Source organism: Schistosoma haematobium, chromosome 1 (genome assembly GCF_000699445.3).
Source record: "Schistosoma haematobium chromosome 1, whole genome shotgun sequence".
NCBI classification, from domain to species: domain Eukaryota; kingdom Metazoa; phylum Platyhelminthes; class Trematoda; order Strigeidida; family Schistosomatidae; genus Schistosoma; species Schistosoma haematobium.
The window spans coordinates 45,819,914-45,887,999 of NC_067196.1; the positions used below are offsets into that span (position 1 = coordinate 45,819,914).

At 37.8% G+C, this 68,086-nt stretch overlaps 3 protein-coding genes across 7 annotated transcripts; 1 reads left to right on the forward strand and 2 right to left on the reverse strand.

Moving 5' to 3' along the window:
• The first annotated feature begins 5,181 nt into the window (after nt 1-5,181).
• AMDHD2_1 (putative N-acetylglucosamine-6-phosphate deacetylase) lies at nt 5,182-14,306 on the forward strand. 2 transcript variants are annotated; one of them, XM_035730744.2, is made up of 4 exons: nt 5,182-5,264; nt 11,109-11,622; nt 11,657-12,096; nt 13,784-14,306. In XM_035730744.2, the coding sequence occupies exons 2-4, from the start codon at nt 11,113-11,115 to the stop codon at nt 14,196-14,198; spliced, it is 1,365 nt and encodes a 454-aa protein (XP_035586289.1). In that variant the 5' UTR covers nt 5,182-5,264; nt 11,109-11,112; the 3' UTR covers nt 14,199-14,306. The 2 variants fall into 2 exon arrangements, with proteins under 2 accessions (XP_035586289.1, XP_051074224.1); XM_051208821.1 differs by having other exon boundaries at nt 5,203-5,264; nt 11,109-12,096.
• Nucleotides 14,307-15,303: 997 nt separating this feature from the next.
• On the reverse strand, nt 15,304-21,018 carry ATP5C1_1 (ATP synthase subunit gamma, mitochondrial). Of its 4 annotated transcripts, XM_012945438.3 has the most exons (6): nt 20,758-21,018; nt 20,608-20,726; nt 20,339-20,574; nt 20,087-20,307; nt 19,908-20,052; nt 15,387-15,584 (listed from the first exon to the last, which is right to left on the reverse strand). In XM_012945438.3, the coding sequence occupies exons 1-5, from the start codon at nt 20,906-20,908 to the stop codon at nt 19,952-19,954; spliced, it is 828 nt and encodes a 275-aa protein (XP_012800892.3). In that variant the 5' UTR covers nt 20,909-21,018; the 3' UTR covers nt 15,387-15,584; nt 19,908-19,951. The 4 variants fall into 4 exon arrangements, with proteins under 4 accessions (XP_051074225.1, XP_012800892.3, XP_051074226.1 ...); XM_051208823.1 differs by lacking the exon at nt 19,908-20,052 and having other exon boundaries at nt 15,304-15,584; XM_051208822.1 differs by lacking the exon at nt 19,908-20,052 and having other exon boundaries at nt 15,399-15,584; nt 20,608-21,018.
• Nucleotides 21,019-36,194: 15,176 nt separating this feature from the next.
• Nucleotides 36,195-57,702, reverse strand: MS3_00001385 (uncharacterized protein). Its single transcript, XM_051208825.1, has 16 exons — nt 57,588-57,702; nt 57,489-57,549; nt 57,387-57,445; nt 55,122-55,788; nt 54,900-55,070; nt 53,182-54,865; nt 51,468-51,565; nt 51,339-51,423; nt 50,182-50,235; nt 50,056-50,138; nt 45,577-46,857; nt 44,579-44,855; nt 40,836-40,992; nt 39,439-39,578; nt 37,664-37,773; nt 36,195-36,394 (listed from the first exon to the last, which is right to left on the reverse strand). The coding sequence occupies exons 11-16, from the start codon at nt 45,749-45,751 to the stop codon at nt 36,255-36,257; spliced, it is 999 nt and encodes a 332-aa protein (XP_051074228.1). The 5' UTR covers nt 45,752-46,857; nt 50,056-50,138; nt 50,182-50,235; nt 51,339-51,423; nt 51,468-51,565; nt 53,182-54,865; nt 54,900-55,070; nt 55,122-55,788; nt 57,387-57,445; nt 57,489-57,549; nt 57,588-57,702; the 3' UTR covers nt 36,195-36,254.
• Between the last annotated feature and the right edge of the window lie 10,384 nt (nt 57,703-68,086).

Sequence of the window (68,086 nt, forward strand, 5' to 3'; positions counted from 1 at the left end):
TATAAATATATAGGCATAATAAAATTGTCTTTTTTTAAAAAAAAATTATATATCGTTAAAAAGAAAGATCGGGATAATATAAAATGTCGAGTAGTGCCTTACGTGCAGTAGTCGTTTAAATGTTCTGGAAATCTTACTCTTCTTCCAGAACGCGTCGTTTTAGGTTTATTTTCAGATACATTCGGAGTATCATCGCTAGTGTTGGTTGTCGTTTGAGGAATTATGAGTGTAGGAGTCGTGTTGTGCGACCGATGCTGAGGCTATCGTTTGTTCCGTTCTTATCGACTATATAGTATTTAGATTCACGTTGAAGAACTTTGAAGGGTCCTTCGTATGCTGATTCGAATGGTCGTCGATGCGAGTCTCGACGAACGAAAACGTGTGTACTATATCGTAAGTCAGGTTGAACGAAAACATCAGTTGATTGAGGTCGAGTGGAAGCAGGTTTAACTGAACGCATTGCGTTTGTAAGCCTGTTCGTGTAGGAGGTTAGATCCAATTTCATTAAAGAGGATGAAGGATCCACGAATTCTCCTGGAAGTCGAAGTGTCGTTCCATAAACGAGTTGAGCCGCAGTGTATCCAATGTCAGCTTTCACTGCATTGCGGATACCTAGTAAGACGAGTGGAAGAGCGTCGGTCCACTGTGAAACGTTTGCAGCTGATAGTGAAGCTTTTAGTTGTCGGTGAAAACGTTCTACCAACCCGTTTGCTTGTGGGTGGTAGGCAGTCGTTCGGAAGCGAGTGGTTCCTAAAAGTGTGGTCAGACGACGGAAAAGATCAGATTCAAACTGACGTCCGCGGTCTGTAGTGATGGTTGAAGGGCAGCCGAAGTTTGCTACCCATCGTTCGACGAAGGTGCGGGCTACTGTTTCAGCAGCGATGTCCTTGATAGGTATTGCTTCTGGCCATCGAGTGAAACGGTCTACGCAGGTTAAGAGGTAAGAGTATCCATTTGAATCTGGTAAAGGTCCTACCAAATCCAGATGAACATGGTCGAAACGAGCATCGGGAGTTTTAAACGAGCCTAAGGGACATTTATTGTGTCTGATAACCTTAGATTTTTGGCAGCTTACACAGTAGCGTGCCCACTCCCTACCTGTAGATGTGTCACAAAGTAAGGTTTCCTTACCTGTTCCCATCTGTTTGATGCGTAGTTTAAGTGTTGTGGACGATAACTCGTGCTGAAGATCACTGTCTTCTTTTTGAAGCTCGGCGAGTTTAAGAAGGTCGATTCCTTGGAAACTGTTCAAGGAAGTTATGCGAGATAAGGCGTCTGCAACTACATTGTTTGCTCCAGAGATGTGTTGAATATCTGAAGTAAACTGCGAAATGTAGTCCAGTTGTCGAGACTCACGAGGAGAGTACTTGTCTGAAGGAGAGCTTAACGAGAAAGTGAGCGGTTTATGGTCCGTGATAAGGGTGAATTCACGGCCTTCGATATAGTGTTGGAAGTGCCGTACAGCACAATACATAGCTAGGAATTCTCTACCGAATGTGCTGTACCTCGATTCGGTGTCTAGCAACCTTCTAGAGAAAAATGCCAAGGGTTGCCAGGAGTTGTTAACCCATTGTTGTAAGACTCCTCCGATTGCCGAGTCGGATGCGTCTACTGCGATACTAATGGGTGCTTCGGTGTCCTGATGTGCGAGCATTGTTGCTTTAGCAATCAGTTCCTTAACTGTGGAGAATGCTTTTCGTGCGGTGTCGTCCAAATTGATGGATTTCGCATTTCCACGAAGTTGGTCGGTCAGAGGTTTCATAAGTAATGCGCATTTCGGTATGAAACGTCTATAGAAACTTACGAGGCCGTTAAACGTGCGTAATTGCTTGGTGGTGGTCGGTTCTGGGTAATCCAGAATAGCCGCCACTTTGGTTCTAAGGGGTCGGATACCTTGAACGTTTACAGTAATGCCATGTTTTTGTAGTCGTTCGAAAACAAGATCCAGATGCTTGAGATGTGTTTCTCTGTCCGGACTTGCGATTAGGCAGTCGTCAACATACGCATGTACGAAGTTGAGACCTCGAAAAACGTCGTCTATGAATCTTTGGAATGTTTGAGCAACATTCCTTAGACCGGAAGGCATTCGCAAAAATTCATAGAGTCCGAAGGGAGTTATGATAGCTGTTTTCGGAATGTCGTCAGTAGCCATAAGGATTTGGTTATACGCTTTGACCAAGTCGATTTTCGAAAAAACAGTTGTACCTTTCAAGGTAGCTGTCAAATCGTGAGTGTGAGGCAACGGGTAACGATCGGGAATGGTTTTCGCGTTCAATCGCCGATAGTCACCAGTTGGACGCCAATCGTTGCTGTCCTTTTTAGGGACCATGTGCAACGGAGATGCATATGGGCTACTTGACGGTCGTATGATTCCTAAGTCTATCATATGGTCGAACTCGTTTTTCGCTAACCTTAGCTTTTCGGGAGCTAGTCGTCGTGCTTTAGAAAATACAGGTGGTCCTGTAGTCGTGATGTGATGTGTAACGTTGCTGGTTACACACGGTAGTTTCGGTTGAGTTTGTTGTATCCCAGGGTACTTATCGAGTAGTGGTTGATAGAGTGGGTCTATCCTATGCTTAATTGTGACTGGGGATAATTTGCAACCAGAAAAGGAAGTTACGCAAACGGACAAATTAGTGTCTCCGTCTACTAGCCTCCGCTTGTGCTTATCGATGATCAGATTATGGTGTTGTAGAAGGTCCATACCAATAATTGGCATAGAAACATCTGCAACAACGAAGATCCAGTGAATGGGTTTGCGTAAACCCACGTTAAGGTAGACGTACCTTTTGCCATACGTGGTGATCGGTTTTCCGTTTGCCGCCTGTAAGTTTAGGGTCGATTCGTGAAGTCGGTCGTTAGGATTTGCTGGGAGAACGCTAACTTCTGCGCCAGTGTCGACGAGGTAGCAAACTCTCGTTGTCACATCCGTGACGTATAACAGACGGCTTTGTTCGCCGGCTACGGTTGCCGTTAACGCGTGCCGGCTCGGAAGTTTCCCGAGTTGTTTTTCGAGTCACTCGGTTTCGTGTTGGTAAAATTGCAGGGTTTTCTGCAATTTCTGGAAAACTTTCCATACTGGTTATGATACCAGCACCAATCGGGGTTATCTGTCTCTCGTGGTCTAGAGACAGATCGCTTACGTGAAATGCTTCGACATGGGCTGTGTGAGCGATTACGGTCGTTACTAAGATTAAGATAACGCGTGAGTGTGTGACATAACTCGGTTATGTCATTCTGAGTCGTTTGAGGCTTTTCTTTGACTGAAAATACCTCAGTAGTAGAAGGTTTCGTAATTTCTAAAATGCGGTCGGCAGATGCAGCTAGCTCGTCTAAGGCATTGTTCTGAAACGAGACAGGAACTGCTTGCATCTGTTGGGGAAGTTTTGACAAGAAGAGTTGTTTGAATAGACCTTCGTCGAAAGTTCTTGGGCCTATTACCTCTCTCATCCGTTGCAACATGTCCGTCGCAGAACCGTGTTGCAAGTGGATGTTATTGACGAGTTGACCTAACCTTTGTCGATCGGTTAGGTCACCTCGTTTAAGAGTCGAACGTTTCAAGATTTCGTAAGGTTCGGAAACATCACTAGTAAACATACTAGGTGTTATGTACTTGTTGAATTCGCGCGGTAGTGCCTTGACTACTGCGAGGAATTGTGCACGTGTGTCGATCACGCCGTGCTCGGAGAAGTCGGCTTCTGCGTAGCGGAACCAGGCTTCGATGTTGTCGGGCCAGAAAGGCATCAGTTGAAACGAAGGCGGGACAACGTCTTAAGCTTGAGTACTTTGGGTGTCTGTTCAGTCATGATGAAGTATGATAGTGAACGAGGGGAAAATATATGCATATCCAAGAAAAAACACGAAAAAAATCACAATGTTTAAAAAAATAAAAAAATAAGGCAATGATATATAAAAATCCCAAAAAGGAACAGACTCACAGTTGCAATCAGGTGTACCAGATCACGTCGGGCTCACCAATGAAGATGTCACAGGTATTCAGTGTTTGACAACGCTTCTACCAGTAACACCTAATATATTTCGTTCCCACCCAGAGAAATCAAAAGACAGAGTCGAGGAGATCGGAAGAGTGTATTTGGCGATTACCAATATATCGGAATTCTCTGATCTAATCTAGTTAGCGATTGCGGTTGATGTTGAGCACGTCGTTACCACACGTGATCTGGTGCGGATGCCTGACCGAGCGCCTTCAGCTAGATGAGTCCACTAAAACATATGGTCAGCATCCAATGTCGAAAACTTAGTGCTATTTATTTTAGGGATTTATTTGCCGCTACACGTAAATTCTCTCATTTGGTCTTACTAACTTACACCTGTCACTCCTCGGGGAACAGCGTAGACCGCCCACCAGCATTCTCCATCCAACTCTGTCCCGAACAGTCATTTTCAGTTGTTTACAGTCCTTATGCGTCATTTACATGTCTGCTTCCAATTCCCAGCGAAATGCATTTTTCGGCCTTCCTCTTTCCGTTTCCCTTTAGGATTAAAACTAAGCCCTCGCTTCGTGATGTAGTTCGATGGTTTCCTCAAAGTGCGTCCTATCTACTCCCAGAATCTTCCTATTTTCCTCTTCAGCTGGGGGCTGTTTTTTTCTCTCCCATACCAGGCTGTGCCTGAAAGTATTTGATAAACAGACAGTCAGTATCTGGCGTAGACAATGGGTTATAAATACATGAAAATTTTTTATGGTTGCAATAGTAACTGAAGATTTAGCTCCGTACTACGGAACTGTCTTAAGTTTGAACTGAATATTCCGACTTTGATATTGACTGACACCTTTTTTGAGTTTCAAATGCTTTTCAACTATAGGAATACTGTCCCTAATTTGCCAATCCTCCTTTTTCATCGATAATAGTGTCCATGCTTAGAGACTGCGACCAAACAAACTCAGAATGAGATTTGGTCTCCTCGTCGAGTGGCTAATAACCAGATTACCCTATACAAACAAGTGGTATCAACCGACTGGAATTTAGGTGCACTGACGCCTATATTCACACCGACACTCCTCAAGGATCTTCCCTAAATTTACCCTTTCTTGTTTATTTGCGCTAATAATGAACAGTCTGAACAAGAAGCCAGATCTTCTCTAGGAAGCGAGTAACACGTATTAACACAGGTTAAACGGTCTACTCTCTTTGCAAATGAACAGGCAACAGAAGAATTATCGCGGGATCAAAATAACACAAGGTTGCAACTGCGCGACCTTGAGACTGGAGTTCCTTACACTTCAGTCCTCAACAGAAATTGTAGGTCTAGTAATTTGCGTCAATTTGGGTGTATTCTCAGGTTGATTTTGAATTGCTCCACAGAAAGCTGATCTCGGTTGCAATCGTAAAAAGTCGTAATCATAAAAAACACTGGCTATGACACGTGTTGCAAGTGTGTGCTAAATTTATTTCACGTGGACTAAATACAGTCTATTGTAAAACAAATGATCAATCAAAACACCGGAAAAATTAGCTTCTGATTATTTTCATCTCAGGACACCACCTAATATCTGCTATCCCAAGCTGCCAATTTTGAGGAAAATTTGGTCAATTTTGTGGAAGCCGCTATAGTAAATTCTGGGGAAATGAGACGCAAACCCCAAAATTTCCCCGAACGTTGGGGAAGGCTATTTCACTTAGGGGATTTCCCCAAAGTCGACCGCTTGGAATAGTTTAGGTAATGACTTATAATACATGGAAATTTCCAAGAACTATCTATTGCTTAAGTAATCGACAAAGGGGAAACAAGGATGACATTTCGTCAAAAAAATGAACAGGAGATACCTCAAAATGTCTTCTTTCTCCGGTCATAAGGATATAGTGTGAAATCTTCCCTTTTTGTCGCCTTATTTTTGAACTATCCACGAGTCGACTACTTTTTGCTTAAATACATCCCAAATGCCTTCTACTATCCTCTTCATGTCTATTATGAAACAAACGTCAAAAGACATGAACTGCTGTCGAGTTGATTCGAAAATTACACATGATTAAAGACATTTATAGGAAATAACACTCTAGTTTACAAGAAGATTGATAACGAGCAGATGCTCGTTACGATCAAGCTTGTCAAATAAGCACTATCGAATACCGTTTTTATTGCTATGTGCACAAATGATGATGTTAAGTTGTAAAACAAAACATTAGTGGAAAATGGCTATCCTTAAATTCATGAATAGATTAAGAGTTTATGATATAGTAATACATACTATAGTCTTGGCAGTAAAACTCCTGTCTGTATCAACTTGTCATTTGAAGGTTATTCAAATAGCTTTTTACTGAAACAAAGGCTTGAATCAGTTGTTAACAGGCTGCATTACGCGGCAAAGATCTTTATGAAGGAGAAAACATGGTCCATGCTTCACCAAAAAACTAAAAGGCATGAAAACAATTGCGTCACATGCCACTGTGTTTATCAATTTAAATGTTTGTGTGGTCACATACATAAGGAGAAGTAATCGTGATTTCAAAATTAGGGTGTGAACATGTACCTAAATATTTTTCAGAAACAAGTAGAATGAAGTAACCCAGTGAGAATACAGGATTAACACCTATCATCCTCTGTTGCCAAACACGATTGAAACAGGCCATAAGATTGATCTTAACTCGATTTTTGTGTTGTACAAAAGTGTAAATAGGTGTTTACTGAAAAAATTGTCTCTTGGCCAGGACATTGCATGCATTTTTGCAAACTTCCAAACAAAATAACAATTACCAGTAGAAATAAGTGAGAACAATGATTGAAGTGGTAAAGGATCTGTTTAATTACCTATGATACCACATGTATATTGGAGGTTTATAAAACAGCCTCACAATCAAGTAACCCAAAATCCTCTTACCCAACATGAGTAAGTGGTTAATGTCGTGTTTTAAATCAATGATCTATGAGACGGTTACCATTTTACGAAAATTTGAAGGTTTTATTTTATTTCAGTTGAATAATTATTTACGTTTATGCTCATTTTTACAAAAGCTTTGTAAGACTGGAATTTTCCCGGGTCTGGTTTTTTTTCCCAAAACCACTTAAAAGAAACCCAGAATTTGTAGCATGGAAAGTATAACATCATAATTTAGAACCAAAGTTTATTTTAAGTAGGGTTTAGTAGGTTTGCTTCAAAATGCAAAACGTCCTTGGTTTCTATTTCGGATTCAAAGGCTTTCTCTGATTTTATGTATTAGTCTCATTCCTTTGATTTGTGTGGCTTCGTTCATAGAGTTTATCGGGTTTTTAAAAAGATTTTAACTTACAAATAACCATTTAATAAACCGATTAACGTGACAAGCGTATTTATAGAAATCTCAGAGAACACTGGGAACGATTCTTTTTCAAAACACACCGCTTGTTGCATAGTCTATAGCATGGATTTAAAAACGGTTTGTCATTCTCCGTAAACCTTCCATTCGCAAGACAAAGCGGGGTGCAGTCCTTAGGAAATTGAAAATCGGTAGATTTAATTCTAATCGACTTCGGCAAAGCTTTTTACAAGGTTCCACATACTAGGTTTCTATTAAAGATGGGAAGCATAAGAATCTCCAAATACCCTTTCAGTTATAAATAAATAAATAATGTATTTGTAATATCCCAATGAGTAGAAAAATTAGATTTTCTGACGTTTCGTGACTTAGTGTAAGTCGCTTTTTCAGAGAATAAATAATCAAATCAAAATTAATTCAAGTTTAAATGGTACAACGGAACAATAAAAATAATATGTATATATTACACTTACACTAATTCACGAAATGTCAGAAAATCAAATTTTTTTACTCATTGGGATATTACAAATATATTATTATTTATTTATAACAATCTACCCAATGCTCAATTTATTCGAAATTATCAAATCAAACCTTGGTAATGGTACCTACCCTTTCAGTTAGACTAGAGGTTTTATAACTCCCCGATAGGACGTAAAATTGACTATGAACTCTTCTCTTGAAAGTGAGATACTTCAAAGCTCAGTACTAGGTCGACTGTTTTTGCTCCATTATACTAAAAAACTTCCAAGTATCAGCGAACATCCGATGTTATATTACACTGGTGACAAAAAAATACACAGGAGTAGCAGATAATGAAATTGTAAGTGGACTTCAAACTGACGTGATGTGATAAGATGGTAAAAAACATGGCTAATGTTCATCAGTCCAGACATGTTTCCACCCTCAATAGACGCCCAAAATGCACCAATTAGAAAACTAAGGAAATATCCCCCTCTTAGTCCTAACTCACATTGATCAATCAGTCAATAAATTATGACATGAAAACCATAGTTCACTTCCACTCTATCGCATCCAAAGGTTGCAGAACAGTATAGATGTTAAGTCAATCTTTCACAAATTTGAATAGAACGTATATTCATCACACTTCTAATAGCCTTAGTGAGGTTCAAAACGGAAAAAATGTGTACAAATTGAGTCCCCATTCAAAAGACGACTCTGAGTGTTTCAAAGTAACAAAGGACTTCTAGGTAGCCTTATGTGGCTTAAGAAGTTACACCTTTTAGAATCATATTACCACAGATGAAAAGGTGACAGTCATTACATTACAGAATCGGTTTTCGTGCAGAGCAGGTCCCACCATTTCCAAATTTTTTTTAGTCTGAGGCAGAAACTGCAGACCTAGCATACTTGAAGATAAAATATTAAACAGTTTTGTCATCCGATGAACAGTCCCCCAAATGCCCTGGTATGGCCGCCCTCCCTCTCGAAATGCTCACACACGGTCACGCGTATACAGCCTCTGCCAGGGAAGTCCTACTCACTGCCTTCTCGTGGCAGGGGTGTTGTTTACGAAATCGAGAGGACGAAAAGCGAATGTCCGGCGCTTTAACCAGATTCCAAACCAATGGTCCACATGGGCTCCAGTATTCTGCGGGAACAAATGGCATATGAACCAATCTTGGTCACTGGCTACCATTGGACTGCATCTCCTCACGATGCTCCACTGCCTTGTGGGTTAGACCTTTAGGTCAAAGGCCCGGGGTGTGGCCTCCTAAGAAAACCACCTGCTTCGGTCTGGGCACCCGGGCAGTATTACAGCCCTCACACAAATCGAGTGATTTATGTGGCGTATATCTATTTGGTGCCTCTTTGTACCAATGTTTATGTGTTTAAATAAGTAAATAAACATGCACCTCAGGCAGATAGAGGGCATAAAACCACCTCTCTCCACTGTTCCACTCAAGCAGTGGGGTTAGACAGGTTTGCTCAATCTCACCATTCTTCTTCGACTTTACCATCGATGACATTCCGGAAATAGCCCTGATGAATGTAAGTAACGGCGGTGTGGATTTATTGCCTGGAGCAATACTTCTCGACCTTGAGTATGCGGATGATATTGTCTTACTGTGCGATAATCCTCAAGCCATGCAATCCGCACTTAATCAGTTGGCAACCAGTGTCCGTAGGTATGGTATGTGCTTTGCACCTTCGAAGTGTAAAGTACTTCTACAAGACTGGCAGGATTCTAATCCTGCACTCTGGACGGTGAGCAGATAGCAGTAGTCGAGAGGCTCGTGTATCTGGGTAGCTGCATAAGTGCTGGTGGTGGCGTGAGTGATGAGATCAACGCACGTATAGTGAAAGACAGAGCGGCTTATGCCAATCTGGGCCATCTTTGGCGCCTTCGTGATATCAGTCTGGCCGTAAAAGGTCGGATCTACAACGCGTCGGTGAGAACAGTTTTACTCCATACTTGTGAAACCTGGCCTCTCCGAGTTGAGGATGTTAGACGACTCTCTGTGTTTGATCATTGTTGTCTCTGAAGTATTGCTGACATCTAGTGGTAACACCATGTTGGTAATGCAGAGGTTCGGCATCGTGTGTTCGGGCACAGAGACGATAATGCAATTGGTGTCACCATCTTGAAACACCGACTTCGGTGGCTTGGACATGTTTTACGAATGTCGTCCCAGAGAATTCCACGTCGTGCATTATTTGCCGACTCTGGGACTGGTTGGAAAAAGCGGAGAGGTGGTCAGTGTATGACATAGTGTCGGGGTCTGAAAGAAAGCTGCAAAGGGCTGGCTTCTGTTGGTCCTTCACGACTCCCTGGCTGGGGTACAAGAGATGGTGTAACACATTGGCTAGAGACGTTATCAGATATGGCTCAGAATAGAAGTCAGTGGCGATCGTGCTGTTACCTTCTACTTCCCTCATAAAGAGTGGTTGTATCTTCCTTAACTGAAAGATCTCTTCTGACTATACGTTTCTGTTTCCCCCATTATTATTATTATTACACTACCTTACACTAATCTGTTCGTTATTATTCTCTTTTTTAACACTCCTTACATTTTCTTTTTTTTGCCTTCTCTTCAAATTCTCATTGTTTTGTGTGGCGCATATATATTTGCTGCCCTCTTGTACCAATATTTATGTGTTCAAATATATAAATAATGATTACGTTCGAAAGTGACTTTAATGTGAAATTGATAATGAAATATCCATCACTAATTACGTACAATCAATTCCCAGTCAACTGCACTCTAATGAAAATATCGGTGGAGGTAAATAGTACAAATAAAAAACTCACTTTCTGCTACTAGAAATTTCAACTCATCCAAATTGTTAAGAAACTAAATTATCAGCTTCTTTAACGGTTGAATTGTGATATAGGGTTAATTGAAACCTAATAAAAAATTCTAAGTGGTAGACAGACCTTCAACACTTCAAATGTAACCATTTTTGTTTACAAGTCTATCTATGATGAACTTACACTCAACTTGGATTTCATTTAGTTAGTACGAGATGAAAGCTACGATAGTTATACATTCAAGGGTACTTTCAGACAAATAAATTTTACCGAACAACTAATCCAAATTGAGATGAAACAGCAACCTGTTCTGATATAGACCATAAGAGTAGAAAGTAAACAAACCAGTGAAAAATTGACCTCAAAGTAGTTGATTTTACTCAATCCTATCAGTAAGTGGCATCGTATAGCTAATATGCGTAGGTGGAGAAACATTTAACGTCAAGATTTTGAATGTTTGATATACATAACTTGTTATTGCCTTGATGACGTTTCATTGTTCGAAACCTTGGAAATTAAATAAGAAACTTCCTTGATCACGTTAAATGTCTTTTCGGATTTCTGACTAATCTGTTTAGGCTGATGGATGAATTATCTACGTTAAACCTAACGGGAAAAATTATCAGATTTTACAACTGTTATCTAGTTAGAGAAGAGCACTTGGTAAAAGATGATTTGTGGATTCGAGATGGGATAATTCTTGACGGACTAACTATATTCTTTTCTGAAAAGGCAATGCCAGATATTCTCATCGATGTTGGCGGAGGTATTATTTCTCCCGGTCTTATAGATGTACAAGTTAATGGTGCTTATGGGTATGATTTCTCAAATCCAGATCAGGACATAGAAAATGCTTGTAATCAGGTTGCGGAGAGACTCCCACAAACAGGAGTCACAGCTTTTTGTCCAACAATCATTACGTCCTGTCAAGAATTGTATCCAAAACTTATATCAGGATATCAGAAATATGTAAACAAACCCAACTGTTCAAAAGTGCTTGGGATTCATCTTGAGGGTCCATTTATTAGCACAGATTGCGCTGGAATGCACCAAACAGACTACATAAAGGGATTCGGTACTAATCCTATAAAGGTAATTTTCAGCCTTCTCAGTCTTACAGTGTCAGACCATTTCAGAGATTTACGGTCCCAATCTTGATAGAGTTAAGATGATTACGATTGCGCCAGAATTAGAAGGTGCTTCAACAGCTGCAGCATACTTATCTTCACTAGGTATCGTAGTGTCTATTGGTCATACCAACTCCGACTACGAGTCAGCAGAATCTGTTTTATCCTCAGGAGCAACTTTCGTTACTCATCTGTTCAATGCTATGCCATCTTTCCATCATCGTAAAGCCCATATCTTCGGTTTATTTGCTGGCACTAAGACACTGCTCCATATTGGGCTAATTGCTGACTTGGTGCATTCACACCCAGCTGCTCTACGTTTAGCAGACGCAATTTCACCCGGTCATGTGACCCTTGTCACTGATTGTAACACCGCATTCGGCCTTCCAGATGGCTCGTATACATTCGGTGAACAAAATATCCAAGTAGAAGCTGGCAAGTATGTGTTTAGCAGTTTGTACTTAACATTTGCATTATTTCTGACAGTCAAATGTTTTTTGTTGTTGCTTTTTTATGTCATTTAAAAAATCGTGGATCGCTTAAATCAATTTACGTAATACTACTATACCTCTTGCACTGGCGACTAATATTTACATCGTAAACATTGTAGTACAGAATTTGAAGCAATGTTCTTTGAGATCCCTCAGTCTAGTTCAAGTTGTCATTTTCACGGAGATTTATCAGGATTTTATTATCTTAAACTCAGTGTAATTGTATTTAATATATCTATACAAAAGATTCATGCTGCTTACCAGAGTCAATGAGATTAGTCTGGTTAAATTGATGGCGTTAGATTATATTCGAAATTCTCTGCGTAGTATGCTTTCTTAGCATGACAGATCTCAACTAAAAGTGCAGTCAGATATATCGAATGTACCTAAATGGCATAGAGAAATGTTGAAAAGTGATGAAGGAGTGTGATCGTGAATAAGATGATTTCGAGTACTTTTAGAGGTTTTCAATTATTGTATGCTTCTTTAGGGACCTAAAAAGGGAACTTGGTTAGTAATGGTCTTGGTAACCTAAGCGCATAACTGCAGAGCTCAAGGGACAACTTGCTTAAGGTTAGTCATGTTCAGCCGCTTTGCAGGTAGTTCTCGGTGTGCAAGCTCATAAATGCTTATTGCAAACGACGGAAATCTGTGAGAAAAAAGGTGTATCAATTTTAGGACCGACTTTTCCTGACCATCGTTCCATTGTTTCACGGTAACATCGTCGTACGTGCTTTTTATCTGAAGGAAACACTCCTATAGTCGCACTCCAGTACAGAGGTACAGCTTCGCTCTCGGATGTCAAATTTCTGCTTTAATGCTTACCGTTTTTCAACTGATCTGCCTGATATGGTGAGAGTTAAAGGGAAAAGTATCACGACTAGTGTGACTCAGCTGATTCATCACGGTAGGTAAGCCGAACACCGCGTTATGTTAACAGTTACGGTTTTAACCAGCGATTGGAAATGTAGCTCTGAATCAACCGTAATGGTCTAGACGCATTAACTCTCTCTTTTAGGAATTTGGGTTTCGAAGTTATCTTATATTTTAGTCCCACGAATACATTCTTCCCTTATCATATTGTTTATACATAGCCCTTCCTGCTGCTACTCATGCTGTTGCTAATTTTACGACTGAGATTTTTCTTGATAAATACATCTAGATGTGCTAATATGACGTGGTAATTTGAACCGATGCAATAATATGCCAGCTATTAAGTTTCTTATGGCTGACTCATATAGCACGTTTATAGAGCCTTTGACTACTAGCCTGAGCTGCATGGAGAAATCTAGATTTCCCGATTTCGATCCACATATTGATTGTGATTTCCGGTTGGGCACCTTACATGAGATGGCTCAAAATGAGTTGCAGAAGCGCAGATACATTCAATATTTGCTTTCCCTTAGATTTATCTTCATTCTGGATATTGTCTCCCCAGTTTCTAATTGTTTGTTCTTGCTTTCGTTGATTCCACAATGATGTTAATCCAAAAATTAACCCCTCAAGGCTGTACATTTATTGCACGATTTTGAAGGTTAGTGGGGAACTATCCCTTACATGATTTTCACGTTTTTTCTGGTCATATGTATATGCTGGCATTTGATAGTTATTTTATGTTTTCGGTATCAATCTTAGGGCATACATTGCTGGTACAAACTGTCTGGCTGGAGGTACTACGCCATTGTTAACATGTGTCAGAAACTTCTGGCTAGAAGTCACTCGTGAAAAACTCAACGCCGAACCCAATGTTCCTAAGGAGTGGGCTGGACTTGGATACGCACTAGCAGCGGCTAGCACAAGACCAGCAAGTGTTCTTTGCCTTCTATCTTCAAATGCATCAAACTCAATACATAAATCGAGTTCGGAATCCGTTTTGCCCTTGGGAACACTAAACTCTGGCTCTTCTGCAGACTTTATAATTATACACCCAGTATTAACTGAAACAAGTCCAAAGCCTCAAATTAAACTGTTATGCACTTGGATAAATGGAAAACCTGTCTACTTCTGCTCAGATCATCATGTTTATATCAATATAAGATCCTCGACGTAGTACTTTCTAATATAGTTTATTGTATTTTCTTCCCAAGTGATTGTTTACTGAACCATTTGATCTTGACTATTCGAAAATACTTTTACAAAATATAAAATAGTTTTTAAATATCAGATTGTTCTCTAAATTTATTGACAGGAAAAATATGGATACACTCAGAAAAAGAGGCAACTGTCATTCTGATCTATCTTATAACAAGATGAATTAATCATTTACAATATGGGTCTAACTGGAACACTTCGTATATATCACTAGTAAGGCCGTCTGCAGATAATTTGTGAACAAAATGTCCTAATTAGACCAATACTATCAATTACTGATTCATACTAAGATTCAACGCTGGTTCCATATACCTTGAAAGATTAATTGTGATCCAATCGCTTGGAATATTACTCCTGAATATGACACCGTCAACTAAGTACTCACAATTTAACATTATATCATAGGTAAAACCTACACTCCATGATTAACCATTATCTTCACATTTTTTCCAGAATGTCATCGACAGCGGAGCTATTGATTATATCTAATTCCATTACTGATTCAAATTAATGAATAGAAGTGACAGTATGTTCTGGCTCAACATGAACTGCCATTACATTAGGCTGTAAATAGGTCGGATATTTTGAAGATTGTCGACCTGTAATGGATCCTAGCTTACTCATACGTATAGTCTTTCGGAACAATTATCGTCTAAACGTATTCAAAATCAATGACCGCTCATGTGAATCATGACTTAGTGTCCTAACAAAACCACTTAACGGAACCAAGCACAGGTAGCTGGGTCCCACCAGCGTATACATTCAACTTAATATTTTACTGCTATTCCTAAAAAATGAAAACCTACAAAAATTAGCCTCTTCGTTCCCAAGTGCGTCTGAGACAAATCGTACTAACTAGTTAATACTAAAGGTTAAAATAACTTGGTAATCACAACTTAATTATACGTGTGTCAGATAGTGTTATGCCGCGATAGCTAGCTTACTGGTCTTTGTTCTCGTTCGTAGATTAAGTGAAATCGTGATAGCTTCAAACCTAGCAATAGACAGAGACAGATGTGTGTTGGCCCAGGTTGCCATACCTGTGTGCTGAACGAAGACTCAGGTAGGGACAACCAATTTATTATTCAATGTAAAATTACAGTTTTTCATAAAATGTGATAAACGATACATAAATACTTCATCTGCAAATCTTTCATCAATCGTTTCAAACTCCATCGTCCATTCATTGTTATTACAATTACTGTCTGTTTATATTCCCGTCCCCCTCAATTCAGCCTCAACCTTCTGCTCCCACGTATTCCACTTCTGATTCGTGTTACATACTACTTATGTCTGCCAACGTAAGTAGAGTAGACCACACCTGATCAGCACGAGATGAAAATACCTAAACAAATCGCGAAATAGTGTGGTAGCAATGATATAATGAAGGGCTAGGCCTTAAGAATATGATTTAACAATACAGTGGAAAGGCATGTACGAAGGGATACTGGGATTCAATATCGAGTGAATGCATCCGAGCCACCGCAAACGATTCTGAGCCGTATCCTTCAGAGCCCTCAACCACTGATTAAGGTTACTACATGGACCCCAACCCGTACCTACCTATATGGCCCAGACTAGCGATCAATGACTTCACAGACGAATGTTAAGTTTTCGTTTGGCCCCCAACCTAATTCTGCACTAGTGAGCACTGCTTGTCGAGGTAAGTAGTACTTGGGAATGCGTAACACATTCTGTAACAGCTGATGAAGATCTACTGTCTAGTCAACCGAGTTGCCTGGTAATCTTCGGCTAACCTAAACATTCTGAACTCGGTTACTCGACGAAATGCGAGCAATGCCTCGAAGACATCTTTAATTAAAAAGCTTCAGCTTACGGATGTCTTCTAATTTCGCAGACATAAAATGGGACAGAAACGACTGGTGAAGTGTATTTGCACTTTAGTTAAAAAAGGACGACTTGCCTATCCCACAAGCGACGCAAGTTGGCAAACGCCAACTGTGTTTTTCGAGTCCGATCAGACTTTTAATGTAAGTGATCAACACACTCAATCCTGACCATCAGTTCAGGTTTTGACGCGGACCAGTGATATAGTGAGCAAACAGAACTAGCCAAGTAAGGTTACTTGAGGGCAACTGCAAATGACCTATAGGACAACTGCATGTCATTCGATAAGTAATAGATTCATTTTCTAGGGAATAGGAATATATATATCGTTCGGCAGCCCAACAAACCCTGTTCCACTCTTGAGTTCTCTCCCATGTAGTCAGTTTGAAGGGTTAATAAGTAACACGTTGTGTATCAGTGTCAGATCTCGAACACCGCTCATCATAACAACTAGTGTTGAAACGGAATTGTTAATAGTATACCTGCTCAGAGCGATTTACAAACTGTCAAATGTTGCTTTCAAGTCGAGAAAAACTATAATTGTTGGACGCCGATAAGCATACCCGCGTTCTAGAACCTGAAGAATGGTATGTGTTCGATACAGCCACGACCAGGTCTAAAGCTAACCTGATTTTCTCGTGTTTGCAGTTCATGAGTCTTAGTTAAGCGCCCGATTATTATTGAGGCTAGTATTTTAGATGCTATTTTAGTCAAACAAATCCCTCTATGGTTATCACAGGATGATTTTAACTCCTTTTTATACATTAAGACAATCAGTGATTGTGATCAGGCAGCCCGACCGAAGCTGCTACCTTGACGCGATGGTCGGGCTTGCCTATCGTGACGACCCAACCCAGCTCTATATTGGCTGGAACATATGTTCCTGTAGGTTCTCCCATGCCAGGCAGGTCGATTGGAGAACGGTAAGACTAAAAGCAGCAACTCAAGGTCTGAGGGCGAAGTCGTACTGCTGACTGTAGAGGCATGTGACAACCGTAAGGTGTTTACCCTGGACAACCAGCATGACAGCGATGCTGCCTTCTCACAAGTAAGGAAGGGGTTAGAATAGGTCGACCCTAAAAATGTCACCTCACCTTACCTCACGGATTTCCGTCTCCGGCGGTAAGGCCCTTTCAAGAATGGAGCTAACACATTAAAAACTTCCCACGAAATGGCCGTGTGCAACCGGCCTCAAGCAGTTGTCCCTTGGGCTCTGCGGTCACGCTCCCAGGTCGTTAAAACCAACACTAATCCGACTTCTTTTTCAGGTTCCTCAAGAAATACCCTTCCACGGTATGGGCAGCCGGGAAGTGATATCAGCCCTCATACCCGTAACAGCGCACGAGAACAAGTCGGTCACATTCAAATCCTTCCTACACCTCCTAATACCTCTCTTATCTCCATGACTAACCCTCCTCACGTCTCTTTATCACCTCGCACAGCTAGGGCAAACGATTCGAGTACGCGGAACGTTATTCCTGGTCTCCTGAAACCACACTCTAAACTACACACAGGAGCTTTTAACGTCCGAACACTGTGCCAAATAGGACAGTAGGCTTCCTTAGCTAGGACTTTACAATCCCGCGCCATCGATGTGTGCTGCGTCTCCGAAACGCGCATACAGGATCCGAGTAGCGTCATTCACTTGACCTCACCATACCAAAATAAAGAACCGACTCGATTCACACTTCGTGTATCTGGAAGCCCAGATTCTCCTTCCCGTGGCCTCGCCGGCGTAGGTATAGCATTGAGTTCTAGGGCAGAACTAGTTCTCTTAGACTGGATCCCAGTAGGCAGTCGTTTGTGCGCTATCCGACTGAACGGAACAGTAAGGATCCGAAAAGATAGGGATACTCGTCGTTGCCTCTTCGTCGTCTCTGCCTATTCTCCCACTGACTGCAGCTCAGATGATGTAAAAGGTGAGTTTTACAGAAAACTTTCCGACCTTCAGGAAAAGCTAGGCGCTCTGATGTAGTAATAGTGGCCGGTGACTTTAATGCTCAAGTAGGCAAACGAAACGAAACGGAAAGACACCGAGGTGGATCTTATGGTGTCGTGGCTCAAAGAACAGATAATGGCGACCGTCTGTTGCAGCTATGCTCAGATAACCGCCTCTTTCTTGCAAATACTAACTTTAAGCATAAGGAAAAACATCTTTTAACATGGAGACCCCCTAATTCGTCCCAACGTTGGACCCAAATAGATCACGTCGCTATCAGCCACCGATGGAGGGGCTCGATAGAAGACTGTCGCTCATTCTGGAGCACATGCTTAGATTCAGATCATGCTCTAGTACGAGCGCGTATCTGTCTGCGTCTTACTGGACGTAGGAAAGACGCTGCAAGTAAACCTCTTAGGGCCCTACTTAATGATAGTCAAGCTAAGAGTATATTTCAGGAACAACTAGGAAAACAGTTAGGCAGCCATGTATGTGATGCCCACCCCGATGCAGCATGGAATGATATCTGAAAAGCTGTGGAAACAGCAGTGATATCTGCTAGTACAGTAACCCGTAAGGTTAGGGAGCGACACTGGATTTCAGCAGCATCTATCGCACTGATAGATGCTCGAGAACTCATTCCACTTGGCTCTGAACATAATGAAGAGTGGAGTCAGCTTAAGCGCAAGTTGACAAGAAGAACACAAAGAGTGGATGCATCTGCGCCATCGCAAACGATTTTGAGCCATGTCATACAGGGTCTCTAACCACCGGTTGCTATCATCTCGCGGTCCCCAACCAGGTAGTCTACACCTACCAACATGACTCAGTCCACTTGTCAGTGACTTCATGGACTTGTGCCATGTTTTGGTCTGGCCGCCCCTAGCTTTCTTTCAACCTACTCCTATACCACTGAACATAGCACGTCGAGGCAGTCGGTCGTTGGGCATACGTAACACGTGTCTCAGCTATCTCAACTGATGAAGTTTCACTACTTCATCAATTGATTTGCCATTCTTACCTATTACCCGTTTCCTAACAATTGCGTTACTTACTCGATAGTCCCAGGATATACGAGCACTATGACCGATCATTTAAAAACAGTTTTGTAGGTAATCTGAACGGACAGACACGCTATAGTTCCCTTACTTCATTTGGTTTACACTTATTAACTCACTTAATGATAGATATACTTCTCTCACTTGACTGCTGGTATTTGATGCATAGAATCTGTAGCAAAATATTACCTCGACATGATCATTAATCAACAATATTTAATTACGCCTAAAGAGCTATATCTAAGTACGAAAGTATACTACAGAATATTAATAGTTTTAGGTGAACTATTTACTTTATCTTGACTAATCCAAATATATAGCCTACTTGCCGTAATGAAGATAATCAAAAGTTTCAGAAGATGTTACGCAGAGGACTGCGAATTTGCACTTGGACGTTCTATACTGCTTTTATGTAAAAGGAGCTAGAAATTTTTTCGTATCTCAGCAAAATCGAGAGTTGGTAAGGTTTAAGAAAAACTTTGAAATTTAAACAATTTAAATCCCGTGAAAAATACTCTGCAAATACATATTACCCAACAAGTGCGGTAATCATGGAGTGAATACTCTCAAAATGTGGTCTGCCCAGAACATGTCGCCGCTACTTTACTAGACGTGAAGAGAAACTATTGCCATGTACTGTACTTCGATTGACTGCGGTCTGTGTCCTAATGATAAAAGTTCATCATATATAAATCTCTTATTAACCTATGCCTATTTATATCAAGTTCATCACACTAGATTAACTTCTGAATAGACTGTAACCGTTATTATATGAAGTAAATACATGAAGGAAAACAGAACGAAACACTTAATGGATATTTACTACTGGATTATATTATCTTGTAATAGTTGGAGTTGCCAACAAAATTAGACCGCTGCAGCACCAGATATAATTTCAGTGAGCTCACGTGTGATTGCTGCCTGACGCGTTCGATTATAACTGAGTGTCAGTTTACTCAACATATCACCTTCAAATAATGCACGATGAAATAAGGTACATACCTGCGTTTTTCGTAGCCGAGTCCATAGCAGTCATCCGAGCTGACTGTTCGCTAGCAGCTGCCTCTTTTAAAGCAGCAAAAATTAGTGAGGTCAGGAGAAATTCATTGTAACTTTCCAAGACTTCATCATCTACTGAGTCATAAATACCAATGTTTTCAGAGGAGGACAATTTATTTAGGCTTAAGAGCGGCTGACTTGTCGTTATGTAAGATACTACTGTCCTACAAAATGTCAAACTGAAATAATAATTACTTGAATGTATTGTAAAACATCACAGCCTTATCAAATTTAAAGTCAGATGATATTATCGCCTGAGCTATTGTGGACGCATCCTCGAAAGTAGGTGCCTTTTTGCCGACTTCATTGACAGTCATCAAAAACATGTTACGATATTGACGAATCATCATTGCGCGAGATTTGTCACCAACCAAGAGCAACTTGCATGAATTTTCTAGATTTAGGTTGCTACGAAGCTGAGCTCTGATTGCCTACAAGTATTAAGATAATTTATCCCATCTTACCTTTACAATACTACTATTAGCTGCACCACACAGACCTCTATCGGATGTGATTGCGATCAGTAAGTCATTCTCACTAGGTTTGGTCTCCTCTGGCACTAATTCCGCGGTCTGATAAAATGCTGTGGCAGTCAAGATAAACTTTAAAAGTACCTCGAGCACCATAGCCATAAGGTCTGGCTGGACGTAGATCACGTTCAGCTCTAGCAAATTTTGATGCTGAAACCATTTTCATAGATGCAGTGATTTTCTGTATGTTTTTCACAGACCGTAGTCTTACTGCAATATCTTTCAAAGTGGCCATAGAACGGGACTTTTGTCCAAGAAATGGGGAGACGCACATTACTTTGAGAGAACCTAACATTTTAAACGTACTCCACGGATCAAACACCGCGCTTCCCGCCTGATCGGTAGTTTTACCTCATCGTTGGTATTAAATATCTTATTTAACAACAAATAAGTGTGTGTATCATTTTATAACAGCTGTTCCTGGTATCCCAAGCAAACAGACTTTTCTGTAGTACATAGATTGAAGAATTGAATGCTCAATAATCGTGCATTTTTTAACATCTCGGTAATCTTATATCCTTTGCTAGTTATTTTGATGATGCCTCACTGACTGTTCCGGTTAAAGGGACGCGTTTGACCTCTATAAAACTGCCTATACCATCAAAAAAGTCCAACAATATTCCTCCCAATTTAAGGTAAGAAATTACTTGGTTGCTGATTCACACAAAGTGACTTCATTGATGATGCAACTATGAAATACCATGTGCCAGAGATTGGACATATACAAAATATCAATCTCCAAGGGTAACTTCCCTCTTTATTTACCTCCCCAGTCCCTTCATGACAATAATTTAAGTTACCATAAGATGTATGTGGCAGAGCATACAATCCCAAACTCGAAAACTGTTGAACAGCAAGTTTTTTTCTAAGTTCGGAATCAACATTTTTATATTTTCATCGATCTGATTAACAAGGAAAGTGAATAATCTTCAGATTAGTTGTTATGTCGTTATACAATTTCACATTGTCTTCCTGTGATATCAGATTTCAAATAATTTATTGTGTTTGAATTTACTTGTAAATCCAGGTTACCTCGTGATATTTGGTGCTTTCAAGTTTCAAGACCATTCGATGCAGTTTTACACAATATCCTACTTTATTCCTTTTTTCGACTACAAAATATCTGCATCTTGTCTCAAGATTTTCCTACTTTTCGCAACTAATAGGTTCTAGGGTTTGTTTCCCTATGCTGTATCTACCAATAATTAACGTTCCATTTTCTTTTGTCAAAGACTACAACAAGTCGGTCACTCTCAAACATTTCGAAATGCCTCATTCACTGCATGTGTCTTATTATTCCAGGACAATCCTTGAATTTATTTTCGTAAATTTGAGTGTTGTTAGTGTTGAAATTTTCATGTTTTTAGATGGCATTGAAGATGCCACAAATATTCGGAGTTTGACAACGCTTTAATCAGTAACACCTTCTAATATAAATCGTACCCACCAAGTGAAATAAAAAGACAGAAGCGAGGAGGTCCGAAAATCCATTTGATAGGTTATCAGTATATCGAGGATCGTCTGATCTATTCTCGCTAGCGATTGCAGAGGTTGTTGAACACGGCGTTCTCACTCGTAATCTGGTATGAATGCATGACCGAGCGCCTTTAGCTAGGTGAGTCCATTAAAACGAATGTGGTCAGCATCCAATGTCGAAAACCCACAGAACTTTTTTATTTTGGGGATTTATTTACCGCTACAGATCACGTCGGGCTCACCAGTGTAGGTCACCAACGTAGACGATCTATGTCGAATGATCGGAAGCATACACGAGTTAAATGGGAATGGCGTTACGAACCAGCTAACGTTGAAGTCATACATCGTGGTCGGCACTTTACGTAGAATACCCCATTGATGTATCAACGAACCATAGACGCTTTGAAGACTGTACAACACAGAGGACGTTATTACAGAAATATATTAGTTAATGTTCATACAAGCGAAAGAACACTGCCTCATGGCCCAGTCCATGGAGTACGATTAACTGATGCGCGTTCGTTGTTCTTGACCTTGATTAGGATCGATTAATTGTTTGATAATCAATGACCCAACAGCCGAATGATTTGGTTAAGGCTTAGCGACATTTCGCTGACCCTACAGCATTACTGTTGTACGCTGCACACATGGCGTAAGCTGAACAGGTTTCTTAAAATTCAGCTAATGTTTCCTACTATACTGACTTTTCTATCTCAAGATATCTTATCAATTTTACGCTCTTAGAGGTAAGTGCTATTTTCATAGGAAGCACAGTTCACTGTTATGTAGAATTAGAATGCGCACATGGTCATCCTGTCGAAAAAGAGAGGGAAAGCCGACTCTCTCCAGCCTGGGCCGAACCAAGGTAATTGGGAGCTACCATTTGACCGCATTAACTGAGGATGCTTCACTGCTTTGTAGTTCGGATTGAGTGTACGATAAAGATCTTGATAGTCATGTGAAAGTACTTTGATATTGGAAGGTGTGAAGAATTATGATCTACTATGGTATTAGTACTGATCTAATAATAGACCTAATCCTATAATTGTAGATTTGGGCTGAGAATTCTATATTGTACCAAACTATAATATTGAATAAAGCTATTAATAATAATAATATAACTGCCTAATCTATAAGTTCTTACGTGGAAGTCACATCCTCGTCTACACCAACTCATTGAGTCGTAATAATCACCAATATATGACGTAGAGCAAGCTTAGGCTAGTGATAGAACAATATATTTTTTATAAATAAAAGATATAAGATAACATTCAACAGGACCACACCTGCAAAGTCGAGCAATTTCATCCGATCATTTTGAAATCATCCAATTCATTCTTCCCGCCTTCTCCATCGTTAAATATTTCTCCGCGTTAAATATTGAATATCTATTTTCCGAGTAGTCTCGTGTTCGGCTTTGAGGATTGTGTGGTTATGGTCCGATGCCTCTACAGGTGTAAAGGCCATGGCATAACTACTTTCATATTTATGAGCCTCAAAAATAACTCTGACCTTCCTCTCAGTTTGCAGGACAAAAGTGACAGGATGCTTTGAAAAAAGTTAAGCAAGAAGCTTGAACTTTCCAGAAGAGAGCCTTTGAGGGCCGCACAGATCACTCAAGGAAAAGACTCTAAGCATCGAAATCACCCAAGGCTACTTCGTGTAACACTTTAGAATGCAAACGACGTAGAGGGTATCCTACTATCTAACCACTTACTGAAATCAGATGGGAATGTAAGAATACTGCGCGACATACCGTATTCTGAACGCAATCTAAAGTGGAACATCTCTAAGAAATCTCGCGAGACGTTTTTCCGGGGAAGGAATATCATTGTGCAAGGTGTATCGGGAAACACGGACCCTGACCACACAATCTCTGACATTAGGGAATGAAAATTCATCAAGCAATCCTCGAAGCTCAAAAATATATTGACTCAACAAGTGATGAGACTAGCCCAGAAGGATGGAGATTCTAGACTCCGGATAATAAAGATAACTTTCCCATCCTCCCATATAGCGACTGCAAATTTGGAAGCATTTCGTGCCAACAGACTTCCGTTGCTAACTGGAGTCCATATGAATCCGCATAGGAAAGATGACGCCAGGATCAAGCACAAAGACAAGTCGGAGCTGTCTATTCCACTTGTGAACTGCCTTGATCATAAAAGACGTGTAAGGGACGGGGCCTGCCAACTCGGCAAACCTTATATGGGTAGGCTACCTGTCCATTCACGTAAGGCTCATACAGACAAACTGGATAGGGAAGCTCATGCGCTGTAAATTGAAGGCATAAACTGCTCATACATGAACGCCGCGAGTTTACCGAATAAAATGGATGAGCTACGTGGACTTAGTAGTGCTAATAAGGCTCATCTGACAGGAATATCTGAAACTTTGATATCTCAGTTTACGGAACAGGAGCTAGAATTACCTGGGATGTCTTTGTTTCGCAACGACAGAAAACAGGAATTGTGGGTAGAGTAGCCGTGTACATACGATCCTGCCTGAAGGTAATCCAAATTCATAACCATGAGTTTAACAATCTTGATGAATCTGCATGGTGCTCAGTAAGATTGTCTACTACCTCGAGGTACCTAGTCGAGGTCATCTATAGAAAGCCCGCTGCTGACAGCTTGTATGACAGTCGTATGGTGGAGAGACTAACCAGCTCTACTTGTCTCGGATTCACTCATATCCTGATTAATGGGAACTTCAATCTCCCTAGCGTCAAGTCCGTGGAATAAACGTATACTGGAGATGAAAACTCTACGGAAGCTCTGTTCTTCAACCTCATCGAGGATCTGGGATTATACGAAAATGTGAATTCGGCAACTCGTTGGAGAAGCAGTCAGATACCGTCACGCTTAGACTGGGTTATTATAAACGAAGAATTTCTAGTTGACAACCTCTCAATCCTGGCTCCCCTAGGAAAAAGCGATCACGCCGTCATAGCCTTCACTTTTGTCAGCAAAACTGAGCTAAGACATCCACCCAACAACAGGCGCTGGAATTTCAAACGGTTGAATGTGTCAACTTTACAGGAAAATCTACAACAAGTGTATTGGGATGTTCGCCCCCAGCTTGATGTAGATGCTCATTGGGATTTCTTACTACACACGCTCTTATGTGCTACAAAGCAGTCCGTTCCTCAAACAAGCAACGTACAATTATCAATAACCGCACTCTTCGCCTGCTAAACCACAAAAGGCACTGTAGGGCAGAGTACAAACGAACTGACAACAACGGTGCGTACAGGCAATATAAACATATAAGGAACATATGCACGAAGGACATAAGATAATACAGGCTTTAGTACCAGATAAAACGTCTTCCGTTATGCAGCCTCTCCTTGACAAGCCAAAACTAGTTTCCCAACTGCTAGGCCCTGATGGCATGATCAATAACTACGGCGACGCTGCTAATTTTTTGGCTGAACAATACTCTCATGCATTCCAACCAACCCACATCAATTATTCTGGTGACAGCTTCATCTGCAACTGCACAGGACTTTCCGAAGTGAACCTGAACGCTGGATTAGTGATCCAGGAACTGCAGAACCTAAGAAAAAACACTTCTCCTGGCTCAAATATGGTTCATTCTGCTATACTGAGGGAAGCAGCTTCAATCTTGGCAACACCGCTTAGCTTTATGTACACACACTCGCAAACTACCGGAAATTAAGAGGCTGGCTCACTTCACACCAATTTTTAAAGAAGGTCGATGCAGTGAACCTTCTCTCTATACCTTCAAAAATAATGGAGTCCCTGATATGCGATGGTATACAGGACTATTTACTGTCCTCAAACTTCTTCTCACCCCAACGGCATGGTTTCAGGAAGGGTTACCCTTGTATAACCAACATACTGACTGCGGTGGACAGATGGACGAGCATCCTCGATCGCAAGGGAAAGGTTGATATCATTTACTTAGATTCTCAAAAGCTTTTGATTGGGTCAACCATATATGTCTTATCAATAAGGTCAGACAACTGGGTGTCAGACCACCTCTAATTGATTGGCTCATTTAATATATGAAAAATCAATGTTTTAAGGTAAAGGTTAAGTTCACTTTCTCTCATGCCATGGAATGTCCCGGTGGGGTCCCCAAGGGTTGAGTACTATGACCTCTTCTTTTTTTATTCCACAAGAGGTATAGTCGGACTTATTACTTTTTGCTTATGATGTGAAACTTTTAAGAGAGAGATACACAACCAAAAGGATATACTGGCACTTCAGGATGGTTCAACTAGAATTCAAAGATGGGCAGACGACAACAGACTTATATTTAACACTTCAAAGTGTCAAGTAGTCCATCTGAGACATGTTGTAGACTATAGTTACAACTTAGGAAACTCCTCTCTAGAAGTATCCCAAGTTGAAAAAGATTTAGGACTGCTGGTACCCCATGATTAGAAACGTTACTCTAACTTAGATAAAATGCCTTTCGAGCAAACCTTGCACTGGTAACATTAAAAGGCATTTTTGGCCAGTTTGACAGAAAAATTCCGCATATAATCTTCAACAGTCTTATTCGTTAACATTTAGAGTACGGAAATATAGTATTTCCTTCCTCACTCCAAAAGGATAAGGACACTCTGAAGCGTATCCAACGGCATGTCACAAAATCAGTTCAGGGACTCAAATTCAAGCCTTTTTAAGAGCGTCTCAGGTCACTAAACCTTTACCCACTAGAGCATAGACGTATTAGAGGTGACTTCCCAATGACTTGCAGTATCCCAACACTTCTGGACATCCTCTTAAACATCTACATAAGCCTAGTCCAAATAAAAAAATAAATGGTAAAACCCAGAAATTGGAGATACAACTTAGAAGAAAGGACTGTAGACACAACTTCTACTCCTTAAGAGTTGTCAAATGCTAGAATTCACTGCCGACTGACGGAGTCCAAGTGACCTACAAGGAGTCCTATAGGAGGAAACTATTCTTCAGGACTAAGGATGACATCTTATTATGATATATGAATTTATTTTTAACTCTATTATGATTATTATGAATGGTTCCTACCTGAAGGTATTAAAGAACCACTGATACTAGACACGCAAGATCGCTAGGCGAAAGCTTCTTCTATTCCATCAACAATCATTTGAACCATAAGAACTATAAACCATCTTATTAACTGCCAATAACACTTCCGAATACCATTTTAATTATCCGACGCCAACTACATTTCAACAGATGGCTAGTTTTATAGATCTTTTCAAACAAATATATGAGGATCTCGCACAACATTGGTTGTTATTATTTGCATGATATAACCTATTATTAAATTGTCATGTTTATCCGTTGTTTATATTTTTCACGAACACATATATTTGTCTAAACAAATAGACTGGTAAGAAATTCTTTGAAATGAAGCTTTTTTAACGTCTTACTTTCAGAGCGTCTGGTAAGTCTTCGCGATCTCGTCCTATTGAACACTACTTTTTAACCACAATATGGAAATTCTTTGTCATCTTATGGCATGTAGTGGTTAAAGCACCAATTTAGCTCCCTTATCTTCAAGATTGGTTCGTAACATTCTATTGTTTTAAACCACTGTCTGATAACTACAATCAAACTTTATGAACTTACAAATCCAGCTAGACTGAAAAAATTAATCGCTTCAAGGATTTCGGATAACCGTATAAATGAAACTCACAATGTGGGCAATGCAGACGCTGGAGCTGTTTTTCGATCTCGAACGGATGAACGCCTCATTGCCAAATAGTAAACTTGCAGTAATTTACTAGCATTTTCTTCCATTTTCACTGTAGGTGCCTTCTTGCATGTATCTAGAAGCTGTCCATCAAAAGAAGAAAACTTAAGTTTAGCTGTACTGTACGACTACTTCGCAATCTTTATACTTTTGTCAAAGCTTGAATTATCAATATTTCATTAGATTAACCAGTTAACAGAGACAAATTATGTGAGAATATTTGTTTGCACTGACATTCACACAATAATTTGTGGAAAAACTGAAATGTAGAGGCTTTTGTTACGTCTCCGAAAAGATGTGTTCGAAAAGTTGTCCGTGAATTCAAATTTTTGACAAAAAATAACTATGATATCAGTTTTTACTATCGACTGATATCACACACAGAATTAGTAAGAACTACAGGGTGCTGATTAACTACTCAGATCTTCTTTATGGTCCGTTTACAGTTTAGATGACCAGTGGATTGATTTCAGTCGTCTTTGATTTGTTGATTTATTCAATGTTCAAGCACTGAAATGTAATTTTACAAGCACGTTGTTTTGCTAAGACTGTCTAGTGGTTTCTGATTTTATTGTTCATAATGTTTCAAGTAAATGCGTCACTGTTGTAGCTAGATTATTTGCGACAGTCTGATTTAGTGGTAAACGCTAAAAACTCATGAGAGTTAATTATAACGAAACCAATCAAAACACGGGGTAGCTTTGTTGCCTTAGTTTAGGACTCCTTGAATCTCATCATTTTATGATGAAAACGTACTTAAAATCGAACAATTTCGACTAGCTTACTAATTTTAATAATAATAATAATAATAATATCGCCAGTAGGAACTAGCTTTGAAAAACTTCACAAAATTCTGCTGAGTGCTGGTAACCTGTGGGATCGAACCATGTTAGTATTGAGGCGGTTACCAGCGATATCCTGGATGACAATTACGTTTCAACATCAAATGACCGAAGTTAGTAATGTGAACTAATGAGTCCGAAACTTTTGGTCTCAGTGTTTACTTTCTTCGACCTTCTGTGAGGTGCACACTTAGGCGGAGTCATGAACCGGATTGAAATAGTTATTCATTGGTCTTACGTTACCGTACTGCAAAAATCGACAAAAAATCACTCTCTTGAATTTCCGTAAAAAATGATTTACAAGAAATGATTTCCATGCTCTTTATTAAATGTCAGGTCATAGATTTAGGATGTAGTTACTACTGTAATCATCTGTAAACTTTTAGCGATAATAAAAAAATATTTGTTGGATTTTAGGTTATATCACACCAGAAGTTAAAGTCAAACCTTATTTAACTGCGACGACTTATTAACAAACGACAGTTATGATGAAACATACACTTGAGTAAATTTTCATATTTGGGAGTGAAGACTTTCCTGAAGATTTTACGGTTTCCAAATTGCATGTTGCTGATAAACAGAAGTCCGCTATTGATCCATCCATGAGCTTGATTGGGCCGGAAGCCTCTTGAGTATTGACAACTATATCGAAAGCGCTAAAACCGATTGCGTCAGATCAATAACCTTAAAAGTATTCTTAAGCAGAATATATATATAAAATCAGAGGCTCCATCTTAATGTGCTTTCTCACTTAGAAATACAAATGAAAGATGACTTTACAGAGTGGTAAGGTGTGTAGTAACTCCCATGAATAGTGTTAGAGTTCACAGTGCAAGTTTATTATTCATATAAACATGTATATTTTTTATATGGTCGTCTGTTAAACACTGGATTGACTTACTGACTTGATAAGATATTGCTTAAAATATAGCTAAATATAAATAAGTTATATACCATCATATTGCCTTCATTACTAGAACTCCAGACGTACAACAATATTAATGATTTAGTTCTGTGCAAGCCTTTCACCCGCTAGTTAACAGTCTGAGTTAAAATGACAAGGATAAGAAAGGTTATCAGAGGTGGTAACTATGCTTTTACATTTACTTGAGAAGTATGTGGCGGTAAATAAGTCTACAAAATAAGTAGTTCTTTAAGTCTTAGGTATGGGTGCCGATCATATTGGTTTTACTGAACACACCTTGGCTGAAGGCCTTCGGTCAGAAATCCTCACCAGACCATCGGGTAAGATGCATCATCATAAGAAATAAACCTCTATGGAAACCTTGAACAATATTTAAGAAAAGAAGAACGAAAAGACAGCAATCAACAACAGTCGAACAAGAGCAGAGAAATTCAAGGCACAAGATGAATACACTGAAGCAAACAAGCGAGTGAAGAGGAGCATTAGAGCCGACAAGCGGAATTACGTAGAAGAGCTAGCAATGACAGCGGAAAGAGAAGGAAATATGAAACTGTGGTAACCCCAGGCAGCTACTCCATTATTTGTCTACTCGCTGTAATTTAGACACTTAACCCACCACGTAAAATTATGTGTGAGTCTGATTGAGCGCATGTCTGCACATCAATCTTTGATCCATCCTCTCATTGGTTGTAAACAAAGACAATCAATCATTTATCAACAGTCGATTAACACTCATAAATACATACGGATTTGTAACATTCACATACACGCTCACTCGCTTCCCTGTGGGCTTGCTATATGTACGGCTGCAGATTTTACTAATCTGTAACAATAAACTATCTCTATAACTGTTGTTCGTGCTTTTGAATGATCTCAAGTAAATCCATAATTCTACTAGGAGATTTAGCCTGTGTTAAATACTCAGTTAACGGGATACTATTTATTGGGGCCAGATATAGATAAAATTAACCTCTACAAAACAACCACATGACACAACGAAGAAACTGGTAGGGAGATATGGTAAACCACAAAGACCAGTCAAGGACAAAGAAGGCGATACAATCACTGAGATTCAAGAACAGAGGAAAAGGTGGGCAGAACACTTTGTGGAACTCTTGAATAGGCTGGCTCCACTGAATCCACCGGACATCGAAGCAGCACACACACATGTTCCTATGGCTTTGAATTCATCAATGATCGGCGAAATCAGGACGACCATCAGGCAAATAAAGAATTAAAAAGCGGCAGGATGAGACAATATGCCAGCTGGAGCACTGAAGTCAGACATTGAAGTAACTGCAAACATGCTTCACCTATTCAAAAAGATTTGGGAGGAAGAACAAGTGTCGATGGACTGGAAAGAAGGACACCTCACCAAGATGTCAAAGAAACGAGATCTGAGCAACTGTGAGAACTACAGAGACATCACACTACTGTTAGTACCAGGAAAGGTTTCTAACAGGGTGTTGCTGAACCAAATGAAAGACTCAGTAGACACCCAACTTCGAGATCGACAGGCTGGATTCCGTACGGATCAGTCGTGCAGAAACCGAATCGCAACACTACTGATCATCGTTGAACAATCAATCGAATGGAATCCGTCACTTTACGTCAACTTCATTGATTATAAGAAGGCGTTTGACAGGGTGGACAGGAGAACATAATGGAAACGTTTTCGACACTATGGAGTTCATGAGAAGATTGTCAACATGATCCGGAATTCATACGACGGACTATAGTGCAAATTAGTCCATGGAAGACAGCTGACAGATACATTCCAAGTGAAGACCAGAGTCAGACAAGACTGCTTACTCCCTCCCTTTCTGTTTCTTCTGGTGGTTGACTGGATTATGAAGACCTTGTCGTCTGAGAGGGAACACGGAATACAATGGACAGATCGGAATCAATTAGAAGATTTGGATTTCGCAGATAATCTGGCCCTTCTATTCCATACACAATAACAAACGCAGATGAAGACAAGTAGTGTGGCAGCAGTTTCTGCATCAGTGTACACAAAGGAAAAAGCAAGATTCTCAAATACAACACAGAGAACACCAACCCAATCACACTTGATTGGAAGATGTGGCATCTTTCACGTACACCGGAAGCGCCATCGATAAACGTGGAGTATCTGATGCAGATGTAAAGGCAAGGATTGGCAAAGTAAGGACAGTATTCCTACAGTGGAAGAACATATGGAACCCAAAACAACTGTCAACCAATATCAAAATCTTCAATACGAACATCAAGAAAGTTCTAATGTACAGAGCTGAAACTTCGAGAACTCCCACAATTGTTACCAAGAAGGTGTAAGTGTTTACAAACAGTTGTCTACGCAAGAGACTCAATGTCCGTTGGCCGGATACCAGCAGCAGCAGCCTACTGTGGGAGAGGACAAACCAAGTTCCAGCTGAGGAGGAATTTAGAAAAAGACGCTGGGATTGGATAGGACATACATTACGCGAATTGTCAAACTGCATCACGAGGCAAGCCCTAACTCGGAATCCTAAAGGGAAGTGGAAGACAGGAAGGCCAAAGAATACACTGCGTCGGGATTGGGAGCAGACATGAAAAGGATGAATAGAAACCGGAAATAACTGGAAAGCATTGTTAAGGACAGAAGTGGCTGACGAATGCTTGTGATTTATAGCCCCCGTTATCTGACCCGTGACCAACAAATTCCCATTGGTCACTCAAACGATTTTCCTTTGTGCCTAAACGCCTGATCTGTACATTCAAGTCTCCGGCTAGTACTGCAATATCTGTCGAACCTTCTTTCTGTAGAAAAACAGCTAACTGGTGGCATAACTCATCCTTTTTCCTCTATTATTGTCAATATACCTAGGTTCCTGTCTGGAGGTATTGGTGATCAACTGCAACTAGACATAGAAGCCCGTTAAGTGAAAGCTTTTTCTATTCCGTTCATAACCATTTGAATCCTCATATTTGATCACGTCCGGGCTGCAATCTGTCGAGGCATAGGCGGAGATGACGAAAAGACATCGTTTCTCACGCCGATTTCTTCTCACTTTGATGGAACGTCCTAATCTGACAGCACACAACCTACTTTTAATGGGGATCCAATCGATTAGTGCTGCCTCAACTCTAACGCTTAGTGCGACACCAACGCCAGCAAGACCAGACGAAGATGCCACAGGGTCCCCGGATAGTCGCACGTAAAACAAGCTTTTTGAAGCGACAGATGGAGAGCGAATTTGTAGTACTTCACTAGTCTTCAGTACGGGTCTCGGATAGACAACAAACGTCGACATTAAGACTTTCTAAAGACATAGCCAGCCCTATCTGTTGTCCAACCTGCATAAGTGTGCGAACGTTGAAGACAGCCAGTTTGAATGGTGCACGTGGTTTCAGAAAAAAATATTATGAATATGTTGTAATTCTCTATCAATAGTGTCGACTGAGCATATCTTAAGAGCTCTATTTGCAAGACATTTGACTAATATTTTGATTGAATTGGGATATCCATTGGGTTTCCTGAAGAAACATTTGCGCGTACAAAACAGGAAAATAGTGACCCTGACGGCTAATAAGAAACCGCTTTTCTTGAAACTGCAATTCAATGGTGATTTAGCTAGCGATGTATTACATGATAGATTGACTAGATCAGTAAAGAGAACGTTTAATGCTGCCAACCTCTGCCTATCGTATCCGACCCGATCGATGGTGATTCCGCAATTGAAGGATAAGTTACCTGGTTATGCCACTTCTATGTGTATCTACGAATTCAGCTGCTCCTGTAGAGAAAACTATATTGGGCGCACTACCAGGCAACTGAACCAACGAGTTAGTGAACACCTTCCTTCGTGGTTAGGAAAAGGTTACGTCAAAACAATACACAGCTCGGTTCTATCACACTTGATCGATAGCGGTCATATAGTGGACAGAAACAAGTCGTTCAAAGTTATTTATCGGATTCCCACTAGTTTTCCTTATGCTGTTCGATCTCCTCTCTTACACATAGCAGAAGCTATAGGAATCCGAGCCAACAAGCCAAGTCTTTGTGTTCAGAAGAAATTTGTAACTCCTTTATCTCTCCCTTGGCCTTAAGTAATAAATGAATTTATTTATTTATTCCTTTTCCAACTTTCTCTTCGTTTATTATTTTTCTTCACACCCTCCTACCACTTTATTTTCATGGTCCAATTATCTGAACATTTCTTATTACGTCATCTTATAATTTTATAATTGTTGTCTCAGTTTCTATATTTTTCTAATCATTGACCTATTTCAGATTATGTAACATTGATTTGAACCTTTATTATTATTGCTTATCAAAACTAATGCACCTGTTGTCACACCCTCAATTTGTACTTTTCACATTTTACTTATTATATAATCTTTTCCATTGTTATCATTGACTTATAAACTACCTTGATTGGTTTAATAATTTCGTATATGCATATAAATATTACTGTATATTAGAGTAAAGCCTGATGAGGATCCAATCGAAAACAATATTGTTCGCTTATATATGTTGTTCTAAATTTACAATATGGGAATATTACAATTTAAAATGTAAAACAGGAGGTAGTTGGATGCATATTTTATTTGGAGAATTTCTTAATGTGCATAATAGATGGGAGGATTCCAGACAAATATTATTTTGATCCAAGGCAAAACATATTACATGCCATTTCAAGGCTATGTGGTTAGTGGATTTTGTTGGGGGGTATTCACTCAGCCAAGGTTACCGTTCACACCAGTTGATATGATGAACCGACCAGAAGTAGCCTAATGAGGGGTCAATCGATGGCAATCAGAATTGACTTAAAGAACAAGTGTATTCCACTGTATAACCAGTTGGGTAAACGTTAGAAATCAATTGTTATAACCGAATTCGATCAAAGACCATAACAGTACTAAACATAGATTATTGAATGAAGCAACTAGTATAAATCCAACTGATAAAACAAAGTGACGTATGATCCAAATAGATCCCTAGGTTTGGCAAAATGTTCCGTTAGATAAACGAATTTAGTTAAGGCAGTGTCAACTCAAGCTGGGGAATGGAATCATACTAAAATAACTGACTAGCCAAGTAAATTTAAAAGATATAAACAATGATTACCTTCATGACTTCCACCTATTATGAGTACTGGTTTCAAAATTTTAAGGCTCGAAATTCTCCACGATAAGTTAATTTCTATCTCTTTTTGGTGGAGCTTTGTTCTCTGAGCTGGATGGTTTGGATAGACTTCTATCTGAAGTTTGTGCTGATGATGTCGTTCAGAAGAACGATGAAAGCTCCACGACCAAAACCATCCAGCTCAGAGAACAAAACTCCACCAAAATCATCCACCTGAGCTACACATCTTCTCCACCATCTCAAAATCATATGAGCGTAATAAGTTTCTATCTGTTCTAATCTAATAAAATTTCATATTATTAACCAAGTATTTATTCACTTGATATTGTTTTACTTGAATCTTCCCATTGATGTTTTAGGACTGAAATTGATCAGTCTCTTATTGACATATGTGCATACTGTGCGTATGCCCATTGCACAAGCAAGTGGCTATCAGGACTCAGTAGCTAAGTGGATAACGCGATGGCGTTTGAAGCGAACGGTACTGAGTTCGAGTCCCAGAGCGAACATCAACTCTGAGATGAAGCCCCATCCAGCTGACGAGTCCCAAACAGGACGAAACGCGCGTCCTGGATTCCACTGCCAGCCACTATACAAGTATTTATTCCTTTAGTTGGCCTTGAATCAAACGTGAAAGTTAATGACGTTATTCACATATCTAAATATAAGTAAGTGAAACGGCTTTTAAATATATGACTTAGTTGTTGGAAGTAAATTGTTTTGAACTAGGTTGTCACAGTTAATTGATAATATAACTAGATGTTCGCCTATGCACTACTACACTAAGCCGTGTACAAAATCAGATTGTAATGGTAAGAGTATTACTTCACAATTTCTTGACGATCAGATAGGAATTTGAGAATATGAGACATCTTTGATAAGAGTGCTGTCATCCCACCACTTCGACCGATGGGTCAAAAGATTTATCGTGTAACTCAGATTTCACTTTCGCTTTCATGTAAAACACAAACTTGCAATATTTGATGATTATAAGTATTTTATAAACAAAGTACGTTGCAATCAATTTATGAGATCTGATGGGTCTCATAACTTATCTAACCATTTCTTTACACTTTAGGAGAAGTTTAACATCATATTCTTTAGCAAGTTCTCAGTTGTTAAGATATATCTCATGCCATCCTACATGGGGCCTATCATTTTTTTAATTTTGTTCAACAAGGATTTATACTATTCCGCTACGATGTCACTAACTGATTAGTCCTAACCTTTTAAAGTACTTTCTGGTTTTTAATATTTGATTTTAGTTTTGAGTCTATTTTGGTCATTAAATATCGTAATTATGATCAGCAAAAGATCGATTGGAGCCAATAATTTTAGGTATTAACTTCGTAGTTCTCTTGTCGTGCTATGTACATGTCTACGATAGCTTTTCAAATTGATGAGGACCTAATATAGTTGTCTCACAAATGGAATCTTATAAAACATATCAGAATATTCTGTATTGAATAAATTTATTTTTTAGCAAAACGTGTACCGCAACAGACAATAATGTTGGTTACATTTCATCCATGGCAACATTGATTAAGTCCTTCAGCTGCTTGTTTATTGATCCCAATATGTTATTCAGTTCTTCCAATGACTCTTGTTCCATTCCAGTGATATAGTGAAATGATTTTGACCCAAGGTAGTCTGTACCTAGAGTTTTTAGAATGACACTTGTAGATTACCTGTTGTCTGAAAATACCTAGTCAAAACATGTTTTAAATTCTGGAAATGAATAAGACAGACATTCCACTTAAGACATTTTTATCGAAAATATTTCTTCAAATGTTTGTTTCGGCGTCATGACAGTAATTTGTAGTCTCTGTTTTACGTAATAAAGTTTCTATACTTTTAGTGTTGTGAAGTTTACGGTTATCCTATGTGTAATGTACAACAATAATTCAGATTTTAATAATTTGTAAATGACGTACAGTCATGAAATGCTATGGTGCGTGAACCAACTAGTTTTTTTGTACAATATGTCTTTTTTAAAATTATAACTATTAAGTATTTTCATATCCTGTACTCAGTATGTGGGCTATTAAACATTTCTTCCACCATGTTGAATTGTCATTTTGATTTGAACTTACCATTAGGCTTCATTTTCCTTTCAATGAAAAAGGTTTAATAACTGGGAAAATATAGTTAAAACAAGTTGAAGTAGTAGTTAGCCTTAACAGAACCGCTATTTTTAAGAATACAAAACGACCATGTTGATATTAATTGAAGATATGGTGTTAAAATTCGAAACGTAACTACCTGTAAAAATCTTATTCAATTCTAAATGCATCTGTTCATTTTTTCTTGAATGATGCTTATTCAAATATTTAACACAAATTCCGATAAAAATAGCATCTAAATTTCAGTAAAACCTGTTATCTAGCACAAGGAAATTATTGAAATCATAAATACAAAGATCTTGAAACCGTTACCACTTATCTGGCAATAAGAAACAGATGAATTAGATTAACTTCGCGGAAGGACTTAGTTTTAGATGATTTATTTAACCCAGATGGGATAAATTAGTCTTTGATGCAGAAAAGAAATTTCAACATTTACCCGTGACATCTATTTGTTAATTTATTATGAAATAGGCTTTGAATTAAGTTTGTGCTAATTCATATTATTTTTGTGAGTTCAACTGTTGGCTAGGTTTAACTGTAAATGGTGTGAACAAAAAGTTTATAAACTATCGTTTCTTATCACTTGCTCACGATTACCACCACAATTTGTAGCGCACAAGGCCCCTTCGGCTCTTCAAAACAATAAAGTGAGAGAAATCCACGTGATTTTTAGTTCTAAAACTTCTATCCTAACTGAATCATTTCTAAAGAAACAAAAGCCTTATCAGAGTCCTAACATTTATGGTCTTCTTACGCTTACTGTTGTCGATATGTGGAATTAACTAAAAGGCCAACCTACCTGTCTGATTTGGAATAAAAGTGTCGTAGATATAAATTGAGACAGTAGCATCAAGTTCGTTTGCAACAATGCGTCCGTTAATCTTAGCATTACTTTTGGCCAATTTAAATCTAAAATGAGAACAAATTTGTCACCATAATAAGTATATTTCCATGATGTTAAACCGTAGAAAAGTCTGGACAATTTCTGTGTGAGATTGAAATGGTTAAACTAACGTCTATCGATTTTATCTTCATGAGAATCCATAATTTACAACTGACTTTATTGTAACACATTCCCCTGTTGACTGAAATGCTGATAAGTGGTTTTGATGAGATATGAATTAACGATAGAAGGACAAATTAGTAGTTAGGGCAAACGACTGGGGCTGCTGCCGGTTCTAAGCCCAAATAAAGGAGGAGGGTTGGGCATGGGGTTAGCGACCCCATCCCGTAGAAAACTAACTCGCTAAAATGACGCTAAAAGGCAAACGACTGAACATAGCTGAACTAAAGAGTGAAATCGGTCATTGAATGCCAATCTGGACCGTGTTAGGCGTTTGTTGTAATGGTTTAGGGTTCCAGATTTTTTATATGGATCACAGTGATGAAGCTTTATTTAATCTTTGTTTATGTACTACTATTTAACATCTCAATGCCTAATTGTTCGTTCCCTGTATAGTTGTCGCCTATTTAGATTTTATCAGCATACTCAAGGATTTTTAAAATGAACTGATACACTTTGTATAAAACTCTACATTGTCCTGTTTGTTTATGCATTCAAACTGGTGTTCATCTATGTAGAAACTACTTTGTGCATATATATGTTTCAGTTATTGTAACGACGGTACAAGTATCCTGCTACTTTCTATTGAGGACGCTCTAGGTAGATACCATAATATATACAGGGAAATTTGAAATCAGAAGATACGGAAATAAAAGTATTTGAATTGACAACTAGAGTATTACCTGAAAGTAATACGTCGCAGTAGAGTATATGGATGATGAAAACCACTGAAAATTCCACCTTTCTACAACTAACCCGCATTAATGACTTTAAACCTGTTTATCAAATTGGTCCACTCTCAAAACCTCTTCGTTTTCAATGCTCTTAAATATCAAATACTTTAGTTACTCATGAGATCAGGTCTAGTGCTTGTGTACAGAATAAATATATCTTTACTCTGTCTAAAATCTAAATCTATAATTCGCGCTTGTTATACTTTTCCTCCCGAGATTATCCGTTTTCTAATTATTTTTGTCTCACTGAGTTCTTCAATATTACTCTTCCGAATACCATTTTAATTATCCGACGCCAACTACATTTCAACAGATGGCTAGTTTTATAGATCTTTTCAAACAAATATATGAGGATCTCGCACAACATTGGTTGTTATTATTTGCATGATATAACCTATTATTAAATTGTCATGTTTATCCGTTGTTTATATTTTTTCACGAACACATATATTTGTCTAAACAAATAGACTGGTAAGAAATTCTTTGAAATGAAGCTTTTTTAACGTCTTACTTTCAGAGCGTCTGGTAAGTCTTCGCGATCTCGTCCTATTGAACACTACTTTTTAACCACAATATGGAAATTCTTTGTCATCTTATGGCATGTAGTGGTTAAAGCACCAATTTAGCTCCCTTATCTTCAAGATTGGTTCGTAACATTCTATTGTTTTAAACCACTGTCTGATAACTACAATCAAACTTTATGAACTTACAAATCCAGCTAGACTGAAAAAATTAATCGCTTCAAGGATTTCGGATAACCGTATAAATGAAACTCACAATGTGGGCAATGCAGACGCTGGAGCTGTTTTTCGATCTCGAACGGATGAACGCCTCATTGCCAAATAGTAAACTTGCAGTAATTTACTAGCATTTTCTTCCATTTTCACTGTAGGTGCCTTCTTGCATGTATCTAGAAGCTGTCCATCAAAAGAAGAAAACTTAAGTTTAGCTGTACTGTACGACTACTTCGCAATCTTTATACTTTTGTCAAAGCTTGAATTATCAATATTTCATTAGATTAACCAGTTAACAGAGACAAATTATGTGAGAATATTTGTTTGCACTGACATTCACACAATAATTTGTGGAAAAACTGAAATGTAGAGGCTTTTGTTACGTCTCCGAAAAGATGTGTTCGAAAAGTTGTCCGTGAATTCAAATTTTTGACAAAAAATAACTATGATATCAGTTTTTACTATCGACTGATATCACACACAGAATTAGTAAGAACTACAGGGTGCTGATTAACTACTCAGATCTTCTTTATGGTCCGTTTACAGTTTAGATGACCAGTGGATTGATTTCAGTCGTCTTTGATTTGTTGATTTATTCAATTTTCAAGCACTGAAATGTAATTTTACAAGCACGTTGTTTTGCTAAGACTGTCTAGTGGTTTCTGATTTTATTGTTCATAATGTTTCAAGTAAATGCGTCACTGTTGTAGCTAGATTATTTGCGACAGTCTGATTTAGTGGTAAACGCTAAAAACTCATGAGAGTTAATTATAACGAAACCAATCAAAACACGGGGTAGCTTTGTTGCCTTAGTTTAGGACTCCTTGAATCTCATCATTTTATGATGAAAACGTACTTAAAATCGAACAATTTCGACTAGCTTACTAATTTAATAATAATAATAATAATAATATCGCCAGTAGGAACTAGCTTTGAAAAACTTCACAAAATTCTGCTGAGTGCTGGTAACCTGTGGGATCGAACCATGTTAGTATTGAGGCGGTTACCAGCGATATCCTGGATGACAATTACGTTTCAACATCAAATGACCGAAGTTAGTAATGTGAACTAATGAGTCCGAAACTTTTGGTCTCAGTGTTTACTTTCTTCGACCTTCTGTGAGGTGCACACTTAGGCGGAGTCATGAACCAGATTGAAATAGTTATTCATTGGTCTTACGTTACCGTACTGCAAAAATCGACAAAAATCACTCTCTTGAATTTCCGTAAAAAATGATTTACAAGAAATGATTTCCATGCTCTTTATTAAATGTCAGGTCATAGATTTAGGATGTAGTTACTACTGTAATCATCTGTAAACTTTTAGCGATAATAAAAAAAATATTTGTTGGATTTTAGGTTATATCACACCAGAAGTTAAAGTCAAACCTTATTTAACTGCGACGACTTATTAACAAACGACAGTTATGATGAAACATACACTTGAGTAAATTTTCATATTTGGGAGTGAAGACTTTCCTGAAGATTTTACGGTTTCCAAATTGCATGTTGCTGATAAACAGAAGTCCGCTATTGATCCATCCATGAGCTTGATTGGGCCGGAAGCCTCTTGAGTATTGACAACTATATCGAAAGCGCTAAAACCGATTGCGTCAGATCAATAACCTTAAAAGTATTCTTAAGCAGAATATATATATAAAATCAGAGGCTCCATCTTAATGTGCTTTCTCACTTAGAAATACAAATGAAAGATGACTTTACAGAGTGGTAAGGTGTGTAGTAACTCCCATGAATAGTGTTAGAGTTCACAGTGCAAGTTTATTATTCATATAAACATGTATATTTTTTATATGGTCGTCTGTTAAACACTGGATTGACTTACTGACTTGATAAGATATTGCTTAAAATATAGCTAAATATAAATAAGTTATATACCATCATATTGCCTTCATTACTAGAACTCCAGACGTACAACAATATTAATGATTTAGTTCTGTGCAAGCCTTTCACCCGCTAGTTAACAGTCTGAGTTAAAATGACAAGGATAAGAAAGGTTATCAGAGGTGGTAACTATGCTTTTACATTTACTTGAGAAGTATGTGGCGGTAAATAAGTCTACAAAATAAGTAGTTCTTTAAGTCTTAGGTATGGGTGCCGATCATATTGGTTTTACTGAACACACCTTGGCTGAAGGCCTTCGGTCAAAAATCCTCACCAGACCATCGGGTAAGATGCATCATCATAAGAAATAAACCTCTATGGAAACCTTGAACAATATTTAAGAAAAGAAGAACGAAAAGACAGCAATCAACAACAGTCGAACAAGAGCAGAGAAATTCAAGGCACAAGATGAATACACTGAAGCAAACAAGCGAGTGAAGAGGAGCATTAGAGCCGACAAGCGGAATTACGTAGAAGAGCTAGCAATGACAGCGGAAAGAGAAGGAAATATGAAACTGTGGTAACCCCAGGCAGCTACTCCATTATTTGTCTACTCGCTGTAATTTAGACACTTAACCCACCACGTAAAATTATGTGTGAGTCTGATTGAGCGCATGTCTGCACATCAATCTTTGATCCATCCTCTCATTGGTTGTAAACAAAGACAATCAATCATTTATCAACAGTCGATTAACACTCATAAATACATACGGATTTGTAACATTCACATACACGCTCACTCGCTTCCCTGTGGGCTTGCTATATGTACGGCTGCAGATTTTACTAATCTGTAACAATAAACTATCTCTATAACTGTTGTTCGTGCTTTTGAATGATCTCAAGTAAATCCATAATTCTACTAGGAGATTTAGCCTGTGTTAAATACTCAGTTAACGGGATACTATTTATTGGGGCCAGATATAGATAAAATTAACCTCTACAAAACAACCACATGACACAACGAAGAAACTGGTAGGGAGATATGGTAAACCACAAAGACCAGTCAAGGACAAAGAAGGCGATACAATCACTGAGATTCAAGAACAGAGGAAAAGGTGGGCAGAACACTTTGTGGAACTCTTGAATAGGCTGGCTCCACTGAATCCACCGGACATCGAAGCAGCACACACACATGTTCCTATGGCTTTGAATTCATCAATGATCGGCGAAATCAGGACGACCATCAGGCAAATAAAGAATTAAAAAGCGGCAGGATGAGACAATATGCCAGCTGGAGCACTGAAGTCAGACATTGAAGTAACTGCAAACATGCTTCACCTATTCAAAAAGATTTGGGAGGAAGAACAAGTGTCGATGGACTGGAAAGAAGGACACCTCACCAAGATGTCAAAGAAACGAGATCTGAGCAACTGTGAGAACTACAGAGACATCACACTACTGTCAGTACCAGGAAAGGTTTCTAACAGGGTGTTGCTGAACCAAATGAAAGACTCAGTAGACACCCAACTTCGAGATCGACAGGCTGGATTCCGTACGGATCAGTCGTGCAGAAACCGAATCGCAACACTACTGATCATCGTTGAACAATCAATCGAATGGAATCCGTCACTTTACGTCAACTTCATTGATTATAAGAAGGCGTTTGACAGGGTGGACAGGAGAACATAATGGAAACGTTTTCGACACTATGGAGTTCATGAGAATATTGTCAACATGATCCGGAATTCATACGACGGACTATAGTGCAAATTAGTCCATGGAAGACAGCTGACAGATACATTCCAAGTGAAGACCAGAGTCAGACAAGACTGCTTACTCCCTCCCTTTCTGTTTCTTCTGGTGGTTGACTGGATTATGAAGACCTTGTCGTCTGAGAGGGAACACGGAATACAATGGACAGATCGGAATCAATTAGAAGATTTGGATTTCGCAGATAATCTGGCCCTTCTATTCCATACACAATAACAAACGCAGATGAAGACAAGTAGTGTGGCAGCAGTTTCTGCATCAGTGTACACAAAGGAAAAAGCAAGATTCTCAAATACAACACAGAGAACACCAACCCAATCACACTTGATTGGAAGATGTGGCATCTTTCACGTACACCGGAAGCGCCATCGATAAACGTGGAGTATCTGATGCAGATGTAAAGGCAAGGATTGGCAAAGTAAGGACAGTATTCCTACAGTGGAAGAACATATGGAACCCAAAACAACTGTCAACCAATATCAAAATCTTCAATACGAACATCAAGAAAGTTCTAATGTACAGAGCTGAAACTTCGAGAACTCCCACAATTGTTACCAAGAAGGTGTAAGTGTTTACAAACAGTTGTCTACGCAAGAGACTCAATGTCCGTTGGCCGGATACCAGCAGCAGCAGCCTACTGTGGGAGAGGACAAACCAAGTTCCGGCTGAGGAGGAATTTAGAAAAAGACGCTGGGATTGGATAGGACATACATTACGCGAATTGTCAAACTGCATCACGAGGCAAGCCCTAACTCGGAATCCTAAAGGGAAGTGGAAGACAGGAAGGCCAAAGAATACACTGCGTCGGGATTGGGAGCAGACATGAAAAGGATGAATAGAAACCGGAAATAACTGGAAAGCATTGCCAAGGTGAGAGTTGGATGAAGTGTGCTGATGAGTTGTCTGTTCTTCTCCATAAGTGGTAACAGTCGTAAGTAAGTATCTAGTTTCGTAATAATCTTATCCAACAGTCTACAGTTTTTTGCATAGCCGGTCTTACTCTGCAGTAATTCTTTGTTCAGCCACTTCGTAGACAGCACCCTCCAAACGCAGGTCTTGTCGTCCGCAAAAATTTCATAAGATCATTACTTAGTTAACAAAAGACTCTAACAAAGCTTAATCATAATCATCTTATTCTCTACTATCAGTTTAATTCGGGTTAAATATCTGTGGTATTTGTATCAACCACTGATTCTTTTGTATTCGATGACGGCCTGATTTCGAATTCAAAATACAATACGTTCGTTTGTACTCACCTAGTTCTTCTTGATCTAAATTACGATATTTCGTGGATTACTAGTTCATACAATAATTCAAATACTTCTATTTATCACAATATTTTGTGACGTTTATTCTTGATCAGATGGATTATTTGTTAAACTTAAATGTGGCGATTTTTTTAATTTCTTGAACAGAAACTTTTAGCGGAATGTAGTAAACTCTTCCTTTGATAGCTTATTATTTAAAATAGTTGGGAGCAGTTCGTTTTAATCTAAATACCCAATCTACATGTGTTTCTATGGTGTTAACTTTTTCACTGTTTAAAAGTAAACCCTTTTGGTAATTACTCACTGTATAACTCTTTTCAAATTTCCATTGAGCAGTAAATTGGTACACTTCTCGTTTGTTTTTACCATCGTTTCAATAAAAATATCTCTATCAGATAAATAATTTTGTGAAAGTTTAACAATTGGATCTTCGACTTTTTTTCTTTGCAGTGGATTAACTTCAACAGTAGCCCAAATAGTGGTTTCATTAGGGTAAAATAGCTCTTCGCTGACCTTATGAACAGATGTCAAATTAACCCCACAACGTGAATATGAGTCACCCACGGTCATGTTCTCTAAAGCTAGGTTGAAAATGATGAAGCAAAATAGAAAACACTTGAAAAAGTAACTTCATTCGAAAATATCATGAGTTAGAATGTGGTAGTATTTCATATGATTTACTCGGCTTTGATCATATGATAATAACGAAAGTAATGATAAGATCTTAGTCTACATATAATCATAAACTGCATATGTAAAGCAAAATACAAATCTTCAGTTTGTTTTTGAAGTTTTTTCATCATTATCGCCTCGAGAACTCAAAAGTTCAGTTAACAGCACAAATATTGCACAAATAACCCACATAGAATTTCAGAAGGATAAAGAAATTCCTTAGCTAAATTATATTTGCAAATTTGTGATAGGAAATTCGAGGTATTTTGTTACTTAAAATGTTCTTGACGATCTTTGGTTTGTATTCATATATTTATATCTGATAAACTGCCTTGAAGCAACCATAAAGTTAGATTATTTTAAAATTTACTTTTACTTTTAACGGTTACACCATGATATAAGAATGTACGGGTTTTTAATATCTGGTCGGCTAGACACCACTTAAAGCATTTTATCGACATGCGTATATATTCTAAATTTCTCGATTTTAAGTCATGTATTTATTTGATTACTAAAAGCAATCTAAACAACTTCATGATGACATCAGTATAACCGGTCTGGAAAACAATGAGTAATCGTTATTACAAACTTGTTTTTTTTCCAGGAAATATTATGTTATCATCAACTTACCGTAAACGAGACTAGTTAGTTCCTTTTTCTTATAAAATTCCAAATTTGGGAAATAAGCTATTCCTCCAGAAGCCAGTTCTATAGTTCCACCTAGTTGGTAGATTACAAAGAAGCGGAGAGTATGTAAGTTGGGAGTTTCATAGGATTTGTATTGCTTAATGCAGCAGTTCTTCATTGAGTCTAGAATTTGGAAAGTGTTTTAATTTTCCCATGTAACGACCCAGCTATTCCTATTGCTTAGTAATCCTGGACATTAATTCACTCGACTAGTCCCCAAATCAGACCATGGTTGAACAGGAACCAAATTATATTCCAGATAACAAGGGTATATGGAAGGAAGAACCACAGTAAGAAAAACGTTAGTATATTTATAGTTTTTACATGAGAAGATCCTCGAGTCTTCTCGAAGTATCGACTAGCTCTGATTGGATATGAATTAGCTAATCAATGTGCACCAGCACAATCGTGCATGGAACATGCTTTAATCCAATCCATGTACCGCTAACAGAGGGCTGTTACATAAATTACTGGTCTAACTTTGTAAAATTTACAAAACCATGAATAATGACTTGGCTTTAAAAGTTTAGCTCTAAATTTACATAGCTATCAAAATTGTCTATCTGGTTTGTTATTTCTTAAAACGGTAGTCTGTAAAATGAAAACATTTAGTAGAACAGTTGATGATAACTTTATATCTTCATCGCTCATAACGCAAAATCTCCAGTTCTCTCAAAACATATATCAGGAAAACTCCTGGTGTTAAAATCGCCAAACTCTGAATGCCTGTGGAAACGTATATTAAAACAGTTACGAGTCTTCTTCGTTGAAAAATAAATTTCACAAATGTTTAGTTACTGATCTTTTACCACTTGGTTTCCGTAAACAGATAAGTACTGGATACCAATTAGATGGAGTATCTTGAGGTTCAACTGAAAGTTGGATCATAATCATCCAGTCTATCTAAATTCAAACTCAAAACCTACACATAACTGTTTGTTCTTCATTCGTACACAATTTATCCAGCTCTATAGACTTCGTTTGTAAGGTATTCTGTTTCTTTGTAGTTTTCCAAAGGCATTTTACATTTGGTTTCTTAGATCCACTGAAGTCCACTTCCAAAGATGTCGGAGGTATACTACTCCCAGGCTTGTGCTCACAAAATGGTTTTGAAAATTGTCCTGCTGCTCTCAGTAGGTTATTTGATAAGTTGTCGCCTAGGGGTCCCACTAAAAGTAGAGCTGGAGGTCTACATGAGACTTGCGAAAATAAAAGTTTTTCATCCTGAGTTAAAAATTCAGGAAGATAAAACGATTAAAGTGATAGTTACTGCCGAAAACCAATATTAAAGTAATCATAACAAGAGTGGTGGTAATAATAATGATTTTTAGATGGAATATGATGAAACTGAAATAGTTGTATTTCTAAGTTCATGATGGAAGAAACATTTTACTGAATAATCTTAAAATAATAAACTGCTTACAATGATCACAAATTAGGGATGAAACATTGACTAAAATAAACCATACAACAGTAAATCGGATTAAATACAGATAATATCAAACAACCAAATCAAATCTTTAACTATTATTTAAACGAGAAGAGAAAGAGAGAGGTATTATTAATTCGATAACCACGATATTGCCGGGTGAACTACATGTTATTTATGCGCTCACAGTTTGGTCTCGAGTCTATGAATAACGGTAGAGGTCTCCCATCATTCTACTTATTGAGAGGGTGGCGGAGATCTGTAGCTCAGGTAGATGGTTCTGGTGGGGTTTCTCCCTCTGAGCTGGATGGTCTGGTCGTGGAGGATCATCAGCACAAATTTCAGGGGGCAGTGAAGTATTCGCATTTCTCCACATATGACTCACAGCAGCAAACAATCAGAATATGTTATTTTAGTTAAACTGATTGAGTAATCGTTCTTGCTCTTATTTAGCTATTAAGTAGGCAGCCAGAGAGATCACTGCACTTTGGGTCGTTTGTCGATGAGAACTCTACACACTAAGACTAACCCTTTAAATGAAAGTTTGACAAATGTAGAGGTGCACAGAACAAGCTGTGAAACACATATGGAGAAATTCGAACACTTCACTTCTATCTGAAGTTTGTGCTGGTGATGTCGTTCAGAAGAACGATGAAAGCTCCACGACCAAACCATCCAGCTCAGAGAACAAAACATCACCAAAATCATCCACCTGAGCTACAAATCTTCTCCACCATCTCACAAATGTAGACTTTTTGAGGACAGTGCTTTGTTTCAGTATCCATTTTATTGATTCACAGCTCCCATGTACTTTATGTTACTTCCATTCTCAATTATTGTCCTCTTAGTAATTACTACCTTGTATTCGAGAGAGTCTTTGGGACATAGTCTCGTTATCCTCAAGAACTCTGTCGCAAGACTTCCCTTATATGTGACTGGACAAAAGCTGTCTTACAGTAAGTAGAACGTAAGATCAAACACTTGTCGTCCCTTATTATCGTTAAGTTTAAGAAATTCATTTTATTTTGTATTTCATGCTCACATGTTGACTTTGAACTTGAATGTATCAAATCGAAACACTTAAGTAACTGATCAGCGTGGTTTCGATTATTATATATGATCCATGTGCCAACGACATATCTCAAAATGATAGCATTAGTTTCATCATGTTCTTTAGTTTGTTGCTTTCTAGCTGTGCAAGAAAAATACTATCGTCCTATGCTAACCATAGCAACATCTATTTATCAAAAATACCTTACGTAAAATTGAAACTTTACACTTCTTATGTATAACAGTAATGATATTTTTAATCTGTTAGGAAAATCGATCTTGTAGGCGGGACTGAACATGATATCAATAATCTCTTTTAATGGAACATACAAAAAAGTCGTTCAATTTCTGTTTAGGTTGATGCAGCCAGTTTTATGAACAAAGTTAAAACTATCTTTGAGACATTCCGTTTAAAACGCATCGTCTAAACTAAAAATGGATGGTGTAGATTTGTTTCCATGAAGATGGTATGTTCATCAAAAATGAGTTGTTCATAAGCGGTTAATTAAAATTAGAAGTCTAGTGATTTTTAAAGTTTCTAGAATCATTCAACTTTCAAGTAAATCGGAAATAAATGCTTCGACAAACTTGAGAGTTTGCTACAATGAAGCTGATTTCAGTCGCTCCGAATCGTGATTGTGAGACGAGTAAAATTTCTGCGCTGATGAGCTCTAACTTAGAAAAGACTTTATAAATTTAACTTAATTTACCGAAGTCATATATTTATGCCGTAAATATTTGTTTGAATTTATGCTGACCATAATAACTAGTAGTGCATACGAAACAATTTAACAATAAAAACAGAAACATTACATCAAGGGCTCGTAAATTAAGAACTGTCTCTTAACGACTAACAGCCGGTAAATTAGTTTTCATCTGCACAGAATGCTATGGTTTGTATCAACTGATTTCCTAATTAGTTTAATCCCATGTATAGACTTTGTTGTTTCCACATCCTTTTTTATCTGTTGTTAGACGCTTAAGTTAATTGTCATAAGAGCTACCTTGCTTTCTTTTTGTCTGGACGAGAAAAACCACTCTAATCTGATTGTAATGAATTTTCTGTTGAAAATGACTTGTGTACTGGTAAATATTGAGGGGAAACTTGTAAACTAGTTGTTTGATTATAAGCTAGCGGCCTACTCAGAAGTTTGTGCCCCCCTATTTTCGTTTGTGTGAATATTACAGTAAATCTTCAGTTTAGAATATGTTTGAACTGAACAATTGAGTAGTTACCTCATGTTTCTACTCGCTTATATATAGAGTTTGCAACCTATTGAGATTCTAAACCCTGAAAAACGGAAATATTACAGTTATTGAAATTTTCGTCTTCTAGCCTGTCCTTTAAATAAGAGAGGGGAGAATATATTTGTACTTATTAATCCAATACATGATGGACAAACAAATAGCTGTAGCCGGTAAAGTGATAGAAAACATTTTTGAGTGAAAACGACTTCAAATACTGACTGTAGCTGAATCGTAGACTATTTCTACACTTACACGAAAGCATTATCCAGCAACAGCACGAGTTATATAGCACTAATAGTATCTGAATACACACACAATGCACACTACTTTTCGTATGTTACAACTGATAACATGAGTGTCAGATTTTTTCTGTTAAAATTGATGAAAAATGGTTGCCCCAGATAAACACATTCGTGGAAGATCGATACAAATTTTAATTTACTTCTGATAGCCCTTAAAGGTCAACATGTGAAATTAAACTTTGGTGGAATTTTCACCAGTGATCTTTGAACTATGTCATTTTGAATGATAAATAGTTATAGAACTGTATTTCATAGTGTTCTGTCACATAGTATATGATTTTTTAAATACTGCTTTGTACATAGTATCAAGTTTACGAATGAAAACAAATATTTTTAAATTATTTTTTTCGAGTTACTCAAAATAAACCCGAATTAATGAATTGTTTAACTCACAGGTTCTGTGAATTCATTTTGAACTAGAAGTAAGAGTAGAAGCCACTTTAACAGGAAAAAAGTGCCGGGTTTCGTAACATTATCTGTATAATAGTGAATATCAAATTAACTGTAAAGATGTTTTACCTAAGAACATGAATGCGAACGTGAATGCGATGCCAAATTCATATGCACGGATATCTAGAATGATGGAGTTAATATTAAGAACAATTTTTGAGGGTATGAGAATCAGCCATACAATTTTAATTCACTATCAAAGTACACACTCCATTTAAACCATTAAATACATTATCATTGCATAGATAAAATATTATACCACGAACATTGATTTCAGGGAAGCTACATCAAGTTTGATTTAGTATATATTCCTAAACACTTGTTGTGTCTGACGTTTTCATTTGTTATTCAGCCAGGAGGTTGCTAGTTATGATTTTAAAGTGTTACTTGAAGATGTTTTATAAGACTTCACACTAAGTTACAAAACAATGATGACTAGCCAAGAGATCCTTTATGTAGAAGTGATATTTTAGAAAGCTTTAGTCTTTTGATACCTGGTTGATCATGGCTAAGGAGAACTAATTACTCTATATTATCAATCAACGTAATCCACATGATACGACTACTAGTCTATAGTTGTTTCATGTCGTAAATGTGCAGAATAACAAGTGGTTATATAAGACTAGCAAGAATCGACAAATTACGTTACCCAGTTTACGACGCGACAGATACGTTAGCTTACAATGACCTCTAATATATATAAGAATCAAATACAGATGTAATATACTGTAGTTTCTTTTTGCACCATACGCAGACATTGTGAAAGCGTTGAAAGGGCGAATTCTTTCAGTTTGTATTTGAATGTTTCTGTCGTCTGAATAACGACTTTTACAGGTAGAAAATGTAAAAAGACGTATCGCTAAAAATTGGATAACTGGCTAACTTAACTCTTGTTTGCTTCTCAACGATCATTCTCTCTTTCTAGAAATATTTATATCAACTTATAGTCTGTTTACTATAGTTTCTTTTTTGGTCACACTACTATAACTGATAGTTCAACTCATCAACTCTGTTTCTCAAAACGGTAACGTGATTAATCCATATGCAGAAAAGCTTTATTTTTTATTGCATCAACAAATGGCTTTATTTTAGCAATATAAATTTCAGTCAATTTTTCAACGTAAATGCTCGTCAACAATACCTGATACTTTGTCATTCAAGAAAAAACCTTAACACTTCAATAGAAGTAATTAGGAATAAGTAATTAAGTTCTTATATATTCTTACAGTTAGGTAAATTTTCTACAACCGTAGTGAGAACGCATTTCCAAGGGTCCATAGAACTAATGAATGAATCTTCAATCCCATAAACCTGAGAAAAAATCAGGAATTTGAATTCGATGTAATCAATTATACCTTGAACTCCCATTGGTATGAACGATCAGCTTTTTTTAGATGAGGAACACCAGAAATGAAGCATCTTCTTCCGAATTTAAGTTTGGAAATTAGTTTATCTGTAATAAAGCATGATATTTATTTGATTATACATTGTTACCTAATTAAAAAACAGCGTAAACCTAGTCTGTTACACATAGGAATACTTAGCTTAATTTGTTTGTATCCAAGCGTTATGCATCTTACACCAGTTTCTGTAAGAACTGACAATAACGTTTTTTGAACTAATTTAGAAACAGAATACTTTTGCAGCATCAGTACATATCACGCTTCTTATATTGGGTTTATCAGCGTTAAAACGTAAAGGGTGTGCTCAACGAACAGTTCTCTTTCTTGTCAATAACACTTTTATTACTTGACTCAATCAACTCTTTAAAAGCTTACAAGTATATGATTTTTATTTTATTTTAGAAATGCAAACAGCGAATTTGATATCTATTGGATGTGTTTAAAAATTTAAAAACTGGATACAGCTAACATTTACGTGAAGTATAATGAAGCGAAGAAATATTTATTTTCAACCAGCTTTACCCATTGATCGATATTAAGTAGTTCAATCACTATTGATAGACTATCTTATCATGTAAGTTATCTGTAGTTAACTTCCTTAATAATTATCAACTTTTTCATTATTTCAACGAGGTTCTTAAGGATTTATGTGTTTACCTTGACATTCAACTTAATAAGAATTGTTGCATCATAATTTTATTAATTTACCCTATTAAAAATACTATGGCTAAAAATATTCCGGAAAACATTTTGGCGTTAAAGATAAACTGTTCCATTTGTTAGTATAAGGAAGAAAGCAAATCAAATTTGGTTGTAAAACGCAGCATTATAATAATCGCCCGAGAGTGACAAACAAACCACAAAATGTATACATAAATGAAGTTGCAAATTATATTTTGATGAGATAGAAGTATTGCTGAACGTCTTTCTTTTTCTGAGATGTGTATTTTAATTATACATTTCCTGCAGCTGTAGATGTTAATGACGCATAAAATCTGTAGGGAGTACATATCATTTCCATGAAAATATTCATGACAATATCTGTTAACGCTTTAATTTAAACTGTTGTAAATGTTAAAGATCAATCATGTCCATGACCCACTGCTTTCACTGCTATATTCCATGAAGTATATGTCAAAGCACATATTTATTTTGTTCTTTTGCCTACATTTGCTCCTTAATCTGGATCATCTGAGTTTATTAAAACGTCTTAGCTTCTTTAACTAACCGTTCGGTTTACTTACCATGTTTTTCTCTTTGCTACGCGGAATAAAGTTCTTAGAGAGTAACAAATGGTTTTCTGCTTAGATGTGATTTCCCCTAAACTCTGTTTAAATAACACTTGTATGAACAGATCTATGGTTGGATGCGTGTTTATTAAGTTTGTGATTGTGCTGGGACTTCATAAGTAACCCTATTTTTAGACACATTTAAACCAGGCAAAGATTGTCTTTTGATGAAGTCACATTTTTTCTCCAAAGACTGGATCTATTTGTTAGTACTATTAAGCATTCGATCATCCAGTTACGTACGGCTTATTCACAATAAACTTTCAGTGATCAGACAGTCTGATTACACTTGTTTTAGTTGTTTGAGGAAATAACAATGTCAAACATAATGCATTATACTATTTATTAGGATTATATTAGGATTGAAAAAGACTTACCACAAACAGTGCATTTAACGCTTCTATTCAATGTAATAATTTCTGATCCGTTTTCCGGGTTTGGTAGTAAGAGAAATTCCACTCTTTCTAAGCATTATAAATGGGATATTCAACAATAACTTTAGTTCTTTATTTGATATAAATGCGAAATTTTACGGTCTCCGTAGTAGTATGCGGTTTAAAAGATGTCAGCTTTAGCCAAAAATTCTCTTCAGCATAACAATCATGTATCAAGATATCTGAACCTTTATTTTCATCAGGACGCATTAAATTTTAATACTAGCATCATTCATTACTACACCCAGAAAACTAATATAATTACTAGCTAACTATTTAAGCCTAATGAAACGAAAGTTAGTAGTCAGACTGGATGTTTGGGACTCAAAAATAACTACAGTTGAAGGAAGTTTGACTTTTTCATACTACTTATTGGTTTCTGATTATAAACAAAATAGTTTGTGTAAGAATTGATCCGAAAATGATTTATATGGACCAGTACTTGTTACATTCTAAAATGAATTGTTACGCGGGCTTGATGAAATCTGTTGATCAGAAATAATGATAAATATCAGCTTGTATAGGAACGGTTTGCGAAAATGCGTTTGCAAATACAAACCGAAGCTCTTAAAATATTGATATGACAACTAACTTTTCAAATGTTAAAATAATTAGGACTCTGTTATTCCCCTTCTAGCATATTAACCCCAGTTTAGGAAACTATCGTTGCCTAGATGATCATTTGTCTTCTGTTCTCCCCAAATTATAAGAAAAATTCAAAATTGTTTCTTAAAAGCTTAACAGTTTTCTTGATATATTACTTCATATAAATTCTGATCCCCTTTACATTTTGCAACTACATGGATCATTTGCCTTGTTGCTTGGTTATCAATGAGTAAATTGTGTTTGAAATAGTTCCTTTGGTTTAATACATTATTTGTGTGTTAAAACAATGAAGAATGTACCAGGTAGTAAATTAAACCGATATTTTTAACTAAGACTTGTAATTTTAAATTGATTAAATGCCTGGGTGCATTTTTTAAAATATTTATCATCAGTTATTTTTGCTATTTTCAATATATAATTAAGATAATGAAAATCCTAGTGTTTTAAGATTGCAGAGATTAAATTAATCGATATCACTAAATCGTAACATCATCAGTTTGTATGAACGCTTTTACATCTAATAAACTGACATACAAATGAGTAAACAAATATCATTTTTTAAATTACAATTAAGTACACTTTTCTTATCAAATGAGTTATCAGATATGAACTATTTCACATATTGTTTTTTAGGACATATTTTTCAGCCGGAAATGATGTTTTGCAAATGTGGTTAGTTTTTAATGGTTACAATTTTTAAAATACTGTAAGGAAACCTGGTGTAATTAAACATTATTGGCTTCACAAGATGAAAGTAATAACTAAATAAAATGGAAAGTAAATTTCGTGCGTTACAAAGCAATGTCAAAACAAGGAATCAAAATTTTGTAAATTGGAATATCTAAAGTGAAAACTTAGTTCGCGAGTGAAAATAAATAAATTGAATGACAATCTGTACGGTTTTGCTTGACAATAAGTCTAATTTCTGAATTAAAACGTTTCGAAACTTATTAACGTACTTGAGAACAACCTCTTCTCCATTTCTTCTCTCAGATCTGTATGACAAAATTTGCATTGGAATCTCAATAATAAGTTACAGTTTTCAAACATCTTACCTCGTCAACCTTTTGTAAATGTCCGTTGTATGTTGGATAAAGTAATTGTTATTTCCCGGACAAAGATGTTCTGGACATGAATACAGAACTGCTTTGGTGAACGAATGAACATGTGTTATTCCTATAACAACACCTTCTATGACAGTCAAACAATCTTTAGTAAATTTGTAGCTATTGTTATATTGAATTCTTCAAAGAACTGCATAAGATGTATTTACTCACTCTGGGATGCATAAAATGTCTGTGAAAATTACTTCCACAATAATAGAGTTTATATCATCATCGCACGATAGTATATCGATTTCAACCGCAAGACAAAATATTATCTACAATATATAAACAAACACGAATCCAATCAGAACAAGGTTTCTTTGTTCAAAGGATACGGACTTGCAGGCGAGCAGATATGACATAGATAACTAACTTGTCATTCTAAAACTTATGACTGACATCAGATGAACGTTTAATAAACATCATTTTTGAGAGATAAATCTATTGAAGCTTTAAACCAACTGCTGAACACACAGATTACAGTTATTTCTCAACACTTACTTTAACTCTATATCCTAACTACACATATTATTCCTACTGTTAAAAGATATGTTACTGAAGATGCAAAAAGAGGATGATCAGCGCCCTTTAACTACAAGTCAGTGATTCGCATTGCAATATCGACTTTTTAAACAAATCCAGTCCCCCATTATTGTTAGAAATGTTTTAACAATGTCCGTCTAACCCAGAAATACATATATTCGCTGTGAAACGAGTTAGTGGCAATCAGGAAAAACTTGCCGATATCCTCTCCTGAGGCATACTTTGGCCATTGTAACCAATTTTTTTATTATTTTCAGAATAAGTGACTTTCTTAGCTTCTTTAGTAGGTAAATAGCTGCGAAAAAGAAAAGGATTAGTTGTGTGAAAGCGAAACTGTGATGTTTGTAGCGTAGACGCTACTCACAAGGACGTTTGTAAGTAGTGTATAACAAGACGCGGTGTCGAAGTTGAAAAAATTGTTGGACAGATTGATTAGTTTCAGTGCATCGAAAGCAAGGCTTTGGCAGAACACTTTGAGGTCAGTCGAAAAGACAATTCAGGTTGCAAAACACACTGGAGGAAGAAAGCAGATAATTAAGGGCTATTTATATCTATTATGTAAATACTTTGTAACTTCTCGCAATGAATATGAATTACATCGGCCTACTTTCGTGTTTCGTATTTGTAATTTACGTGCGTTGGGTTGGGAACAAATTCAAAGAGAAATACCACAACACTTCACAACCTTGCGTAAAAACATCTTTCTGGAAAGTTCGGGTGAATCCAAATCCTTATAAGATTTGTTCTTGATGAAAGACGTAGTTACAGTTTAGACGCAGCTTAAAAACCATCAAATAATTCATAACACGTTAGTTGAAAAATAATGAAACACAATCGAAATAACCATTCATAACGTGTCTATATTTCAAAATGCTTTGTAGCAAGAGAGTGTTTCTTGCAGCTGTGGGTCTCAATCCAAAAAACTTACTAAAGTATTCTGATTTAGTCAACCGTCTTATTCGCTAGTGTTTTTTGAAAACAGCATTTTAAAACATTAGTAAACGCGGCTGATGTAAATGAATTTACTGTCAGATTATCGAAGGCTAATATGATGTGGAGCTCTTTGCTCTGTTTTACTTTACGGCTCCCGAATGTGGTCTTCAAAAAAAGAGGACATTACTAGGTTACTGATGTTTGACTATATATTTCTTGGAACGATTGATTACATATGTGTGGACTACGCATTGAAGGTTTGTGAGATTTTACTAACCAACTTCATTGATAAGGATGTCACGTAATATTTATCAGAGTCATTTTCAGGTTTCAGATAGATTCATTCCTTGTTTTCCTCTAGAGTTTTAAAATTATTTTATCCCTTATGTTCTCTCAAGTTGCCCCTAATCTTCTAACCAGAATTGTTATTTCTAGTCTCTTTTACTGGGACTGGTACTACTTCCAGGTTAGAATCCACCTTGATTATTTCATCTCGCTGAACTGATGTGATGTGACATTTTGTGCCTATCCATTTATGTGCAGAGTTCTGACTTGTACATGGGTATCTAATTATGTATTGATAAATAGCTGAATATATATATATATATATATATATATATATATATATATATCATGAATTTTTACCTTGAATGTGCGACTTCGTTGGTCATGATCTTGTAGAAGTTTAGATAACCAAGGATAGCTGTAATAAGTAAAACTTGTTTTTTACTAAATAGTATGAGATTCATTGATAAACGTTTACTATCTGTAGATAGTGGATACATGTATCTACGTCAAGACCACATTGCGAGCTACTCTGCATGATTCAAATAAACAAGATTGCTACTCTGATATTTACATACGATATCAGTTAATTTAAACTCAATGAATAATATCTATCCAATATATCGTCTGTACAGAGAGTCTGAGTGCCCAACAGAATTTCAAAAATAGACTTACTTCTTGGAGAAGTTTTTCTAGTTTTGAGAACCGATACACAGCGAACATTAGACTCGGCCCTAGGATTGAAAAAGAATCATCCGTAGTTTGGCAACAAATTACCTGATTCTTCTAATAAATCATGCAGAGCAAGATAAACTGGAATGACACATACTGGTCGTTTCTAAATCGCTTATGTGACTCAGTGTTAAATTCAATTACTTTCCCACGAAATGTTTTGATCAGGTGATTTTCAAACATTTTTATATGAGAATATTTCTTTAAATATTTAATCACACTACAGTACTGCGGAAACAAGTCCATGTTTCGAATTGTGGCTCAATTCAATGGCCAATAAGTTGGCCAAGTTCAGATTCAGATTTGTGTAGTAAGGACAGAAGGCCTACGGCCTATGTTATTCCTTTTCTAGTATGCTTCTGTGAGTGTCCATTCTTCTCTTGAAAGAGTCAATTGAAGGTGCGGACACCACTGCTTTAGGCAGCAGGTTCCAAGTATTGATGATGCTGTGTGAAAACCTGTATGCCACGGGTATTTTGTTCGTTCTTGGCTTTTCTATTCGCCTGTTATATCCTCTAAGGTGTCCCGATCTAGTGGAAAGAAAGAGAGAGGATAAGTTAGGTCCGAAATCATTTTTCAGTATTCTCTACATCAAAATTAGATATCCCCTTAGTCTGCGATAGGACAGAGTAAAGAGGTCCAGTTTTTCAAGCCGCTCTTTGTATGATAAACCCCGGAGTTCCGGAATTGCATGGGTAGCTGCCCTCTGTACTTTTTCTAGTATGTCCGATTCACCTTTTAAACAGGGGCTTGCAGCCTGAGCGCAGATCTCTAGCTTAGTTCTCACTAAGGATGTGTATACTGTGGTGAACATGGTAGTGTCTAACTTAGTGAATGTCCTTCTTAAAGCTCAGAGGGTTCGAAAACCCTTGGCAGCGACCTCCCGGCAATGGACCGTCGTCTTAAGATCATTACTCACTGTCACCCCTGGATCCTTATGAGACCGGACTACGAGTAATGACACATCCCCTTTGTTGTACTTATTCACCTTTGAATCCCCCAAGTGCATGTAGACACACTTTGCCGCGTTGATAGGCATCAGCCACTCTTTAGACCGGTTTATCATATTGTTTAAGTCTGTCTGAAAAGTAAATGCGTCTTTGTCTCCAGTTATCACTCGCCAGATTCTTACATCGTCAGCGTATGATAACATTGGAGACTGTACTATAATTGGAAAATCATTAACATACATTATAAAAAGTAAAGGACCTAGGACGGAACCTTGGGGTACTCCACTAAGTACTGGTCTCCAGATGGAGCACTTGGAATTTATTCTTACGTTTTGTCTACGACCTACTAGGAAATCTTCAATCCATTTTAAAAGAGGTCCGGAAATACCAAGGTTTTCCAACTTCAATAGCAGTCTATTAGTTGGCACCTTGTCAAAAGCTTTACTGAAATCTATGTAGACAACATCCACTGAGTTTCCGTTGTCTAGCGCATTAATCCAGAACTCCCTTGCTATAAGGAGGTTCTTTGTACAGGATAGACTTTCTAAAACCATGCTGTGCCATGTTCAGCAAGTTATTGGTTTCCATAAATGCCGTCATGGTCCGTTTGATTATTCTTTCTAGTATTTTAATTACCACACTGGTGAGGCTTACGGGCCTGTAATTCGATGGAACTTGTCGTGGACCTGTTTTATATATGGGAGTGACGATTGCGTTCTTCCAGTCCATAGGTATCACACCTTGGTCAAGTGACATATTGAATATCACAGTCAGTGGGGCTGCGATATATTGGGTAATATGTTTCAAGGTTTCGGGGTGTAGTTCATCTGGTCCTGTTGACTTCTCCACGTTTAGGGTGCTAAGAGCCTTAGGCACATCGTTTTGGTCGAAATCCACGGTGAGCAGCTGGTTTGTTGACTCTTTATTTGGGTCTGGTTCTTTGTCTAGAGGAGGTTCCTGAGTGAAAACTGCCCCAAAATATTCAGCCGTAGCCTCTACTTTTTCCTGATCTTCCTCTATCATTTCAGATTCACTTCCTACTTTAATTAGGTTGGGAATCCGCTGATGCATCCTTGTTCTGTAGTTTATTTACGAGAATATTCTCTTGAGCTGTTGAGTGCAGATTGTGCCAGTTGCATTTCATATTTTCTTTGAGCTCCCCGAATTTTCGTTATACACTCGTTTCTTATCGATCTGTAGCGTTCCATCGTACCTGCTGTGCCAAGGCGGATGGCAACGTCCCAGCATTTCTTCTTTTGTCTCAGTAAACGTCGAAAATCTCGCCCTATCCAGGGATGTCCGTGCTTCTTTTTCTTTGGTACAGTCTAGGGTATGTATGGGTGAGTTACCGTATTGTATAACTGCCTGAATAGAGTCCATACCTCTTGTACTGATGCCTTTGAGTCATTTTCCCAGTTTTCAGCCAATGCTGCGGAGTTAATTGCCTGCTCATCTGCCTTCCATATGTTGGGACGGGCCGGTGCAACTGTTTGACATGCAATCTCAGCCATGAATTTGAATAAGATGACTGCATGGTCACTTCTCCCAAGTGGTGGGAGAAAAACCATTTGACCAACGTCATCACCGTGTGTGAAAACTAAATCTAAAAGAGAGGAAGAGTTTCTTAAGTCGTATCTTGTGGGATCTCTAATGTGTTGGAATAATGCTAATCCAATCGAGGTTTCTAACAGTTTGTAGTCGAACGACGATACGGATGACCCTACTTCTAAGTTAACCCAGTTTATATGTGGTGCATTAAAGTCGCCTACTACAAGAATTTTACCGTTGTTACACCAGCACTTAAGTTTAGTTAGGAGAAAATCATCTGCTACACATTCTGGACTGCGATATACTACAACTAATTCAATATCTTGCCATCGGCATTTCAACTTACATCTCACCAGTTCACATGTCCCTGAAACATGTGCTACTGTCTCAGCTAATCTTATGGTTGGGGTACTTTTCGTGTACAGAATAACCCCGCCTCCCCTACGGTTTAATCTATCAGCCCTACTGGTTATGAAACCAGTCAACTGGATTTCATTATCTAATACTTCTGACGTTAACCAATTTTCCGAGACAGCAATAACATCCGGTTTTTCTTTATCCACCACTGACTTGAGCTCCACCACTTTATTTAGTAGGCTGCGAGCATTTGTGTAGCATACCTTTAAGTCTGTGGAGAGCCTTCCCTTGCCACCCAGAGTGGCTTGGGGATCGTTTTGCTCCGAACTTTTACAACTTGAAAACCCTTAAGAACAAGGTTCCTTTCCCCGTTTTGGCGACGTTCATTTATTTCCGCTTCTGCAGCTCCTCTCTTAATACGATCTGCCAGGCTGAGATCCTCACGGACATATATCCCGGATCCTATCAGTTTACGTGAATTACTTAGAATCAGGTTCCTTTCTTCCACCGTTTTGAATGTAACCTTCAAGAGGCGGCTTTTCGGAGGACTTTCGGAATCCACATTTTTCCCTACTCTATAAAGCTTACAAATACTGACTCCTGAAACTGTATCTGTGAGTAGTTTACTTAATGATGTCTTATTATGATTGAGATCGTGTTCAAATCTCGTCTTTGGTTCTTTATCTGAAGATTCTCTTATCTTATGAAAAATGACTGATCTCTCAGAGAGATCTGTCTTGTCACGCAGTGAGGATTTTTCTTCTGATAACATCCCTTCCAATGCCTTGCTGGCCAGCTGCGTTTTGCCTACAGTCTTTTTCTGCCCATTTCCTTTTCTCCTTACTGAAGTCCATTTGTCACCACTCAGGACACCCACACCTGGACTACGTAGCATGGTGGCAGTTTTATCCAGATCTTCTATTTCGACTAGAGGTGTATGACTCCCGATGTCAATATCAAGCGGCACTTCATTCCTCGTTATTGTCAACGGAGATTTCATGTTCCCGTCAACCACAGTCAGGTGTTTAACGGGTCCGTTAGCAGCACCTACTACACTGACACATTCTTCTCCGTCAGTTCTCTTGTTATCATTGCTTCCGCCATCGTTTTTCTTGCAGGCCAAAGCCAATAGGCCCATAGCCTCCTGAATTAGTGCCTTTTTATCCGTACAGCAGAACACACAAAGCCAATGCGAGTTAGGCTTCGAGCATCTTTTGTAAGCCGTCGGACTTAGTCGTGTACACATTTTGTGATACCACTTTTTACAATCGTCACATTGCCTTCCCTCCTCCACGGGGAACAAACAACTTGGCTGCCCACATTTGTGAGTCTTACCAACCATTGTAATTCGATTTAAAAGGTTTAAAAAACACAAAATGATCACAATGTGAACACAAGTGTTATTCAGGAGTAAAAAAAGGTTCTCAGGAGAAAACTTGGCAAAAAATTTCAAATTTTAACCAAAGTACTTTAAGTTAAGGTAGACCAAGAATGCTTTTTGGTGCAAGAAGTACCCAAAGCAAGTATGATCACAACAAGTACAAAAATCACTGCCCTTTTTGAAACGAGCGCACAACAAGCTAATCGTAATCCATGAACAATCATGGATCTCTAGAATCTCCAGTAGACTTCCAGCTGCTTCATTTCTGTAGACTTAGAACTTAGTTAGAAATTGCAGGAACCACCCACGCTTAGAAAAAAGAGGAAATATATTAGACATTACTTAGAAAACTTTGTCGCCAACTCAGGTGAATTCGCAACTAAACGCCGCGTTATTTCGTGCAGGATGGTAAAATAATGGGATATTTCCTATGAAGAGAATTCATCAAATTCACACGTTGGCGGTAAATGAGTCCTCCGAAATAAATTGTTTTGCGGGTCTTCTACAGTGATTCCGACCTGATTAGATTTACTGGACAGACTTCAGCAGAAAGCTTTCGGTCACTCATCTCAACCAGATCACCAGTGGGTAGGCCATATGAGTGTACATTTCAACTACCAGTCAACATACAACTACCGCTTACAACATATCGACAGCCTGCCGAATAAATCTTCGAACTCCTCCATTTTTGACTTTTAATTTGATGAGGTTGGCATCTTCAGAATGAAAAAGATATTGTCAAACTTCGAATATCTGAAGCACCTTTAACACTTTGGTGATCATGAGATAGTATAGGTTTTACCTTAATTAACATCAAAGTGTCTACTTCTCGATTAAATCTATTGTGGTATATAAAAACGAAGATGGTCGGGCTTCCAATGTCACCCTGTGCCTTGTTCTATCTTTTAAGTGTGTAAGACTCGTTTTGAATGTTTCGTATGTGTGTGAAAATCCCTCCATGTATATACTTGCACTTTGTTCCTATTGATTCACTTAGTTGTGCATTGTTAATCTTTTGATTACAGTTGAATTGCTAATATTTGTATTTTTTATTAGCTTTTGTCTTTCTTTCCCCTTCACTAAGTTTTGTGTTTCTTCTCGAACTGCGTCTACGTTGTTTTACTTGATACTTGTTCTTGGTGGCAGCCATATTGGTCTGCTCTTCCTTTTGTTCGCGTTCTATCCAGTAAGGATAGAATAGCGTTCATTTGCGACTGATTTGATTTATTGAATAATCATTGGTTGGATAGCCGGTAGGTAATATTTGTTTAGAACCGCTATTTACCCGATAACTTGTTTTGATTTTGACAGGCAAGGGCGCGTGTCTAATGTAACTGGAAGGCCATTCAGCCGTCAAAACCGTAGTTCGGATTCTACACAGTGGTTATATAAAGTATTTTAAATGGTTATTTTAAGCATGATCTATGAATCGACTCTCTAAATTGCATTATCCCAATTAAGTGTCACCTGTTTAGTCGCATCACATCAAAAGTCTCAAGGTTGCTAGTGAGTTGTTAAATCTGTTAATTTTAGGCTGGAAAATCTCCCCACCATAGTCTATGGGTTGTCTGTGGCTTGAAGAATAAGTCTGATGGGCTTTTTTTATCCAGATGTATTCGTCTTACCTATAGCTTAAGTTAATTAACAAGTTATAACATCTGGCAAATGTTTCTAATACTACTAAGATGCCATATAATTAAGTACACTGTTATACTTCTAGGGTACTGTCGAGAGCGATTTATGATATCCTTCATTCCATTTTGTTTGAAGATATTATACTGATATAAGATTAAATAATAGGAACCCTTCCGACCACAAGATTGTGATTATGTGTTAGGACGTACCATAATAGCGATAAGTCCGAAAAGTCTGAAGAACTCAAAAAAACTTTATAATGGGTTATTGACTTGTAGTTCGTAACAAACTTTGTGTTCTTTGGGGTATATTAAATTATAATAAACGCAAGTTAATAACTAGGTTATTGGAATGTGTGATAATAGCAGTGCACAAATTGAAAGTATCATAAACCCAGATTTGAATCAAAAATATCGCACCCAATAATCTTGTAGTTAACTTATCTGCATTAACGAAATAAATTGTCATCAGTATAGTCGCCTTCATACACGAAATGTTATATGCATCTACTGCGAAAGATTAAACGCAATGCATGAATCGGTGCAACGGTGAGAACTACAGAGACATCACACTACTGTTAGTACCAGGAAAGGTTTCTAACAGGGTGTTGCTGAACCAAATGAAAGACTCAGTAGACACCCAACTTCGAGATCGACAGGCTGGATTCCGTACGGATCAGTCGTATAGAAACCGAATCGCAACACTACTGATCATCGTTGAACAATCAATCGAATGGAATCCGTCACTTTACGTCAACTTCATTGATTATAAGAAGGCGTTTGACAGGGTGGACAGGAGAACATAATGGAAACGTTTTCGACACTATGGAGTTCATGAGAAGATTGTCAACATGATCCGGAATTCATACGACGGACTATAGTGCAAATTAGTCCATGGAAGACAGCTGACAGATACATTCCAAGTGAAGACCAGAGTCAGACAAGACTGCTTACTCCCTCCCTTTCTGTTTCTTCTGGTGGTTGACTGGATTATGAAGACCTTGTCGTCTGAGAGGGAACACGGAATACAATGGACAGATCGGAATCAATTAGAAGATTTGGATTTCGCAGATAATCTGGCCCTTCTATTCCATACACAATAACAAACGCAGATGAAGACAAGTAGTGTGGCAGCAGTTTCTGCATCAGTGTACACAAAGGAAAAAGCAAGATTCTCAAATACAACACAGAGAACACCAACCCAATCACACTTGATTGGAAGATGTGGCATCTTTCACGTACACCGGAAGCGCCATCGATAAACGTGGAGTATCTGATGCAGATGTAAAGGCAAGGATTGGCAAAGTAAGGACAGTATTCCTACAGTGGAAGAACATATGGAACCCAAAACAACTGTCAACCAATATCAAAATCTTCAATACGAACATCAAGAAAGTTCTAATGTACAGAGCTGAAACTTCGAGAACTCCCACAATTGTTACCAAGAAGGTGTAAGTGTTTACAAACAGTTGTCTACGCAAGAGACTCAATGTCCGTTGGCCGGATACCAGCAGCAGCAGCCTACTGTGGGAGAGGACAAACCAAGTTCCTGATGAAGAGGAAATCAGGAGAAGTTTTAAGTGGATAGGACATACATTACGCGAATTGTCAAACTGCATCACGAGGCAAGCCCTAACTCGGAATACTGGAGGGAAACGGAAAAGAGGAAGACCAAAGAACACTCTAATTCCGGAATTGTAGACAGACATCGAAAAGATGAATAGCAACTGATAATGTTTGCTCAGGATGGAGTTAAATAGAGAATGCTTGTGGGTGGCCTATGCTCCTCCACGCGAGTAATTCGACGCCGTTCCTCTTCTGTATCTAAAAATCATTGGTACTACATGCCATGTCACTAATATTTCAGTAGTAATATGTGAATTATGACAAGTGCGTGAACATACTTTTTCGGATGCATATCTCGTTCGTCGTTTTTGAGCGACCAGTAATCAGACGAAGCCACTATTTTAAAGCGTAGTTTTGACCACTTAGAATATGAAGTGATAGCTGAACAAAAAATTCGATAGTTTTTTTGATAGGTTTTTGAAATAGTTAGATTTAATACTGCAGAGCTTCCATGTAAGTTACTAATCATTTCACTAATAACCTCTACTAATATTATAGGTATCCATACAAAGGTTTGACTTGTTCATTTCAAATAAATCGAGGATTGGATAGGAGGTTAATCATAATGATATATTTGTGACGTAGAAATTTGGATTTCTGACCTTTCGTGAATTAATGTAGGCCACTTCTTCAGAGTACGTAGATGAATAATCGATTTAACATAAGTTTATATATTATAAAGGAACAAGGCAGAGTATTTAGTCTAATCAAAATTAGATTGGGTTTGATTATTTCAGTGTCATGTGAACTTTCTGGTCAATGTGATTCTGTATGAGACATCATTGTGTGTTTGATGATGGGTATGAGAAACGTATGATTTGTTGTATGAAGAAGCGTAGTTAGAATTTGAGCGTATGTATGAGGAACGAATAGAGGTAAATGTGGTTGTTTGGATAAACAGTCCAAGTTGGATATATAGTTCGGCTTTTTTAGCTTTACATGAAACGCTTTAGCTAATCGCTTTTCTTTATAGTTGGAAAAACCGTTGAATTATTTTGATATTTTTAATATCGACTTGGTTACTGAACATAACATGTGCTACTATTTCCGATTTAATTTGTAAACTTTCCAGCTCTACAGGATTATTAGGTGTTTTTGTGTTCCTTGGTTTGTGTCGAAATTTGACAATGAGACTCTAAAGTACAGAACACATTGGAGGTTAGGTAAAACAGCAGTGCCAGTCAAAGTACTCCAATTAAAATTGTTATTCATAGGTGAATAGTTCCGTCTTAGTATTCTCTTCTGAACAGATGCGGGGCCAGAAAATGTTTTGCACTGAATGAATGTGCAGAGTTGAAATCGATGTACTACCACTATTTGTTCGGAAAATATAGTTCGTAGTGTAATTCTTAATTTCTGTAATTAGTGTAGTCTACAAATCTCAGTAAGTCTGATGTATAATCTAAAAGATGATACTACTCTGGGACCTGACTTAAGTCGATGAAGTCCAGAATAAGTGTGCAAGGTATATGTTAAACGTAAATGAGAAAAAACATTCTTACACATTTTTCACTGCCTGTAATAATTTACTTTTTACTTGTATTCAGAATCTCATGATTTGGAATTAGGCAAAAAGTCATTACAACAGCGTTTACCTACTGACGAACTTATACCAATCTATAGAAGGGATTGTCATACAGAAGTTTATTGTGGTAGCCATCAGTATCCAGGTGTTGGTGTGTATGTATTCAAATTCGACAATTCATTTTCTCTCTGGCGTTCTAAGTGGCTGTATTACCGTATTTTCTATACTCACTGAGTAGCTTCACACAGCCACCGTTCGAAACATTGAAATTATGTTGTTCACATTCTCTACGTTACTTCCGATTCAAATTTACTGTGAACCAATTTGGTTCTCCTTCCCATTGTTTTATTTTGACATGTTGCAAATTGCTTCTGATCTCAGCAAATATATATATATATATATATATAGCATTTATCGCATTTCATAATCATGCATCAAAATCCTGCATAATTGATTCTCTTCTCTTTAAAGTATCCTTCATATTTTGGTTTGTTCTGTTTTTCAACCCTAAAGTATTTTGTGTTGGAATGAATTAATTTGCTTCATTTTTTCAACATTTATTTCAATTATAGTATTTTCTAATAGTGATTTCTTTTCTGCGCAACACTTCATGAAAAGTAAATGTCTGTATTTGAAATATTGTGTTGAGTCCATGATTGACAAAGTGATAAGCAACTGTACTCAGAGTTTGTTGTAATTTTAAAGTCTGTGTATTGTTTATATATCACTTTTACTTGATAAGTAGTATAGCATTAAAAATTTGGATAATTAAATTAACCGGTACCAGAATTTATGTTGATTATTGCGTTAATGCTTTATAACCTCGGTGGAATTCGACTCACCAATTAACGTTTTAATCATATTAGTGATAAACGATCAGATTAAAACTTCAGTTTGTGACCACATAATTTATGTTTTAACCGGTAGTCATATACTTACAAAACAAAAGCGATAAACTTAAGCATATATGAATAATTAGTTATATACTACGGGTACGATTAATGCATCTGGCTAAGAAATAGATTATTTAATCTCGGTGAATGTCTTGCCTTCTTTGTACTTGACTGGTCTTTCTGGTTTACAATATTTCCCTGCTAGTTTCTTCGGTGTATCACACAAATTTCTCATATTTTCTTCTCTTTCGCCGTCATTGCTAAATCCTCCAAGTGTACCTTAATGTGCTCTACTCACGTGTTTCACTGTTCTTCAATGTTGGTGATTATATTACCTTCCCTGCTTTTCACTGGTCGTTCTGGTTTACGATAATTTCCAGCGAGTTTCATTGTTGTGTCATACAATCGTCTCATGTTTCCTTCTCTTGCACCCTTTTCCGCCGTCATTGCTAAATCCTCCATATATTTACGTTTGTCGGCTCTGATGCTTCTCTTTACTTGCTTGTTTCCTTTTGTGTATTCAGCTTGTGACTTGGCTTTCTCTGCTCTTGTTCGGCTGATATTGATTGCTGCTTTCTTGTTCCTCCTTTCTTGAATCTTATCCAGTGTATTAACTGTGATCCATTACCTGTGATGGTGCTTCTTGTGGCCCAGAACCTCATGACATTTTGAAGTGGCTGCCTCCTTGACCCCCTTCCAGCTGTTCGCTATGGTAGTTCCCTCTCCATT

What these genes read in the sequence shown, in the direction of transcription:
- AMDHD2_1 (XM_035730744.2), top strand. Translation starts at nt 11,113, where the DNA reads ATGGATGAATTATCTACGTTAAACCTAACGGGAAAAATTATCAGATTT. An exon ending in TCGGTACTAATCCTATAAAG is followed by an intron (nt 11,623 to 11,656) that starts GTAATTTTCAGC and finishes TTACAGTGTCAG; the next exon opens with ACCATTTCAGAGATTTACGG. An exon ending in ATCCAAGTAGAAGCTGGCAA is followed by an intron (nt 12,097 to 13,783) that starts GTATGTGTTTAG and finishes TATCAATCTTAG; the next exon opens with GGCATACATTGCTGGTACAA.
- ATP5C1_1 (XM_012945438.3), bottom strand. Translation starts at nt 20,908, where the DNA reads ATGGCCACTTTGAAAGATATTGCAGTAAGACTACGGTCTGTGAAAAAC. An exon ending in ATGTTTTACAATACATTCAA is followed by an intron (nt 20,308 to 20,338) that starts GTAATTATTATT and finishes GACATTTTGTAG; the next exon opens with GACAGTAGTATCTTACATAA. An exon ending in CTCGGCTACGAAAAACGCAG is followed by an intron (nt 20,053 to 20,086) that starts GTATGTACCTTA and finishes CATTATTTGAAG; the next exon opens with GTGATATGTTGAGTAAACTG.
- MS3_00001385 (XM_051208825.1), bottom strand. Translation starts at nt 45,751, where the DNA reads ATGAAGAACTGCTGCATTAAGCAATACAAATCCTATGAAACTCCCAAC. An exon ending in AATTTGAAAAGAGTTATACA is followed by an intron (nt 40,993 to 44,578) that starts GTGAGTAATTAC and finishes AATCGGTTTTAG; the next exon opens with CGCTTTCGATATAGTTGTCA. An exon ending in TTTTATTCCAAATCAGACAG is followed by an intron (nt 36,395 to 37,663) that starts GTAGGTTGGCCT and finishes TAAAAACTCTAG; the next exon opens with GTACAGACTACCTTGGGTCA.